The sequence below is a fragment of the Tachypleus tridentatus genome, chromosome 2 (genome assembly GCF_004210375.1).
Source record: "Tachypleus tridentatus isolate NWPU-2018 chromosome 2, ASM421037v1, whole genome shotgun sequence".
Taxonomy (NCBI): domain Eukaryota; kingdom Metazoa; phylum Arthropoda; class Merostomata; order Xiphosura; family Limulidae; genus Tachypleus; species Tachypleus tridentatus.
This window is the reverse complement of record NC_134826.1, coordinates 37,253,234-37,325,322: the sequence shown is the minus strand read 5'-3', so window position 1 is coordinate 37,325,322 and position 72,089 is coordinate 37,253,234. Positions and strand designations below refer to the sequence as shown.

The 72,089-nt window shown below is 33.9% G+C and overlaps 1 protein-coding gene across 4 annotated transcripts; it reads right to left on the bottom strand.

Moving 5' to 3' along the window:
* Positions 1 to 24,227: 24,227 nt before the first annotated feature.
* Positions 24,228 to 70,234, bottom strand: LOC143241032 (protein PRRC1-B-like). 4 transcript variants are annotated; one of them, XM_076484488.1, is made up of 7 exons: positions 70,000 to 70,234; positions 41,088 to 41,199; positions 39,488 to 39,776; positions 35,770 to 35,983; positions 34,123 to 34,177; positions 28,018 to 28,288; positions 24,228 to 27,389 (listed from the first exon to the last, which is right to left on the bottom strand). In XM_076484488.1, the coding sequence occupies exons 2-7, from the start codon at positions 41,179 to 41,181 to the stop codon at positions 27,089 to 27,091; spliced, it is 1,224 nt and encodes a 407-aa protein (XP_076340603.1). In that variant the 5' UTR covers positions 41,182 to 41,199; positions 70,000 to 70,234; the 3' UTR covers positions 24,228 to 27,088. The 4 variants fall into 4 exon arrangements, with proteins under 4 accessions (XP_076340603.1, XP_076340577.1, XP_076340584.1 ...); XM_076484462.1 differs by having other exon boundaries at positions 39,488 to 39,812; positions 70,000 to 70,231; XM_076484469.1 differs by lacking the exon at positions 70,000 to 70,234 and adding an exon at positions 46,919 to 47,034 and having other exon boundaries at positions 39,488 to 39,812.
* Between the last annotated feature and the right edge of the window lie 1,855 nt (positions 70,235 to 72,089).

Here is a 72,089-nt window from a genome sequence, read left to right as displayed (position 1 = left end):
ACTGCCTAAAACCACAATAATCTGCCCTTTCACCACTAGCTGACACCAAAAGGACATGCGATGTCTAGAAGAAACTGATGGACGTTTGTGTTATCGTGTGTTTTTCAAACCATGCTTTGACGTTTATTGTTTGTTTGTTTGAATGTCGCACCAACGAATAGTGGGATTGACCGTCACTTTATAACGCCTCCACGGCTAAAAGGGCGAGTATGTTTGGCGCGACCATGATGCGAACCCGCGACCCTCAGATTACGAGTCGCACGCTTTAACACGCGTGGTCATGCCGGGCCGTTTGACGGTTAGGAAAAGTAAGTACTGAAATATCCTTTGTTAACTAGACGTGTATTGGAAAAGTGGACAACTGCTTGTAGTAGAGAAATTTGTCCTCTTTAATTCAGTGTAATTCAATGTAGTTTTTCATAGTTTGGGCTTCGTTCAGGGTTCTTAGGAGCATGCTCTCTTTTATATTTTAGTATTGCTTGTGAAGACCTAAAGTACAGTTCCTTTCGACTTTTCTTGTTGCAACATTGTTCTTCGGGCATGTATTTTTTTCTTTGAATAAGTGTTATATGGGTTGATATAATTTGTCATATTATATTGGTGGGTTACTAGAAGTTTCTCGTATCTTATATGTGGATGGTATTCACGCAAATGTTCTTTAAGACTGCTACGTAAGCTCAAAACAAATTTCTGAGGACGCATTTGTGTTTTGTTTTGTATAACATTTTTCTTTAGATTTTTTATCCAGCTTTTTTCTGGTGAATTGTATCATGCTTATACCTGTGTTTCAAGACCAAACCTGCCCACAATGATGCTATTGACACTTAGATTGTTATAGTTTTAGGGAATGATTGACACCAGGCATTCATTATTCACCTGACGTCGACTTTGGAACTTACTAGTAAAAACGTTGTGAAAATAATAATACACATAACAAAGACGAGAATAATTATACCAATAGTAATGTATGTTGTTAAGAGATATTTGAAAGCTGTTTCGCCAGTAACACCAGTATCAACCAGCTGAAATTATACTTGTTCCTTACTTGTCGAAAATTATTTGCAAAGACTGACTTATTTGATTTCATATTGAAAATTTTATTTTAAAACTTATCGTCATCATAATTACCATCACGAAACGAATTATTTTGCAAATGGATAACTTGAGAGTGAATGCTAATGCTAATTTCGACTTTGCGTGGCTGTACCTTTGTTAATTTAAACTCAGGAAGCAAATTGATGAATTACTTTCTTCCAGAAGAATTTATGCATTAACTATATAATGTGAATCACATATATTAATTATGTACGTGCTCTTTTAATTCATTACCTTGTGAAGCTGATGAGAAACGTAGCAACGTGCAGAGCATATGTGAATAACCGTCTTCTCTTTCCATTCACACTCTTTGTGTGGCACTCTAGGTAACTAGAGATGTATTCTTGGTTGAATTACAATAAAAAGAAAGTCCAACTGGTGTCAACCTCTACTCGCTGGAGTGGCTAGACCTGTCATCGTATTTGGTGTAAATCTCGATTCATGCACATAAAGAAGGTAGATACGTCAGCAGTGTTGTGGCTGTTGCTAATCGTTTCTGCTACTGGTAGTGGTGGGTCACCTTTATCTTGTTTTTAGAACAGTGTTCAATAATACAACACTTCCTTTCCTTGTTCTGTAATCTTGCATATGACTGCGACAGTGACATTAAAATACAGAAATGTTTTATCATTAATAATTTATCTGAAAGTATTCTTAACTGTTCCTTTCCGTATAGGTGAGCTTCAAGCAGGAACATAGACATGGACCATCATCAAAATTTTTAAATATTTCTGTCAACAATGCAACTTCAAGAATAACATCTTTACGTAATGTTTCTGATAGAGTGTACTCAGAGGAGATATTCTGAATTTAATTCTTTGTCCCTAATACTGAAGTACAGCTAGTCTCTTGGGAAAGTTCAGAAGCTTCACACAAACGTTGGTAATATGCATTTTATCCCTTTAGTTGATCTGCCTTTGGTGAGTTCTGTCTCATACCTGAAAACAATTTATGAACTGACTATTGATACTTTGACATTAATTGCTTTTTCTGTTCTGGATCCTTCTTTATTTTCAAAGTATGTTATATACATCATGAAAACATTCATACTACTTTGCCCGAAAAGAAAGCGTAATATTTTTCCGTGTATTTTCCCGCGCGATATGGTTTTCCATGAATGATAAAGAGCATATTGTATTATTTGTAACAATTGTATGTACAAACAGATTAGTCTAATTATCTACTAAACTTCTATCTCTTCTTTTTTCAAATTCTACTGCTCAACTCTTTCATTTCTCAAAAGAAATTTTAACTGAGATTTCTGCTTTATTTCCCTCTGAAATGAGTATGTGGACGGTACGATACCAGTATTATCTTTTTTACTATCAAAACCTTTTTCTTGCATATGTTTCCAATTGATATATCTACTTCTCCGTTTGTTCTATTCCAAAATAATTAGATGTATTTTCTGGTATTTTTAATAATTTAAACATTAGTATCAATGCATAATGACTCATAGGATAAGTGATCAGGATCACTTTTAATGATAAAATGTTGAATTTATTCCTTCTTCTAAAATAGTTCTGTTCTGTTACCGCCGCAAAGCAAGCACAGCCATTCTTCAATGTATCTTTATCACATAAAACAACTCGATAATGATAGGAAGTATATTTATTTTTGTAATGTAGGCTGTTATCACTAGAAGCATTTCACTTGTATTTATAAAAATAATCAGAAATGCACTTCGTAATATGGAAGTTAAATGTGTTTTTAAGATCTTCAGGTAGGTAAACATAAAAGATTGGCTATATTTTCCTAAAGAAATAGAATTATAACATACAACTGACGTTTCCCATATCTAACCACGAAAATTACTTGTTCCTGAATAGATTCCGCCGACAGTTAGAATGAGAATGAGATACTAAACGAAATATAAACTCGTTCATTCTTCGTTATTCAGAAAAGAGAGAAAGAGAAAAGAACAACAAAAACAACTGGTTCTTATTCATGTTTCTTTACTCAAAATGAAAACAAAAAGTTCGTTCTTTGTTTCACAGTAGTTACTTAAAAACCAGAAACGAAAAATCAATTCTTTCATTGTTCTCTTATTCATAAACTTGAACACGATGAAAGAACCAGTTTGTGTTTCTTTATGTAGTACGTGGAAAACAAACAATGATCTTATATCTGACTTCTACTCGTTTACCCTGTTGGTCTTATTTCCTTCTTGATTACATTGCATTCTGTTTCCTGAAACAGGTGAACGACTTTTGCCACTGCCCTTTGTGTTCTTGGAATCGCAACTGTTACAAGATGCCTCACTTCATTTACCCCGACTGACAGGTCTCTTTCTGGATGGTCTTGATTTCCCAAGTTCATTCATACTCCTTTGTTTATCTATATCATTAAGTGTAAAAGACAAAATGAAAATTCTAAATCCCGATTTCATTACATCTTTATTATCTAAACATACAAAATTTTGCGTCTCAAAGAGTTGCAACATCCCTTTCTCAAAATCGATTGATTTTAGATGACATAATCCTACCTTCGTAAGTCTAAAAATTTCAAAATATAGTTCTGATACTTTTCGTTCCAAATATATTCAAAGTCATTTTAAGATAACGTACTCAATCCGCAAGCCTCTATAAACATAAAAAATATGATGCTCAACTATTAATAACAGGAATGAAGCTTAAGTAAAACATTGTTAAAACACAAACATTACTCTCTGGTGATTTCTTAATATCCTAATTTAAAAACAAAATCCATACAATCCTTTAATTACTTATAAATTTAATTTTATCCTTCTTCATCATCATTCATAACCAGGGGCGTAGATTTTCTACACCAGTGGGGCTGACTTTTGCAACCACTTATATGGACTGTTCAATTTGCAAATTGGTAATCTCTGATAACGTGAACCTGAAAGCTGTAAACATGTAGTCACAGAGTAATCTTGTTGCCACGATACTTCAAGGTTTCTATGTAGGTTTGTATAAGTGAGGTGTGGTGAACAGTTTTCAAAATTTTAATAGAATAAAGACAAATGTGTCACAAATTAACTGTCTCATGAATTTATTCCTGCACACTGCACAGTATAAAAGATGACCATTATACTTGACAAGGCTACTAATAACTTTCATTGCATGAATTGCGTTTTCAAATATTAATAAAATTAGTAATTACCCTTGATAAGTTTATATCTACTGAAAAACTGTTCATGTTGTTTGATAAAAATAATTAAAATGTCTTTGCGAACTCTTGAAAATTACACATCAATACAATGTAGCACATAATTATTCATACTTTTCATTGAAGTAAGATTCATTTGGTCCTCTAGTCTACATGTTCCCAAACTTGACCTCCTTTGTGATGATCTGTTTATGAATTCTTTCATAAGCTCTTCTATATTTATCTTGTCGATCTCATCTTTGTGAGTGTGACAAACTGCTACATGGTTGAGGCGGCACTGAGACATAGTTGACCTTAACCACGTCTTCAACCGTCTTAATGCAGAAAAGCTGCGTTCACATTCGCAGCTGGATACTGGCCATACAAGCAAAATTTTCATGAGAAGAAACACTTCACTAAACATCTGCTGGCTTGTTTCATGCATTTTACAGTAACCATCCTTCGCACCTTTCAAAGATACTGCTTTTGTTGTTCCTTTGAACATAGGCAACTAAAACTCGAGCCGTTGTGTAAATATTTCTGGATAGAAGTTTATAATCGAGTTGTCAATCTTGTCAGATGTGATCATGTTCTCAAGTGCCAGATAATGCCTCAAGTCATTGATGACGAGAAACCCACTTGTTGAGAAATTTATATGCAAAAACGGCTCGTTTGGGCTGAGAAAACACTTTACATAGAAGAGCGAACAACGTTTCGACCTTCTTCGGTCATCGTCAGGTTCACAAAGAAAGAGGTAACTGAACGGAAGCTGACCACATGTTTGAAAGGGGTTGTGTAACTGTGTGTCGAAATGTAGAGGGCGGTATTAGATGTTTGAATATATAATTTTATTTATTATATTAATATAGGTATAAAGGCGTTCCTTTATATTGATTTATTTTGGGTTTAAGTTGTTGTATAAGTAAGGCTTCTTTAATTTTACGTTTGTTTATGTTTGTTTCTTTATTTAGTATTTGAGTGTTTTCTATGGTTATGTTGTGTTTATTTGACTTGCAGTGTTCGAAAACGTGTGAAGGTGACTTTTATGTTCTTTGAATCTGGTTTCCATTTTCTACTTGTTTCTCAATATAGAAGTCGTGGCAGTTATCACATTGTATTTTATAAATAATGTTGGTGTGGTGTTTGTCAGTGTAGTTTTTACATAGTATAGACCTCAGTTTTGTGCCGGGTTTTTGAATAAATTTGGTATTAATTGGAATGTCATATTTTGTTACTAATTTTTGCCAAATGTTGGTTATTTGTTTGCTGATGTCGGGAATATATGGTATACAGCAGTATATGGTTTCGTGGTTTTTTGATTCGTGAGCTGTATTTACTTTAGTTGGTTGATTTTGCTTTCTGTCTAGGTGTGTGCGTATAATGTTTTCTGCGGTTTGTGGAGGAAACTTATTGATGTTGGTGAAGTATTGTTTTATTTTGTCTAATTCATCGTTAATTTTATCTGGTGAGCATAGTTTTATGGCTGTGTTTATTTGGTTTCTTAGTATGTTGAGTTTTTGTTTTGTTTCATGTGCTGAGTCCCAAGGAATGTATAGTCCAGTATGGATTTCTGTTTGAAATTGTGTATCAGTTCTTGTAATTTTGAGGTTAAGAAATGATATTTGATTGTTTTCAGTGATGACGAGAAACCCACTTGTTGAGAAATTTATATGCAAAAACGGCTCGTTTGGGCTGAGAAAACACTTTACATAGAAGAGCGAACAACGTTTCGACCTTCTTCGGTCATCGTCAGGTTCACAAAGAAAGAGGTAACTGAACGGAAGCTGACCACATGTTTGAAAGGGGTTGTGTAACTGTGTGTCGGAAATGTATGTAGAGGCGGTATTAGATGTTTGAATATATAATTTTATTTATTATATTAATATAGGTATAAAGGCGTTCCTTTATATTGGTTTATTTTGGGTTTAAGTTGTTGTATAAGTAAGGCTTCTTTAATTTTACGTTTGTTTATGTTTGTTTCTTTATTTAGTATTTGAGTGTTTTCTATGGTTATGTTGTGTTTATTTGACTTGCAGTGTTCGAAAACGTGTGAAGGTGACTTTTTATGTTCTTTGAATCTGGTTTCCATTTTTCTACCAGATTCAAAGAACATAAAAAGTCACCTTCACACGTTTTCGAACACTGCAAGTCAAATAAACACAACATAACCATAGAAAACACTCAAATACTAAATAAAGAAACAAACATAAACAAACGTAAAATTAAAGAAGCCTTACTTATACAACAACTTAAACCCAAAATAAACCAATATAAAGGAACGCCTTTATACCTATATTAATATAATAAATAAAATTATATATTCAAACATCTAATACCGCCCTACATACATTTCGACACACAGTTACACAACCCCTTTCAAACATGTGGTCAGCTTCCGGTCAGTTACCTCTTTCTTGTGAACCTGACGATGACCGAAGAAGGTCGAAACGTTGTTCGCTCTTCTATGTAAAGTGTTTTCAGCCCAAACGAGCCGTTTTTGCATATAAATTTGATTGTTTTCTTCCTGTTCACATGTGAAGTTGATGTTGGGATGTATAGAGTTAATGTGATTGAAAAAATTAAGTATGTGGTCTGTAGATTTGAATCCCGCAACCGTGTCATCTACATATCTATACCAGTATAGTGGTGGATGTAATGCTGTGTTAATTGCTTGTGTTTCAACTTGTGTCATAAAATATTGGCTAGAACTGGTGATACTGGGTTGCCCATGCTTAGGCCGTTTGTTTGTATATAGTTTTGGTTGTTGAACATGAAGTTTGTCTTTATCGTGGTGAATTATATGAGGGTTGCTAACTGGTTACTGGGAATTTCTATAGTTGGGTTAGGGTCTCGGATATATAGTTCTAAGGCTATCTTGCAGGCTTCAGTGGTTGGAACTTCTGTAAAGAGGGATATAACATCGAAACTGGCCATTAAGGCTTTATGATTAAGTTGATTTAGATTAGACTTGAAATTAAAAGAGTCTTTGATAAATGAGCTGGCTGATGTTACATATTTGGAAAATGCCCATGCTATGTATTTACCAAGGTTGTAATTAAACGATTCATATGTGGACATTATTGGTCGTAACCAACTAAAGTAAATACAGCTCACGAATCAAAAAAACCACGAAACCATATACTGCTGTATACCATATATTCCCGACATCAGCAAACAAATAACCAACATTTGGCAAAAATTAGTAACAAAATATGACATTCCAATTAATACCAAATTTATTCAAAAACCCGGCACAAAACTGAGGTCTATACTATGTAAAAACTACACTGACAAACACCACACCAACATTATTTATAAAATACAATGTGATAACTGCCACGACTTCTATATTGGAGAAACAAGTAGAAAAATGGAAACCAGATTCAAAGAACATAAAAAGTCACCTTCACACGTTTTCGAACACTGCAAGTCAAATAAACACAACATAACCATAGAAAACACTCAAATACTAAATAAAGAAACAAACATAAACAAACGTAAAATTAAAGAAGCCTTACTTATACAACAACTTAAACCCAAAATAAACCAATATAAAGGAACGCCTTTATACCTATATTAATATAATAAATAAAATTATATATTCAAACATCTAATACCGCCCTCTACATACATTTCGACACACAGTTACACAACCCCTTTCAAACATGTGGTCAGCTTCCGGTCAGTTACCTCTTTCTTTGTGAACCTGACGATGACCGAAGAAGGTCGAAACGTTGTTCGCTCTTCTATGTAAAGTGTTTTCTCAGCCCAAACGAGCCGTTTTTGCATATAAATTTGATTGTTTTCTTCCTGTTCACATGTGAAGTTGATGTTGGGATGTATAGAGTTAATGTGATTGAAAAAATTAAGTATGTGGTCTGTAGATTTGAATCCCGCAACCGTGTCATCTACATATCTATACCAGTATAGTGGTGGATGTAATGCTGTGTTAATTGCTTGTGTTTCAACTTGTGTCATAAAAATATTGGCTAGAACTGGTGATACTGGGTTGCCCATGCTTAGGCCGTTTGTTTGTATATAGTTTTGGTTGTTGAACATGAAGTTTGTCTTTATCGTGGTGAATTATATGAGGGTTGCTAACTGGTTACTGGGAATTTCTATAGTTGGGTTAGGGTCTCGGATATATAGTTCTAAGGCTATCTTGCAGGCTTCAGTGGTTGGAACTTCTGTAAAGAGGGATATAACATCGAAACTGGCCATTAAGGCTTTATGATTAAGTTGATTTAGATTAGACTTGAAATTAAAAGAGTCTTTGATAAATGAGCTGGCTGATGTTACATATTTGGAAAATGCCCATGCTATGTATTTACCAAGGTTGTAATTAAACGATTCATATGTGGACATTATTGGTCGTAACCAACTAAAGTAAATACAGCTCACGAATCAAAAAAACCACGAAACCATATACTGCTGTATACCATATATTCCCGACATCAGCAAACAAATAACCAACATTTGGCAAAATTAGTAACAAAATATGACATTCCAATTAATACCAAATTTATTCAAAACCCGGCACAAAACTGAGGTCTATACTATGTAAAACTACACTGACAAACACCACACCAACATTATTTATAAAATACAATGTGATAACTGCCACGACTTCTATATTGGAGAAACAAGTAGAAAAATGGAAACCAGATTCAAAGAACATAAAAAGTCACCTTCACACGTTTTCGAACACTGCAAGTCAAATAAACACAACATAACCATAGAAAACACTCAAATACTAAATAAAGAAACAAACATAAACAAACGTAAAATTAAAGAAGCCTTACTTATACAACAACTTAAACCCAAAATAAACCAATATAAAGGAACGCCTTTATACCTATATTAATATAATAAATAAAATTATATATTCAAACATCTAATACCGCCCTCTACATACATTTCGACACACAGTTACACAACCCCTTTCAAACATGTGGTCAGCTTCCGGTCAGTTACCTCTTTCTTTGTGAACCTGACGATGACCGAAGAAGGTCGAAACGTTGTTCGCTCTTCTATGTAAAGTGTTTTCTCAGCCCAAACGAGCCGTTTTTGCATATAAATTTGATTGTTTTCTTCCTGTTCACATGTGAAGTTGATGTTGGGATGTATAGAGTTAATGTGATTGAAAAAATTAAGTATGTGGTCTGTAGATTTGAATCCCGCAACCGTGTCATCTACATATCTATACCAGTATAGTGGTGGATGTAATGCTGTGTTAATTGCTTGTGTTTCAACTTGTGTCATAAAATATTGGCTAGAACTGGTGATACTGGGTTGCCCATGCTTAGGCCGTTTGTTTGTATATAGTTTTGGTTGTTGAACATGAAGTTTGTCTTTATCGTGGTGAATTATATGAGGGTTGCTAACTGGTTACTGGGAATTTCTATAGTTGGGTTAGGGTCTCGGATATATAGTTCTAAGGCTATCTTGCAGGCTTCAGTGGTTGGAACTTCTGTAAAGAGGGATATAACATCGAAACTGGCCATTAAGGCTTTATGATTAAGTTGATTTAGATTAGACTTGAAATTAAAAGAGTCTTTGATAAATGAGCTGGCTGATGTTACATATTTGGAAAATGCCCATGCTATGTATTTACCAAGGTTGTAATTAAACGATTCATATGTGGACATTATTGGTCGTAACCAACTAAAGTAAATACAGCTCACGAATCAAAAAAACCACGAAACCATATACTGCTGTATACCATATATTCCCGACATCAGCAAACAAATAACCAACATTTGGCAAAATTAGTAACAAAATATGACATTCCAATTAATACCAAATTTATTCAAAACCCGGCACAAAACTGAGGCCTATACTATGTAAAACTACACTGACAAACACCACACCAACATTATTTATAAAATACAATGTGATAACTGCCACGACTTCTATATTGGAGAAACAAGTAGAAAATGGAAACCAGATTCAAAGAACATAAAAGTCACCTTCACACGTTTTCGAACACTGCAAGTCAAATAAACACAACATAACCATAGAAAACACTCAAATACTAAATAAAGAAACAAACATAAACAAACGTAAAATTAAAGAAGCCTTACTTATACAACAACTTAAACCCAAAATAAACCAATATAAAGGAACGCCTTTATACCTATATTAATATAATAAATAAAATTATATATTCAAACATCTAATACCGCCCTCTACATTTCGACACACAGTTACACAACCCCTTTCAAACATGTGATCAGCTTCCGGTCAGTTACCTCTTTCTTTGTGAACCTGACGATGACCGAAGAAGGTCGAAACGTTGTTCGCTCTTCTATGTAAAGTGTTTTCTCAGCCCAAACGAGCCGTTTTTGCATATAAAAATGCCTCAAGTCATTGTTGTCTGCATTGAATATAGTGGTCAGATGTTCTATGACTGTGCCCACAAATTCAAAATATTGGCTTCTGTAGTAATTTCTAGCTGTTGCAGAATGGTGTACTGAGCCATCATCTGTGATCCTTCTAGGGGGTCTGCGAATGCGTGGTAGTTCAATAGGCACCAGATCTAGGGAAGTAACCTTTTTCTCAGCTTCATCAAATATCTTGTTGTAATTTTCCTCTGTTCGCAATACCCGCAATTGCTCAACTGTCATTGCAGATGCTTCAACCATGCCAGATACTGACGCTGATTTTGCTAGGAATGCACGATTTAGTTCCTCTCCATTATTTCATTCTGAGCCTGGGGTGATGTGAATGTAGTTTTCTTTGACAAGTAGGCCGTCAACTCAGGATCTTCCTCTTCCAGAAGCTTCAATAACTGCAGGAGGTTCCCTTCCGTATCAGTATATCCGCGTAATGCTAAACCTTGACGCAGTAAGAAACGTAAACTTCTGAATATTTTGGCTAGACTTCTTTTGCATTCTTCCTGCTGCTTCTTTTTTCCATCATGTAGCTAGACAGTCACTGGAGTTACATCAAGTGAACCTGGAGATACAGCGAATCTGTGCTGAGAGAAGGATTGGTGTTCATTGAATTTCTGTTTTGCCTTTTTCCAGTTGCAAAAACCGGTGGATATGAAGGTATACTCTACTGGCCTCTCCAATTTCCCTGTAAAAAGGTCTCTATTTTCCGCCTTGGCACAATGAAAGCATACGACTTTTTGAGTCTGTTTGTCGAAGTGCAACCATGGGAACTCATCAAAATACTTGTCCTGGAAGTTGATATTTTGAGATTTTGCTTTCTGTCGTGGTATAAGTTGAGCGTCTGGATGATATGGCTTTCCATACTGTATTTGTGGAGTATCATATTTTTCATTACTGCACAAACTTGTTTCACAACTATTTGGTGATTCATGATGTGCAATAGTGGCACAAGCATTTTCAGACTCGTCCTCTGATGAACATGGTATTTCCTCCGTATGGCAAGTTTCTATTCCTTTGCTTGAGGATTGTTGTTGTCACTTGTAGTACTGTCTAACATCGGAAAGTTTCAGACGCTTGCTTGTCATAATTGGAATCTGTTCCCAGATGTATATATGCAAAAACGGCTCGTTTGGGTTGAGAAAATATTTTACGTAGAAGAGCGAACAACGTTTCGACTTTCTTCGGTCATCGTCAGGTTCACACCTTAGAGTATGTCTGGTACTAGCTTCTATTTGTTTGATTTTAACTTTCGCGCAAAGCTTCATGAGAGCTATCTGCGCTAGCTGTCCCTAATTTAGCAGTGTAAAACTAGAGGGAAGGCAGCTAGTCATCACCACTCACCGCCAACTCTTGGGCTACTCCATTATTAACAAATACTGGGATTGACCGTCACACTATAACGCCCCCACGGCGAGCACGTTTGGCGCGACGGAGATGCGAACCCGCGACCCTTAGATTACGAGTCGCTCGCCTTAACACTCTTGGCCGTACCAGACCACGACTTAAAATACATGGGACTTACCAAAAAATCACTCATACTGGACGATACATTCCTTGGGACTCAGCACATGAAACAAAACAAAAATTCAACATGATAAGAAACCAAATAAACACAGCCATAAAACTATGCTCGCCAGATAGAAGTAACGACGAATTAGACAGAATAAAACAATACTTCATCAACATCAATAAGTTTCCTCCAAAAACCGTAGAAAACATTATACGCAGACATTTAGACAAAAAGCAAAATCAACCAACAAAAGCAAATATATCCCACGAATTAAAAAAACCACGAAACCATAAACTGCTGCATACCATATATTCCCGACATCAGCAGAAAAATAGCCAACATTTGGCAAACACCAGTAACAAAATATGACATTCCACTTAATACTGAACGTATTAAAAACCAGGCACAAAACTGAGGCCAAAACTATGTAAAAACTACACTGACAAACACCACACCAACATTATTTATAAAATACAATGTGATAACTGCCACGACTTCTATTTGGAGAAACAAGTAGAAAAATGGAAGCCAGATTCACAGAACACAAAGAGTCACCTTCACACGTTTTGGAACACTGCAAATCAAATAAACACAACATAACCATAGAAAACACTCAAATACTAAATAAAGAAACAAACATAAACAAATGCAAAATTAAAGAAGTCTTACTTATAAAACAACTTAAGCCCAAAATAAATCAATACAAAGGAATACCTTTATACCTATATTAATAAATATAATCCAATATATAATCAAGCCCTCTACATTTCTACACTCAGTTACACAACCCTCTTCAAACATGTTGTCAGCAACCAGTCAGTTACCTCTTTCTTTCTTTGTGAACCTGACGATGACCGAAGAAGGTCAAAACGTTGTTCGCTCCTCCACATAGTGCTTTCTCTATCCATACCGGCGGTTTTTACATATGTATTTTTCTCTACAAGTGGGTTTTCTCGTCATCACGGATGTCCTTAATTTAGTTTTAATGATATCTAGAAACAAACAATTAGATAAAACAAGTTGATATTGGTACATATCTTTCAGTTATCTATAGTTCAGACATATGTTTAAAAAATACATTTATGTTTTATCATTCAGCAACAAAAGTGAGTTCAACATTCTGTTCAGATAAAGAATCCAATTTATCACACATACACAGAATTTAACGAACAGAAACAACATATATATGTGTGTGTGTGATTCTTATCTCCTTTCCAAAACGTGAGGTAATTTTGGAAATATCACACTTATTTTATTAAGTCAGTATTTCTTACAATATATAAGGGTGTACGGGTCTCTTGTTTAGTTATTTATTCTTTGTTAAACACACAATGGAATCTCTATGCTTTGCCTTCCACAGGTATTGAAATCCTATTTTTAGCACTATAAGCCCTCAGGCTTACCGATGAGCCGCCAAGGTTGTCAGTATCTAACCTACTTGTAACTTGTGATGACGAGAACTTACTTGAAGTAAAAATGTATTCTTAGGTCACTTTGTTATCCTGAAGATGACCTAAGAAGGTCGAAACGTTTTTCTGTACTTTATTTTAATTAAAGTTTTAATACTCATACTAGCCGTCTTGAAAATACATTTTAACTTGCCTGTACTACGTTCAAAGGCATTACTTTATTGGGAGGTCTTCGATGAGAGTGGAAATTAAAGGTTGATGGAGAGGCTGCATGACGTTATAGTTCCATAAACAGGCATTAGAAAGTGTATAGTGTACTAATGTACCATTAATACTGCAGAGGGTCCGGCATGGCCAGGTGGTTAAGGAGCTCGACTCGTAATCCTAAGGTCGCGGGTTCGAATCCCCGTCCCACCAAACACGCTCGCCCTTTCACTCGTGGGGGTGTTATAATTTGACGGTCAATTCCACTATTCATTGGTAAAAGAGTAGTCCAAGAGTTGGCGGTGGGTGGTGATGACTAGCTGCCTTTCCTCTAGTCTTACACTGCTAGATTAGAGACGGCTAGCGCAGGTAGCTCTCGAATAGATTTGCGCGAAAGTCAAAACAAAATATTGGAGAGTTCCAAAGAGTGCCACTAGGAGTTGATGATGCGATTATACACATACTAATTATTTTATGTTTTACACATAAAACTGTTCTTCATATTAACACACATTTCGTCTTTATCTTTATATGTATAATGTTTGAATTATATTATAAACTAATAAAAACTACTGTTTTATTCTCTATACTTCTTAACATGGTATTTGTTTCTAGGTTATTGTTTGTATCAACATTATGATTTCACTTCAATAACAACAATAAACAAAGTATTTTTAAATGCATAAGATTAGTATTTCGTGTTTTACAGTGTGAATATTTATGTAGCGAACATCAGAAGTGTTCACACACTAGTTTCACTTGCAGTCTACATTTTCCATATTTATCCGAAACATATAAACTTTAAATATTCATCCTTTGCATCATATACACTAATTTAACAATTTAGATATTCCTAGAAATAGACTGTGTCGTGTCGATTTAAGCGTTCAAACTCTAGATATTTTCGTCTGAAAAACATATAAACTAAATGTATCAAAGTACGTTAAAACGGAAAAATAGCCAATAATAGGGTATTAAATGTACTATGTCATACATAGCTCTGTTTTTATTATAACTACTAGTTTGCTCACAAGTTATTAAATTCTTGGTGAACATTTTGCCCCAATTAAATGTGGCAAAACTGATATTGTGTTGTTTTTTTTTAAATTATGCTCTAAAATGAAATACTTAATTTGGAACGAATCTGTTCACGTAAGTATATTTACGTGAAATAAACAGCAACACTTACTGTTTTTGTGTTTTGTCAAAGCATCCGATAGAACATAATTTCTATGGTTTCTATTTGTTATTTTAATATACATATACAAGTCTAAAGCCTAATATATTCACTGGACTATCCATACGTATAAAGTTTCTTCAAATGACGTTATCTATCACCGAATCGCAAGGGGCAGTCTACGTGGTAATTCCAGGATATAGTGATCCCCTGAGAATGGAAGATCTAGCTTTACACTATATGTCTATTCATAACAATAAATCCAGAAGATAACAAATTATATAAACAGTTTTTGTCTTGTTTAATAATTGATATTACAATAGTTTACGTTTAAAAATTAATTTTTATATCCAAATCTAAATTCGTTTACAGTTGATTGTTTTACTGAATAAACCACATGGCAACAATTGTAGTGGTAAATTACAATCATGTTTGTCTTCATTTCAATAACAGTATCAAAATTAAATATTCATAAGATTCAGAAAAAGTATAGTTTTTCTTCTTAAGTAAATTATGATAAAATTATTGTAGCTCTTTTTTAAAGTTTTGTGTAAAATTATGAAAGACATACATTATAATGTAGCTCACACAACTCATATAGTTTTATTATTCCTTAACTGAGTGTGTTTAATATAGGAAGTTTTTCAAACTATTTTTTATGTTGTTCTTTTATCAAGATAATTCTTTTCTTTATACAGAAAAAGTAATTAGTCTAGCAACTTAATTAAGCAGTACAAACATATAATAAAAATGTTTTCACTTTTGTGGATTATTGTTTTCATCAATGATTAAAATTTTCTTGTTCTGTACTCAGGCAACCCGAGGAATCAAGCACTTTCGTTCTAACGATGATGACAAAGCAGTCATTTGTGTTTATTCTTTGTTTTCGTAAATACATTAAGATATGCAATGCCATGTCAACTATACACAATTTGACCTTAAACGTGAGTCACGCAACCAATCTATTTCATCTGTTACGAAGTCACTTCGGTAAAATATTCAACATGTTCTGTACGAAACAGTTCTGTATTTTTTTCAAATTATTTTGATTGGTTAATAAGTATCTGTATTAAAAATAAAGATGTACTTTACATAATGATGAAATTATGAAAATATTAGTCAAAATAGAAATTATTTACCTTTGGGCGAGTCATTCAAAATTGAAATAAAAACCCTGGAATTACCAACTGGATCTGGTTGAGGTTAAAAGATGAATAATATGGGCACAGATCTGTTATAACAATTCTAATAACATTCGCTGTGCGAGATCTTTATAGTTGTCTCAGCTTCCCTCTAAAAGGACGCTAAATACTATGTATACATTCATCAGAGAACAACGTAAACCTTTGCTGACAAGCACGGCTAAGAAATTGCATGAAGCAGTGGACGTCTCTTTGGATCCTTGAAGTATTGAAGAAATAACTAAGTTTGAGAATCATTTAGAGATCAAGTTCTACATTGTGTTCTCAGGTAACTTTGGTAATGCTGTCTATAAAGGCCCTTCACTTTCTAATACGACGCTTTTCTGGTATTTGTTTGTTTTGGAATTTCGCACAAAGCTACTCGAGGGCTATCTGTGCTAGCCATCCCTAATTTAGCAGTGTAAGACTAGAGGGAAGGCAGCTAGTCATCACCACCCACCGCCAACTCTTGGGCTACTCTTTTACCAACGAATAGTGTGATTGACCTAACATTATAACGCCCCCACGGCTGGGAGGGCGAGCATGTTTGGCGCGAACCCGTGACCCTCAGATTACGAAGCGCACGCCTTAACGCGCTAGGCCATGCCAGGCCCGTTTTCCTGGTATTACTGTAATCATTTATCTTAGATACTTAAATACACATCATCGTTCTTCTTATTGTAATCTATGTCATTAGACCAATTGCACAAAAGATGAATAGACAGTCTACGCAGTTTATGACTGGTTCTGTAAACCACCATAGCAATATAACAGAATAAATCAAATACTAAAAGCTAAATAGTGTTATCTAGAGAGAAAAATATGTTTTCCATGTAGTTCTCGATGTGAAGAAGTGGAATATGCAGTATATGAAATTAATCTTATAACACAAAACTATTCATGTGTTTTTCAGTCTATGTACGTTAAATATCCTTCACAGAATTATATGTTTACGATTTTGAAATCGATCAGAAAACAGAAACACGTGAAATTAATTACTATGCTGTGTAATATTAGGTTGAGGAATAATTCATGAGCGTTTTTAAATAATTTCATTCAAGCATTACATGCAAGACTATACAATACTTCAATGCATGAACACATGAAACCCAAAACATTTATTATGATACTTTATTTCATGTAATACCTAGGTATATAGTATGCATTGTTTTAAACGAACTTGCAAGAAATTAAATGCGAAAAGCAGATGGTGTCGAAAATGTTTGATTTTGTCCACTTGACATTCCATTTAATGAGCTGAAAAAGAAAGCAAAAATTAAAGACATATGAAAATCAAACACACCATCTATTAGAGCAAAAAATTATCTACCAAATGACATGAAATATTTTGCGAAAGCGTTTCATTTATGAATATATTTTTTAACTTGAAAAAACGCTCACGAATTATTCCTCAACCCAATATTTTGACGGTGAGGAAACAATATTGAAGGGTATGAAACTACTAAAGATTTTTATGAGAGTCTTTAGATATACAGCGACTGTCCATAATATAAAGGAATTTTAGAGCCATTTTATTTTGAATTATTTGACCCATTAATCCACTAGGCCAGATACTATTGTCAATGGTTGAAAAGTAAGTTAATGGAGATAAAATTCCTCAATATTAGAAACATCGAAAGCTTCAGTTTTGTTCCTATGATTTTAGTAAAACATCCATTGATTTGAAAGAGTTACAGAAGAGCTATTTTTATTATCTATTAAACAAAACAAACATAATAACCAGAGACTTATACAAGGCACCCATTTTTATTCACCTGATACCATGTTAATATTTTTTATGGATAAATTCCTGAAGTGGAACCGAAAGTGACACAATACAAAGGATACATCTTTAGCTCTAAGAATGATTTTAATAACGTTATCTAGCTTTAAAAGTAAGTAAAAAGTCAATGAGTTCCTTTTAATTGTTATACATGTGTACAATATATGTATTGAACAAGCAGATATGTAATCTTTGTGTCCTGTTCGTTTTTTCAGATACTGTCATTCCAATGTTGTTTCTAGTTTATGGACGAGTTTCTATAGATATGTGATATTGATCCCATTAAATGCACCCCTACTGTTTCTGTATCTATATAAAGGAAGAAGCTTGTTCCCCACAATATATTGCTCTGATTCCCAATTATGGGTAGAACACATTTAACAGATATATAGACAGGCCAGTGATCAGAAGCTGTTTTATCAATAAATCACAAAGGGTCAACATTCAACATTCCTTGAATGGTGGAAAAAAATAAATTCTCAATTACAGAAGAAATGAAACAGTCTACGCAGGGAATGACACACCATTTACAAGTTTAATGGGAATTACTATCAGGGATGTCACTAGTATTATGCTCAGACACCAGTAACATTTTTATAAACTCACCAAAGTGGGCTGTAAGAAAACGTAATCATAAGAGACAGTGACAACTTGAAGTTCTATGTTACTGTATTGCCATTTTTATGGAACAGGCGTTTAGCACAATGAAGAAAGGGAATGCTGATTTACAATATTTCCTTCAGTCCCTGAAGTAGTTTTTCATCTTGACGTCTGTGATACTTTCTGTGGAAGTGGAGTCAATGCTATCAGACTTGTATGATGTAAAGGATGAAAAAAAAAACAAAACGTATCACTACAAATTTAGATCAATAAGTACTGTGAGTACTCTGTTGGGTATTCAGTTATAATTATTGTTGATATTTCTGATTTAGATACTTATTTGAGTTTGTTCAGTGCAAGCTATTACCAGAAAGAAAACTATCGTCCAGTTCTCCCTAAAGACGTCATAAAAATTAACTCTTTCTCTGTGTGAGTTCTCATGTAAAAGATAAATCACAACATTCATTTCAACACTTGGAAAAAGAACGAACTTTTATTGGAATTTGTGTGGCAGAAGAAGTTAAGAAAGCTCTTGAGTGTGAATACAAGATAATCAAGATTTAGAAGGACAGTGATAAACATTCTAAATTTTTATTATCTTGAATCCAGACTTTTGTATTCAGATATATCTCAACAGCTCCAAAAGTCAACTGATATGTATATCATCTGTGAAAGAGTATTATACATCCATATGTGATCCTTCTAAGGTTATTACAGATGTTATCCATATCAATAACAAGTCACTGCTCTCCACTGGAAGCACAGACATGAATATCTTTTTCAGAAAGACTAAACTTTCACTTTCACCACCACCCCTCACGCTCAACTGTAATTGTACAATGCGCTTGAGAAACTGAGATTGTCTCTGGTGCAGATGTAAAGAATCATTTATATATAAGATAGAGATAAAGATCCACCTCTGAGAGACGTTTATAGATAATTTATGGGTAAGCTCTTGATCGACATCACATTGTAGGTAGTGGTAGACCAAATATTATGCATAACAGCGTGAAGATCATAAAACTTCTTTTCTGTAAATTTCGAAGTTTTAAATTTAAATGTATTAATAGACAAAACTAAACTTTTACCAAAGAATGTCATCCAGGGTAAGTTTAACACTAAGTAACAACCAACACTGTCACAGCTCTGTTCATCATTTAGTTGGGCTTAGTTTAATTTTATTGTCTACTCAATATAAAATATTTTCTTGTTATCAAAAATATTTGATGATGTTGTTGTTGTTTTGAATTAAGAACAAAGTTACACAATGGGCTATCTGTGCTCTGCCCATAAACGGTATCGAAACCCGGTTTTTAGCGTTGTAAGTCTGCAAACATACAGCTGTTCCACTGAAGGGAATTTTATAATGATAAACATCACTCATCAGTGTATTGGTATGAATATGTTTCATACTTATAAATTGAGAACTTTAGATCAATATGAAAAAAACAGTTCTTTTAAGAAATATGTATTTATAAGATAAACTATTGCATGACTATTTATAAAGTACACTATACAAATTAGTTAATCTATAATATACCAAATATTAGTTTTACATAATAATGAATCGATTTTATAATTGCTACTGAAGTAGCCATAATGATGATTCAGAAATAAATATTGGTTTAAAAACTACACTAGTATATTTGTATAATATCACACAAACTGACATTCAAAAACACCCTATGTATTTTTACTCGCAAACCTCTGAACAAATATCTGTACCTGTTTATCTCATCTCTCACCCTTCCTAATCACACACTTTGGAACTCTTCATCTTGTGGCACCACTCGATAAAACTACGAAGTGATGTCTGTCTCAATCACTACCCTTCCCCTGCACTCTACTCAACAACGATCCAAACCCAGAGGCAGCTTCTTTGAGTACAGAGTAGGCTCGATAATTACTGGCGTCGATTTGTCGTACACTTAGCTACTAATATTATAATATACTCGTAATTTAGCATTTAAAGGACAACAAAGGTCCTGTAGGTTCATCGAGATTATTCTACTCAACTTTAAAAAGCAAACGTAAGGAGTATAATACGTAAATAATTATATATATATATATATTCACTTATTTCAAAACTTATATTTACATATGCTTATACATGGTGTACGAGTTATGAGTTTCTAGTTGGCACGTAATAGATATTTTTTCCAGAAACATTCATTTCAAGATTATAGTCGGTTTTTATCGTTTCTGTTTTGATTTGTGTCAGATTTATTCACTTTTTGCCTTTGACAAAAGTATGAAATACAATAGTCTTCAACGTTTCCTTACATTTATGTGGCAGTGCAATCTTGCTCTAAGTATTTACTCATTTTAATATACACAGCAGTTTAGTGAGTTTGTTTCTAAGGTAAAGATTTCGTTGGTCAGAAAGGCTTGACGTGACCTAGTAGTATTAAAGTGGTAGAATGTGGATTAAAAGGCTCAAGGTTCGCACTTGTGACATGCTACTACACAATTTATATTTAGTTAAAAGCACCTTAAAAAAGTGGTGGCTTATAGTATTTGTGTGGGCGTTAGGTAATGCTAATTTATTACCGTTTCTTTAGAATCAGCATTCAAACATGCGAGGGCTATGGGTGTTTAGCTCAGGTGTCGCATAAGGTGCTGGTTATGTTTAAAATACAAAATTCTTTGTAGAAAAATCAAATTTTGCACTTTTATTATTATTTGATCCTTTATTCATAGCTACAGTAACCTTTAAAGTTCCATAGCATGTATTTTAATGAGTTATTTGTACTTTGCTAACCAAGAACCTGGTTGCTATGGTTGAGCCATTGTAATGTTACTGTGGGGACTTAATTCTCAACAACACATACCACATTCTTTTCGGTTTAATTGATTTAAAAAAAAAACGTAGTTTTTAATATTCATTTGAGTACCTAAACGAATACAGCCTGACGATCAACAACAGTGAAATTAACTACACTGTGTGTGTGTTTTCGTATAGCAAAGCCACATCGAGCTATCTGCCGAGTCCGCTGAGGGGAATCGAACTACACCGTCTCACTATTATGGCTGGTACTGGTACTCCCGGTATAGCAGTGTAGCGATAAATCTGAAGGCTCATATCACTAAAACTCCGGCTTCAATACATCATGTATAAAGCACATATAGCTCATTGTGTAAGTTTGTGATTACTAGCAAACAGACTTTTGGTAGTTGTAAGTAAATGCTATTTTTTATGCAAATTCGAAAAATAAGTGCAATGCAACTATTATACAACTTCTTAAAAGAAAATGTACAAGATTACACAAGTTTAAATCATAAATAAATTTATTCTCAAATAGTAAAGTACATAATAAAGTACAGTTGTTTTATTATTATATCATTATTTTTGTAGCTTATTTTATATACTTTATTATTAAGCAAATTATCATTAATTTCACACATAGTTGTATTTTTAAATTAATTTTTAAAACTATGTTAAAATTTTCTGTAATTCTAGTTTTATGCCTGCTTTTTACGAAGAATGCGTTTTACCTATTCTACTATAAATATGATAGATACGTATTCGACTATTCTCTAGTAGTTTTTGTATACAATGGCAAAACCCAAAAGCAGCTAACCAAATTTTATAATCTATTACATCACTTTCTTCCAGATCACTAGATACTACGGTTTTTAGCTTTATTTTGTTTGCCACGATCAGAATAATTAAAAGTAGCAAGTTATCAAAGTCTCTCTGTATTTCACTATGAATTTAATATGTACTGTATTTTATTATAAACAGTTCTAATGTACTTTAAAGAAGAAGCACCTGACAAAGGAATTGAGAAATAAGAAACAACCCAACAACGAAAAAAGAAACGAGGAGGCAACATTTTTATTATGACTAGGTTCAAAACAACTTAGATGCGTTTATTATTTTTATCCTATTTAAGATTTTAACAGATGTTATTTGTCTATAGTTTTAAAACGCGATAAATAAATACAATATTGTTTAGCAAATTGGGATATATATTTTATTGTAATTTAAGCTGCATCAGGAATTCTCACAGCGTCACTCCATTTTTAGAATTATTCCACATTTCCTCTCTGGAAATATGGTAATCCTATATAGAAGCAGATGTGACTTTATTCAACAGTGATCATATTTCATTTGAAAATTATTACTACACACTTTCTTCAGCAAAACTTTACCTTGGCCGTTAAATAATTATTTTATTAATATTCGTCCAAAAATATTATCAAATCAAAGTACAACTTAAAAAAGTATTTGAAAAAATTGCTGTTGCACTATAAAAAAAATGTTTCGCTTACTTCTGTTATGCTTGAAAGAAAATGTAATTACCAGTATATATCCGTTGGAAAAATTCAACAGTAATTTTCCATATTTTTAACATGAATAAATTTAAAATGTGCAGTCAACACAATCTCTTAGATCATAACGTGTACACAATATGATTGTCTGGTGAGTCGTTCAAAACTGTCTTTTGTCATTCCCGTGTTATTTGAATAGCTAAAATTGCACTGCGTTTGTCTTTAAACTAAGGTTATTGAATAGAATGCATTGTAGGCAAAAATGTTTTTTGCGATACAATGGGTGCAATTAGCACATTAGAGCACTCAACTTTGCTAAGTAACAATTCGGATTTTTCTCGTTATATATTATCGTTCCTTGTCATATTGCGCAGTATGATCAGGTGGATAGGGTCATCGACTCGCTATCTGAGGGTCGCGGGTTCGAATCCCGTCACGCCAAACATGCTCACCCTTTCAGCCGTAGGAGCGTTATAATGTGACATTCAGTCGCACTATTAATTGCTAAAAGTGCAGCCTAAGAAGTGGCAGTAGATAGTAATGACTATTTGTCTTTCCTCTAGACTTACACTGATAAATTAGGGACGGCTAGCGCAGATAGGCCTCGAGTAGCTTTGCGCGAAATTCAAAACAAATCTTGTCATTTTACTAAACGGAAGGAAAGGCCGCTACGGAAATAAATGTTTTTTTTATATATATATAAATACTCATTAAGACTGATCGTTCCTTTCTTAGTAAAGCAACGTTTCATACTGAAGTCAGACATTTTAAGAATAATTAAAACGTTCATCTACCAATGATATTTAAATCACCTTTCAAAATGCAAAATATAATCAGGTGTAAAGATCTATTACCTACAACTATACATTCAAGGATTTCATATACATACATATACATGTGGTGGCTGCAATGCCACTCATATCGACAAAACTATACACCAATTAAACCCGTAAGCCTTGTAACAGATGTACTAATGTATATTTATTTTAATATTTAATTTTGTTGTAGTTAAATATACATTTAGAGATGCGTGTAACTTATTCTTTAAATCTGTAGAAGACTCTATGGTGAAAGAATCGACAATATATATTTTACATTTTTGCCAACTGAACTTTTAAGAACCTTGCCTAAAGTTTATAAATCGACGCCTCAAGAGACGATTTATATATTGTTTGTTTGATATAGTTGATATACTATAAGCTTCAAACGCTATAACTGTGATTAATGCTTATTAATCAGAAAACTATACATATCTGACTAGGAACGTTTATAGACTTCGAACATTACAAACCGTTTAATCTCAGTGAATTCACTTCAGACATTAGTACTTTTACAAGGATATTAGATATCTTCGTCGAATAAGTCATCTTGTAAGCAGCATAAGGTCAGCCAAGAATAAAGTATAACAATATCAACTCAGAATTAATTCGCTCATCGTGAACTGTCGATAAAATATTAAGTTATACACCAAATAGAACAGTAATTATTGTTTGTAAAACTTTTTTATTTAAATCATTTGTAATAACCGTTATTACAAATTGTACTGTTGTTTATACATTAAAATATATTTGTGTTAAGAAAGAACACTGCGTGTATTAATCTTGTTAGCAAATATCATAAATTTGAAACATATCGACATTCAGTTAACTTCTAATTTCAGGCTATTTGAAATCGTGAATGTTAACATACGTAACACTAAACAAGAGACTCGTCCGAGATAAATTATAATACATCATACAGTAAATTGGATACTCGTCCGGGATAACTTATAATACATGTACATATTGGAGTATGAAGCAGAACTTGTAAAAAAAAACTATCAAATCCACCACACTATACAATTTGCACAAATCATAAAAACATTAACCATCTCGTCTTGATTACTTAGTACAAAGTTATTTCATCTGGATTATCCAATATTGATCTTTGAATTTAAAAACTTTACGTATTATAAATAAACTCCCAACTTTAAATAATAACACAACTTCGCTACAATTAAATCCGTTTTGAATACTTGTATAATATTGTTGCATCATCGTATCCTATGTTTATTTGGTTGCCTTTAGAATTATCCCATCCTTTTATTTTGTATTTTAATTAATTTTGATAACATGTTTAAACGTTATGTACCTAATAATCTATCTTATTCAATATAACTTGCTGAATATGGGATATGTATATTACGAAACTTTTAAAAATTAAATGTTCGTTAATTCTGTACATTTTTGACGATCCTTATCCCTCTTTTTAAATTAACAGTTTTTAATTATCTTCTATTAACTGGATTAGGTCAAAGTATTTGAATCGTTTTTGTTGTTTTTGCAATACAATATACAAGATAAGAAAAATAATTTACTTCATAGAACTTACAAATTAAAATGAGTTGCATAGAAGCAAAGTAGATAAAGAAATTATACACACTGACTTTACTTACAAAACTTTCAAATAAAAGAAGTAATCATTTGTTTAAACGATAAGCAGAGCCATCTAATGCTGTAATACGTAATGCACCCTGTCAGTAAGAAAATAACAGTGTCTACACTTTCTTCTCCTCCCCAAATTTCAAATAAACGTATACCTTACATTTAACACTGACCGTCCCCAAATTTAGCTGTTGTAGATTCAATATCTATTCGTGTTTAGAGCATATGCTCAAAATATCCACCATCAAAACCAATACGACAGGGAGACATTCAATCCACATCATCAAGACGTTCATCAATTAATGCTATTATATAAATCTTTAAATTAACATGAAAAGTAATGCTAAGTCCCTCAATGTTACAAACGACAGCTAACTTTTGAGACACCCTGTATATTCAAAACGACAATTTCCTCATACCTTGCTACTCCACCTATGATAATTTTCCAATCTCTTGTGGTTAAAGATAAAAACTGTTAATACACATCTTCCTACTTTGTAAGTTAACATGTACAAACATTTTGTCACAGTTTTCCTTTCTGAAAATGATTTGCTACATCAATTTACAAAAACATAAAAGACAGAAAACTTTTCAGCGTTTTTTGGATTCTAGTTTATTTTGTAAATAAACAGAGGTGATCAACATATTATTGTAGAACAGTATTTATTTTTTTTAGTTACATAAATAAGTATATCAAAACCTTAATTCTCTATAACATTTAAACGACTGATTTCTGACTGTGCTGGACATAAGCAATTTTTTAAATCTGTCAAATTTTGTGACAAGTTTCTGAAATTTTGTGAATTTTAGATATTTTCTAAATTCTAATAAAATATACATTTTAAAAGAAAACAAAAACTCGTGTAAGAATATGAAATTAATGTAAATAGTTTTTTCACAACAATGTCCTATATTTGTCAGAGGTTTTATGCAACACATCAGTATTTGATAAATGCTCAAATACAGCTTGTGAGTTTACACTTTCTTATATATATACGTTTATAGTTAACAATTACTATTATAGCTATGTGTGCATGCCAGTCATTTTACCAAAGAAACATTTGAGAATCCCAAGTATATGATATTTATTAACTTTTCACAACTACTGAGCTTCACAGAAAGATAGTAGTTGTCCTACCCCTGGTTGTTACTTCCCTGAACAAGAATAGTCTACATCTATCTATCATTTATAGCAACATACAGTTGCATAATCTGGCACATAGTGTAGTTTCTACAGATAAAAATGCCAATAAGATCAGTTAGTTTGAATCAAGTGTTCCTTAAAAAACTGAGTAAAATAATAATAGTCTACTTGAAACAACAATTAATATTCCTCTTTTAATACACATACAAAATTCAATGCCATAAGCAACTACAGATAAAAAAATGAGGAAAAGTGTACAAGTAGCTATTACTTTACCATAGATAACCAAAGTGAAAATCAGTTTGTTTCTTGTTCGTAAGAAACTAAATGATTAGATTAGAAAGCCAATTTTAAGAGAAGTTAGTAACTCAGTTGAGACACACACACATAATGAAAAGGTTTCTCATGTATATCATGGATATTATACCATTTTTGTCACTGTCTGTCAACATAATATCCTTTTTTTCCCAATTTCTGTTTATTTTAATGGAAAAACTTTTATTTTGCATCTTATGAAATGAAAATTAATACAACATAAATATTTAAAATTTCTAAGTTTAAAAACTTGTGTATTTTACGTGTATTTTTTTGTCACCAAGTGTTCATTGAAAAGATAACTGTATTATTACTATTAGTGATAATTATAAATAATGCTCTTTCCTGACAGTTTCTTTAATACACTGACTTGCCATGCAACTTTTGCATAAAATATTAAAAGGCCAAACAAGAGTCTTTAGACGACATTACAGTCTTACAATACTTCAAAGACTCCTACTGATTATTATCTCTGCAACCTGGCCTTGTACAGACCAGCCAGACCCTTTGCTGCCATAAACAAGATCTCTCGGCATGACACTCCTGTCATGGCTGCCTGCCACTCTGTATGAGGAACACCCAAGGCTGGCCCAATGATATGTCCAATAGTAACAGCACAGCCAGACCAGCCTAGGGGGTAGTCAGAAGGGGTTCTGTCTTGGGCCTGAAGTAGGTACTGTTGAGGCACTGGAGTAGCTTGAGTGAAGGTTTGAAGAGTAATACCTGATTTCATATCTTGGAGTATAAGGCAGCCTATATCATACCAACTGCAGAAAAAGTAATATTGTTTTTTTAAAGTGTTGTGCCAATCATGAATAAAGACTTTTTTAAAATAAAGGTTAACTACTCTGTACTAGGCATGTAAGATAAAAAAAATTTTCTGCTCAGACAAGTTTTGAGAAAACTAAGTACTTTGTACAAGGTATTCAACCAGTTCCTGCTAAGGTCAACTAACTACATTCTAAGGTGACAATTTCTGTTCAATGAAATGATCATAATAGTATCCTAAAGTAATAATGAGTTTCATAGAAATACAAGTATGTTCTAATGAGCATGAATATTTTTTGCCCTTAATGATTGGAGGACATAAATGACTTCTGTGTCACAGCCAAAATTTTAATCAACAGAGAAGTGTCAAGTTTTTAATATTATTAATCTAAAATGCAATTCTGTACACAAAATGATAATTGATAATGATAATTCAATATAATTTTATTATTATTATTTAGTTTTTTGGTGTATTGATTTATATTATAAAATATTTATATATTCTTTGTTTATGCATGATTGTTTTTCTTAATTGAAATGTTACTTTTAAATTATTTCAGTCTGGATATATCTAGTTAGATTACTTCAGAAAGAGGTTCTTAATGAATTAACTATTACATCTCTTACCTATCTGGAGTAAGTTCAGCAAGGAAGTTCTCCACAGCAACAACAATTTGGAATGGTTGAACCAAACCCTGTTGGTGAAGATAATTGATCCTTTCTTCCGCACCCTTCACTCCAGCAGAAAATCCAATGGGTTGGGAAGCAATAGTCTGAGCTTGTGCTGCAATTCCTTTAACACTTGCTCGACCAAACACTTGTTGGAAAGCCTCTCGAATGGGTGAAACCTTTACTTCTTTGTCTGAGGCAACAATTATGTCAATGTCCCCTCCCGAATCTTCAAGTGAATAACAGCACGTGTGTATATTTAGCTTGAACAGAACACTTCCAGCCAATTTAAAGAAAATAGTTAATAAAGTGCAATACAAAAACTTTAATACATTAATAGTTTTCACCTAACTGCTATCCAATCAAGGCAGAAAAGTGACTTGAGATTTGGACAGTTGGAATAACAAAAATAATTACAAATTAGAAATACCATTTCAATCAATCTTAAAAACATTGAAATAATCAAACTAATACTGGAAAATCACAATAGAAATATTAAAATTGTTTAAATAGTTGTAATAATTAAAATCAGCAATAATCAGAAGCACTTTTTCAATTACTGATTATTTTTATTACATTACTCAATTTAACTGTAATTCTGATTATTAGGTTATTTTACATGACATCAATTGACACAACTAATGTTCATGGGTAATTAAGTACATTTATTAATCAGTTTAATTACCCAGCTCTACTGTTTTTTTCAAACACTTATGTTATTTATTTTAACAAATACATATTCTCATTTAAAAGAAAATTACTTATACTACCAGTGCAAAAAGAAATAAACAGAGATCACACTGTAGAAAACAATTATCATACATAATAACCTTAAACAATCAGACTCAATTATAACTTTAAAGAACTCTTTGTAAAAGCATTCCAAATACCAAAATAAATACCTGTTTCCCCCTCTCCAAATAAAAGTTAATAATTTCCTTACCTGAAAATGCATTTCTGATAGATTCCCCCACCCCTCACAGTTCAGGTGTCTTCTTCGCATCTGCTAAAAAACTTCCATACAACTAGTCTTAAGGCAACTCCCACCTTATTTCACATGCAACAAAAGCCCTCCATTAATAGTAGGGCAATACACTCTGTTAGCAATAACTCTCCCTTCACACTTTCTGTGCACCTTTTGTTCCTTGCTTCATTGAAGAATGAAGTTGTGGAATTAAGGAAAATATTAAATTCTGAGACAATACCTGTACTCCACACACAGTTTAGCTTAATTCTGTGTTCAATCAGTAGAGGAGCCAGTGCAAATTTAAACTTTGATGAATACACTTCAGAAAGCACTCAAAGAGAAGAGAAAGCCCATGTAATGTGACACCCAATAGCAGGAGATCAATAGCAGCACTGTTTTGGGAAACATCCAAGATATATTTTTGCCCATAAAAGAGACAAAAGGCCAAAAAACCCATATGCCACAATGACAGGTAAAATGTGAGCATGACTATCCATGTACTCTCACACAAGTAGTCAGATAGCCAATATGTTTAGTGTGGTAGAGGTGCATTCAGACCATTTCCTTGTGTGTTCACTTCAACTCTAACGAACAGATTTCAGCTGTGGGAGAAAAGCACAAGAAGCAAATATCAATTCGAACACTTAAACTCTACTGTCAGACTCTATGAGATAAGACTCCAGCCACAGGATGAGGGTACATTGTTATGTAATAAGGATATTTGTGTATGCCTTAACTCTACCATCAGACTCAATATGACAGTTGCCAGCTGCAGGAGAAGGGTACATTAGTTAAACATCAACATTTTTTATAGTGTACACGTCTTAACTGCACTGTCAAACTCTATGGAACTAGCTTCAACAGCAGAAAGAGAGCCGTTTATTAATGGACTATGGACCAGCATAAAATGCATTAACCTCAACTCTCCTCAACAGATGCTGACTGTAGAAGAAGGGCATACTGGATGTGTATATGTAACAGGCACTATATGGTAAGTTCTTAACTCTACCATCAGACTTTTCAATTGTCCCCACAATTGAATTGAAGTAGTGAAGATTCTCCATGGTCCATCACCCTAGTAGCTAGAAACTGTAAACGGCAAAGGTCTTCTATACTCCAATTGGCAATGGAAGTGGAGACAATTTGTGTCAGGAAGACTCAAAGAAAGTGCCTGGATTCCCACTGGTCCTTATATCCAGTAAGGTATTTTAATGAAGACAGTGTAAGGGATGACCAAAAATCTTGTATGTGAAAACCAGCAAGCATGAGCCAATGAGGTAGGCAAATAATTCACTAGTACTTGCTTTTTCTATAATAGTCCAAGGAATAGGTATGGTCTGTATCAGACAACTGGGGAAAAAACGTGCATGTGTGCACATGTGGATACCTAAAGTGGCCTTAAAGAACACCCCATTTTACAGTGGACACTTTCTGTGGTACCACTATAGCATGCAGTCTACCAGAACATTTAGACTACAGCTAAACAAATACAAAAAGATTTTGAATAATAGCATCACATTAATGGCATATATTTTATTTTATTATTTATTAACAATCATCATATGAAAAAATCATGAAAAGATGTTGCATAATAGCATCATGCAAATGGTATATACATCATACAATTCTCATTATGAATGGTAAACTAGCATATTACACACTAGAATATTATTAATAATAAATACTTCCAATCACTTCTTATATCCTTTTCTTGTAAGATCCCTTACCAATATATAGTTAGTATATCATTTAGAAAGGCATCAAAGACAGCAAAGTACAGGCCTGTATTCTCCACCTGTCATGTTTTCTTTTCTGTTGCATAACACTACCAAATTGATGACAAAACTCTGCTTCTTGTGGTGCATCCAGAAAATTGTTTTCACGTAAAAATTCAAGCACTGTTTTTTCTGTCAACAGCATTGTATTGGGTAAAATATGTCAGACTGATGTTCTTGGCTTGAATTTTTGAAGCAAGTTCAGTTCAAGTCATGTCAGGTAAGGTCACATCAAGTGTGGTCTAAATGTCACAGTAGACTGCGCATGCTATTGTGTAAATGTCCCAATAGACAGCACTGCAGATTTTGGGTATGTATAGCATGGTATGCAACACCAGACAATTGTTGTGATATCCTATGAAAAGAGAAAGTATTGTCTATTTTCAGAGATAGCATGGAAATAGATAAATGGCAACCTGTGGAAGATGAAAATAACCAGAAGCTAAAACAGCCAAAAGGTGTTATAGGAGGAGATGAGTATGTGGAGAATGCTCACATACCAATCTAGAAGACTTCATGTTAGGACTGGTGATGAAGAGATGGAAGAGGATGAAGAAAGTGGTAAATCAAATGTGAAGAAATGTGAAACAGTCTGCAAGCAACCACATTCCAAGAGAAACATGCCAACTGGATGCATCAATGAACATATACTGGAAGGGTAGAAAAAGAGAGGTCCTTGGAGAAAAAAAATGGCCCAAGGTAGAGACAAACAAAGATATGGATCCTGAAAGGAAGAGGTCCCTATTAAGGTGCATTACACAGCCCAACAGGACACAGGGACTAATCCAAAACTGAAAGACCCAATAAGTGAAAGGCAGAAGTAAGAGAGAGAGGAAAGAAATAAAACAACCTCCTGAGCAGTAGAAATCTGAGGAACAAAAGATCATTCTGGGGAAAAGAATATATATATGTGCAATGGATAGAAGATTCAAGAAGTACCTATAGAATAGACATATGAATAACAGTAATCACAGATGAGGAGGAGGAAATGAGCCAGGAAACAAAGATGGTACAGCTCAAATAAGATAAGCACAAGAATGCAAAAACTTCATTAAGATCTTATCCAAAAATGTGATGTGGGTAAGAGGATGGAACTGGAAATAAAGGAATAGAATTAAATGGAAGAATGAAAGAAATGCCATGTGATACCAGAAGAAGATAAATGCAAATGATAAGTTCTCTCAACAACTAAGAAAAGCAGAGATTGACAAGTTACTGATAAGCAGTCAGGAAAAAAAGGCAGAAAGGTGGTTTACAATACAATATCCATGAGGAAGTCTCACTACAGTGGCAAATAGCCAAAAGCAGTGGAAGGGTGACAAGAAGAACACCAAATAATTGGAAAGACCAGTTTCTCAGGTGATGGATCAGGCAAATTCCAAGTATGAAAATGGACAGAAGTTATTCCTTGATAAAGAAGGGATGTGTGAGAGTGAAACTAAAGAGAAAAAGAGAAGGATATTTGGAAAAGAAAAGGTGTATCTGAATGTCAAACGGACCTAGGTTGAGCTGGTCAAATATATGCTAATTATAGGGCCCAAGAAGGAGAGAAATGTGAGTAGCCAAAAACTATAAGGAGGAGATGAATAAGGAAATAGGCATATAGAAAGATTGTGAAATCAATCCTGGCTGAAAAAATTAACAGCCAAAGCTGAAGGATGAGGATTGAGGGAACATAAAAGAAGAACACTAGAGATGATAAGAGCAGCAAATTTGTCTAATCAATGGTAAACCCCACAAAAAACGTAAGGATGCAGAAATTACTCCATTGATAGATACCAGACTGGCTGAGATAGTCAACCCAAAACCAAGATTTAAGCTCCTAGCAAAAGACAAGCAACAAAATCAACCTTGTGTGAATGGGTTCAGAAGTGTATGTTTAATGCTTAAAAGCAAGAGGTTCTAGTGTAATTGCCTTATTGATAGTTGGTGCAATAAGTAACCTTGAAAAAGACAGAGTGGAACACAACCAAGTGGCCCACCAGTAGGAGAAAGAATGGGAACATGTCCAATGAATAGCAAGTAGGTCAATCACAATCATGTGTGAACACTTATCCAGTATCCAAATGTTAAAAATCCTGTCCCCATCTAGAAATGCACCTCAATCAGAGAGGGAAACATCAAGAAAGGGGAAAGAGATCTAGTTTGGGACATGGTAAGGGAACACAGAATACAGTGTGGGCACAGTTTAGTCACTATGAAAAGCTCTTTGAGAATAGACTCACAAAAAGAGATCAATGGATCCCAAGAAATAAACTTTTGGTCTCCAAATAAGGAAGTGAAAAGAGAAAGGGAGCAAGGAAAGAGACCAAGAAGGATAACTAAAAACTACTGTCAGTAGGAAATGAGACTGACAGCAGGAGAAAGGATGGGTATCCACAGAATCATGTGTGTGAAAGACACAATCAAGAAAGGTGACAAACTAGACCTCTGGTAGAGGGAAGGCCTGGAATTCACAACAGAAAAGTTAAAGTATATGATCTAGACAAGGAAAAGGAGCAAAAGGCAAGATTAAGACAGAGGAAAACCTGAAAAAATAAGGACAAAAGCCATATAACATTAATCTAGAACTTCAGAGAGAAAGGAACATCATGGAAGACATTTGGGCACAGGAAAAAAAAAAGAGCCAGACAAATTACAAATACACAAGAAAAAGAAAGGAGTAGAATATAAATGAACATAACCTGACTCAATAAGCGTATAAGGAAAACAAAGTGTATAAAGGGTTAAAGCAGAGGTGGAACAGGCCAAACAGAGAAGGGAATGAACATCTAAAGAAGCCAAATTGAAGCATAAAGACGTGCCTCACAGACTTATGCTAGTACACTACCACAACAAGACTTGTTGTCTTTTTTATAACTTTTATATTAGTTCTTAGCTCTGACTGGATGCTTTTTTTTTTTACTTGTTTCCATCTTTGTAGGAAAATATACAGCCTGACTGAACATGGCACAACCACAGTTATACTTGAATTCTATATTTATGGCAAAGTTACTACGGCTATCTTCTGGCTATAATTTTTTAACTACTTAGGTAGCCTGTGAACAACACCACACCACCCATATGGGAGAATATTTTTTTCAGTTTGTGACAAAATCCCATTTCCAATTGTGCAGTTTAAACACACATACACACAAATATTGTGTAAAAAGATACAACCCAGATCTTCTACAAAAAAGAAAACATGTATTTATATATTTCTAGTCAACCAATTAAACTGATCTATTTATTTTGGTAATCAGTTACAAATATAATGATAATGATCAAAAGTAAAACCTACCTAACTACAAAGAAATGTGGACACAAAATAAAAGTACTTACAAATGTATTCCTTCATTCCAGGGTCTAGTGTGGTAATCATGGAGTCAACTGAATTCTGTTAAACACACCATTAAACCAAAGTTTAATAGTAAACATAATCTATATATAAAATTGTCAAAATATTGTGTCCACCATAATGAAAATGTAAAGAACATTCCATTAACAAATTAAAAAAAAAACATAACTGTTTTGGATTGAAGTAATTTTTGCAATAGTAGAAGCTGAAAAAAAAAACTTAAAATTATATCTTTATAAATGTGAATCTTGATAAAGGTAATCAGTGTTTCTTTTAAATATTTCCTGCTTCAAATAACATATTCAAATAAATTAAATAATATACAGTTACAAAGAACACTTTAATCTCCTCATCTGTTCAAGTCCTCACAACAATTGTACAGAATAGAGTAAATATATATTCCTAATAGCTACTTGCTATACAAAATGAAAGAAAGAAAGTGAAAATTAAATTAAAATCTAATTCATGTTCAAGTGAAGGTAAATGGGGATAAACAATATTCACTGAACAAGTAATTTTGTTATTCACATATGGACACAATAATACGTAATCAAACACGAGTTCAGAAAAAAAGAAAATCACATCTCAGTTCCTTCAGTACTTACTAAAAAATCTCAAACCCATTCATGAAATCCAAAGAATAGGAGTGTTACTCATAAACAACTAAACCTGAATAAAAAAGAAACATCACAAGGGCAAATGAAAAGACTCCACAAAAATAAATTGCAGAGTACACTCAAGGCTTAGGATCATTAATTTATAAAGGATCCTTCCATGCCTGATAACCAAAAGTCCTGAAGACTTCCCATGTGAGAAGGATTGCTTTAAAGTATAAAAACATCCTTAGGCTTCTTGGTAATGACATCTTCAAAGAGAAGGATAAAAAAAGTCTCAATGGATTGTCATCTGATACAACTTTCAAATCCCACTAAATATGCATTGAAAATATTCAAGTAAAAAGTAATAATGATGACTATGACATATATAACCTACAAAGGTTGAAAAAGAAAAACCCTAAAAGAGATTCATAAAATAAGAAATAAGATAATGCATTTTCTTAGAATATAGCACCTTCTTACCATACATGAAAAATGCAATCCATTTAAAAAATAAGGAACGAAAAACCTGATCTTTTAAAAAAAATAATTTAAAAATAGTCTTAAATCTAAATGAAGAAACATGGGTTTAAACCATAATCTCATTTTTTGCAGTCCACATCAACAAAAAAAATGATATACACAGTTGGTTAAAATTAGGATTTAACTAGTGTTCTTGGAGATATTAATGAAAAGATGGACCAAACAACTTTGACAAAGTTGTGAAGAAAATACTAGATACGAAAAAGGGTATCATCTAGAAATGCATGTAGAAAACATAAATAGCAACTAAAATTTACAAAATACAAACTAGATGGTCATAATTTTGTGAATATTGCAGAGTATAAGTAATTTGAAACATAACAATGTAATTTAAAATATAGTTTTGTAAAGTATTTGTTCAGAGCTTATTAAAGAATTGGTTTTATTAGTTAACAAATACTTGTTTCCCCAAAGTTAGAAAATTAAAATGTTGAAAAAAACAAATCATCATGAGACTAAGTTAGCTTTAATGCATCCAAAAAAATGACCAACCTTAGCTTTCTCAGCAACTTTATTCAGTAATTCATGACTTTTCAACCAGCCCCACACCCCACTTCCTTGACTCTGGTCTACCTGAGGCTGTGGAGACTGAGCAGTGTTATCCAGAGAAAGACTGATAGTAGCACTTTGTGCTGATTCCATGGGTACAGACTGCACTGGCTGTGGCATCATTTGCACTGGAACAGTACCAGGGTTTGGAATAGGACTGACAAAGGAAAAATATGTTATAGATTAAGCTAGAATGTTCATTAAACAATTTTCCCAGTATACTAGCTTTCAATGCTAACTTTTTTTTTGGAAGAAATTGGTATTTTTGTATTTGAAAAGCACCTTTCTAGAAGTAAATGATGCACACTTACTCTGTGTTACAAAAAATATATATCAGCACCTTCCCTTATGTAGACAATTCAAATGCTTTTGAAAATAATTTGTTTTCAGTTTGCTTTGACACAATTACCATGTCTACATATACAAGATCTAAATAATTTTTCATTTGACTGAATCTTACAAAACTAGAGTAATTCCAAGTGGCTGAAGATAAAGTGTACAAAAACAATTTCCAAAAATAACAAATAACTGGAATTAAGTTCTTTATGTAATTGTTGAGCAACAGGCTAAGTAATATTAAATAAGATAATTTAATAGAAATGTAATTTTTATACCTCTTTGTTAATTAGGTTATAAATGAAAATTATATCAATTATGTTTTATGTGTACACATGCATTTTTTAGGTGCAGTTAATTACTATTTTGAAATGATGTTGAAGTAAGAATTTTAAGATATCATTTACAGTTCTTGTTGGCTCAGAAAACTATAAGATCAATTTATAAAGAAAGAAACCTATTATTTAATCAATATATCACAGAAGTAATTATAAATTATTTAATCAAGGAAACATTAAAACTAACCGATCCCAATCTGAACTTTTAAAAATAAATAATTCCTATTTATTTTTCCCTACTAGTAAATTTGGAATTGCTAGTGACAACATTATTCTTGTAATATGCCATAATTTATTATTTCATGTATAATAGGTCAATAGATATGTATACATCCTACTTATATGTAGGATGTATAAATATAAATATGTAAAAGAATTTGATGGTTTGTAATCAGCTTGTCTATTATCAGCATATATATATATGTATTCAAGAGATGCATCAATTTTGAAGCAAATCCAGAAAATGCTTAAGTAGTTCACTATTCTGTTGTCACAATTATGTAACTCAGACAAACATATTACACAAGCTGAATAAAATTCTCAAAACAATGAACTTTCATAAATATATTAATTTCAATAATAATAAGTCCTAGAATATATTTAATTTCTTAACTTTACTTCATCCAAGAAAAATATCACTTTAGTATTAACTTACTGATGTTTTTAAATAAAACAAATGTTACAATGTACAAGTTCATGCTATTTTATACATAGGTTCACAACTTATTTACTTTTTTTACAACAGTAACTTCTCACTGGAAGAAAATTTAAGTTCATTTTTTATTTCATGAATGTATTTTTTTTTAGTTGAATCATTTTTCACTTTCCTAAACTTCATTTTCTTAAGTCTACCCTTAAACTCAATGATTAAAATTTGAGAAAACAAGTTTTTGATTTGCCCAACTGTGATTTCATTGCCAGGTATCAATGACTTATTTTAACTTAAAACAAAGTACAAGCTCTATTACAAAAGTAAATCTTTAGATTATAGAATGTATTAATTCTTTCACTACTCTGCATGTTATATGATGTTTTAGTCATTCCTGCCACCATTTGAAATCACACATAATATTTGTTTGTAGCAGTGACCCATAGATGTCAGCCCAATGCCTAGAATAACAGAAAAAATGTATATTGTATAAATATTAAACATTTATATAGTAACTTTAGTGATTTATATTAGTGTCCCAAGTGCAGTATTTGTACAATACAGTAATACTGTTTACATATTTAATGCATGACATGTTGCATCTGAAAAAACAAGTACTGCTCATCCTTCCACCTTATGTCATAATGAGTAGGGTTTGCTTCAAACCCAACTGATACCCTGCTCTCTCGTCACTCTTCACAGTATCAGGCCAACACTATTGTCATTATATGACTTCTTGGTATTATATTTGCTTTTGAAGTTATACTACAACTTCATAAGTGTTTTTTTCTTTGCACACAAAATGGGAATTTTCCACTCTGCAAGCTAAATAGGCAAAATGCCCAGAATCATAGACAAAATGCCTGGAATCATCAAATTTTACATAGAAAATTTACTGAACTCTTTCCAAATAGAAAAATGTTTATAGAAAAAGTTTGGGCTTCACAAAATGTGATTTTCAGCTGTTTATTATTGTTCACTTTAACCCTATGTTCACAGCTGGAGTAACTAAACTAAAAGTGTGCATGCCACTTATTTATTTAGTGCCATTCAACATGGCATCACATATTTGATGTCAGAGTTATCAACTGTTCATGTAGGAAAGTATACTGATGATTTAACAGTTTGTAGTAGATGAAATTAAGTATCAAATAAAATATAAAATGATACTGAACACCTATAAATATCCAATTTGAAAATTCTACAGGTTATGCAAATACAATCTGTATAATAGACAAATAAACATGAACATTACCTTGTGCTCTAACCTGTCATAGAATGGCACTAATGTCAGTATTTGACAAGATATATCTTGAATGCAAATATTTTTGTCCATTTGACTCTTTTGAACTGAACAGGCTTGTACATAGTACCAGAAACTTGCCACATTTCATGTAGATACACAAAGTAAATTTAAAATTATAGTCAACATTCATTCTTAAATACATATATTAATTACTCATTCATCTTCCTCTGTAAAGATAATTACTTAACTGTTTTTTTCTGAATGAAAAGATATGAATAACAAGATAAGCATATTGTGTTCATGTAAGAGTTTGATGATTAATAATCTGCTTGTCTTTGATCAGCATAAAAAAGAAATAATGAAATTGTTCAATATTTAAACTTTTTGTTTTCCTGTAAATGAAATTTGGATCATATGTATATTAATCTTACACAGTTTATTAAATAAATACAATATAGAATAAAGAAAAATACATATACATACACTGCTATCTTCCTGAACAGAAATTACTCATAATACAAATATAAATCTTAGTTATTTAAGTACCACCAATACTATACATCTGAAAAACACCTAAACCCGAGAAACTGAATACATATATATATATAAACACACAAACAGAGATACACACTTATAATATCTAGCTTTTATTCTACACTATCATTCTGAAAAGGCAATGAGGTACTCAGGAAGATTCCAAAAAAGATCAGAATTTCAAGTTTTCTTGCCAATTTAGCATGAAAAGTAGGAAACAGTTTGAACTGCTATTCTTATAAGAAATATATACAAAAACTGTCAATTTTCTCAATTGTTAGAGCAAATGTAAGCAAATGACCTTTTTTTCAGTGTCATGCAATTCAAGAAAATTCTTTTCTCTCCCATATGAAATGTACAGCAAGTCTTTGAGTTATTTAGGAAAAATTACTTTCTAGTGCAAAATACAACAATGAGCATATATGTTATATCATCTGTCTGTATAGTGCATAATTATGTGAACAGACTAGACTGAATACATATATATATATAGACACACACATTACAAAACATATTTACACTTGTTAGGAAAATGGCACATAAATATGTAGCTCCTACCTTGTTTGTGGAATGTAATATGATCTTTCATTTGATCCTTGTCCTTCTGAGCTTACCAGAGGCTGAGATACACCTACCCCAGAGACAACTGTTGTTGAATTTCCAGGAACAACAGGGAACATGGGAATGGGCTGCGGAGGTAGGACAGTACTGGGAAAGGTAGCAGGTGACGTTGGCAACCCTAAAGGAGGAAGGAATGATTGCTGTGGTGGGGTTGGAGAGTTAGATTTTAAGTTAGTGTTAGTAGAAGTAGAAGGTTGAGTGGTGGTGTCAGGGTTGGTTAGAACACCTTGAATGGAAGAAGTTACAGAGGCAGGAGTATTAGCTGAGAAGACAGGTTTCAAACCACAAAAAAAGAAAAGTAGATTAAATTTTCTTGAAATAAAAACATGTTCCAAACAGAAAGAAAAGTTATTTATCTAAGTAACAATTTAATGAATTAAAGGTAATTTTCTTACATTGGTACAATCATAACACAACAGAGCAACTTCTTGTGCTAATAATGCATGTACAATACCAAAAAAGCAGTCCACCTGTATGTGTAACACAATAATCTTGACTTACAATCCATTAAATTCCAGCATTATGTATATACTACACTTAACACAAACAAAATTACTATTACATTGTTTAATTAACAAAAACACTACATGCTAGTATTTAAAATCTTATTCAGAAATGTTTTGTTAGTTATTTATTCATGACTATAGCATCATCACAAATACCTTTGACTAAACGTATGCCAGCATTTAAAGCATCAAATGCACGAAATGTAATGTGAAGAATAGGCTGAACAAGCCAGGTTTAAAATAAAAGATAAATCAGCATTCTATTGAGCTACCTGTTTCAGATCCAAGTTCCTTGCAGGCTAACACTTTCCCCATTTAATAAAAAGTACAAGTCACTAGGCCATGCATTAAACTAGTGTAAACAAAAAGTTAAATTCACCTACTTAATACAGATTGTATGACTTTATCATATACAACACTAATCTTAGTAATTTATTGGATAATTAAATTATAAAATAGTGCTTAATGTTTTCTTTATTTTTTATTACTATGAAGATTTCATAATCACTTAACAGTTTAAGTATAACACAAGTTAAGCATCAAACATAACAGATCCTGATGGCAACAATAATCTACAATGAAATCAAAAACCCAAACCCATCATAATTTGATATCCCACTGATCTTCCTATACTGTGCAAAAGTTGTTGCATGTGTATGTGTTTGAGCAACTCTATATTTTGAGATACAAGCTTAAATATTCCTGCCTCTCAACTACAAATAGAATTTGATTAATCAGTTTAACTAAAATACAAAACTGTATGTGCAAAACACAAGTATTTCTTTCATGCACATGGAAAATAAAATATTACATTTATGTCTTAATATTCACATATTCTTGTATAGCCTAATATAAAAGATTTCTAGCTTTCATGAAGATGAATGACATCAAGAGATTTTTAAGTTATGTAAAATTAACAAATAGCATTTTCATATAACAAACAGAAGGTTGTCTAATATCATTTGATATCAACTCATTTAACTCTGTAATAGTTTTGAAATGCAAATACATATAAACAGAAAATAACTTACATGATTGTACAGTTCCCAAACTATCTTCTCCTTTATTATTCACAAATTCAAATGATGATTCTCCATTTACATCCTCATTCACTTCTTCCATCATTTTAATAACTTGTTCAATCTACTTGCCAGAAAAATAAACATTATTATGCATCAATTTATATAGAAATATATACTACAGCTGCTACACATTTTAACAATGACCAGTTATTGAAGAAGTTTATACAAATAATTGCTTAAAATCACTATAAATGAGAAAGAATTATATGTTCAATAATTTGACCAAATAATATTTCTGGTACACTTAGAATAATAGCTCTTAAAGAATAAAATTATCAGTTTTCATAATTCAATATTTAATACTAATATGTAACATAGGGTTACTTCTAGTACGTAGAGCAGTGGTGCACAAACATTTTGAGTCAGGGGCCACAAACAGACTTCTTGTAACTGTTGGAGGCCACAAAAAAGTGAAGATTAAAATTGTCCCACAAATGTACCTGAATAAACTCATTATACATGTAAAGAAAAAGTCACTTTATAAAAAAACAAAGTAAAAATTCAGCAAAGGAAAGAAAACAGAGTTTAACTTAAATCATGAATATTAATAACATAAAGTAAAAAACAATATTTGACGAAATCGAATTGACTTCAATTTATAGTCTCAACTGGAAATTTATCTTAACACTCACCGGTTCTTTTTTTTTTACTAAACGTGCAAATTTCTAATTTGAAAAGCAACCAAACTTAAAAACTACATTTCACAACTTTCCTGCAAAACTTCTGTGATTCTTGCTTCTGAGGAATTCTATCACCTCATCAATAAACTCCCAGAATCTTCTGAGAATCTTTTTCCCTTGACTCAACCAGCGTACTTCACAGTGATACACAAGGTCACCATAGTCTGAATCAATTTCAAGAATACTTCAAAACTGACGGTGATTGAGCCCTTGTGATTTGATGAAATTAATGGTTTTTGTCACTAACGCCATCAGTGCCTGAAAACCAAGTTCTTTATGGCACAGGTTCTGTTGGCGAATAATACAGTGCAACTTCACCAACTGTGTGTTCTGCTTTCCTTGATGCTTCATCAACAGAGCTACCAGCCTGCTACTTTCTCCGGTCATGGCTGGTGCTCCATCACTTGTCACACTTACCAGTTTTGTGAAATCCAATGAAACACTACTACACAGTCGTACTGTCTCCTCGAATAGAGCAGACCCAGTTGTCTGACCCTCCATGGAACCATGCCGATTAGTTCCTCCGTGATATCAAACGATGATGACAAACCACAAACAAAATCTAGTAGCTGTGCTGTTGAACTGATGACAGTCGACTAGTCTGCTGCCAAAGAGAAGTAGACAAAGTTGGCTACTCTATTTGTAAGCTGCCTTGTCACATCTGCTGAGAGGTGTGAAATTCTTCGTTGAACTGTCATACGATTCAAAGCCACTATCTGTAGCTTGCAAACTGCTTCAGGATACAACTTTTCCGATGCAGTAATCATACATGCTTGACAAAATCACCATCAGTGAACAGTCGGCCAGATTTTGCTATCATCAACGAAATATCATAACTGACCTCACATGCTGCACCTAAATCTGCTGACTGCTTTAAGAAAATGTTCTGATGATGATTCAGCAGTTGCCGCAGATATTCAATTTGAGCTGTTCGTTCATCACCGACAACATTGTGGAAATGTTTATGCTTCGACTCATAATGATGCTTTATATTGGATACCTTCGCCACCGCTACTGTCGAATGACACAGCAGATAAATCACGTTCTTCTGATGTTGAACAAAACAGTATTGCACAGTCCAATCATCATAAAACTCCCAGTTTTCATTGTCAACTTTTCTTTTACGATTAGCTGCCATTTTTTGTTACGAAATAATATGAAAATAAGGCTCGTAAGTAAATCTCCAAGAACAATTGGAATGCGCGAGATTTTGTAATTACAGAAATATTACATCATTGCACCAATGATTAAATGCCTATGCATTAACAAGATTTGCTTATTAAATTTTCTTTATTGCTCAACACAAATATGGAACCATCCAATATCTAATGTAATGCATATTCTTCTATAGTGCTTAATCTTCGCGCAGGCGTGAATATTCCAAGTTTAACTTTCCCGTTGGACATCGCGAGCCACTCAGCAACTCGTCATGAGCCAGATTTGGCCTGCGGGCTGGACTTTGTGCACCACTAATGTAGAGGAAACAATAGTTGCATTATACATGTCCAAAGGACGAAAAGTGAAAGCTTTTGTCAAGAATTTCCAATTTTTCTCCTGTAATGTTAACATTTTTTCTTATCTGAAAATATATTTCAGATAAATACATACCTATCCACACAACAGAAACCTGATACCTTACACCACAATTGAAAAGATTTTGCATATGCGTCGAGCCTTTTGGTAAAACTCCTATACCTACACTTAATAACATGTACTGTTCCAGTCTGTGATGCATTAAACGATACTCCTCCACCAAGAGAATGACACATCCACCATGCACAATACTCTCCTTCAGCATTTGGTATATGCTAAAAACCTATTTCTTGGGAAAAAGACATGCTGAAAGTGAGGAAGAAAGGTGTGGTTTTGTGAAAATGTGTACATCTGAAATGCATATTCAGGTAAGAAATATGTTAACTTCAAAAATACTACTCAAATTCTCCCCTGACCAGACAAATGAAATCCCATATTGAGAAAATGGTGAAGGAAAAAGTGTATATAATGGAATTAAAAAGATGAACTCCTTTCCAAGAATATATATATTTAAAAAAAAGGATAATCTATTGAAAGTGTGTCATTCACTAGTTGGAACCAAGTGAGAAAAAGCCTTATTGGAAAACTGTATTTTTCTCAAGCAAAATATACTTTTTCCACAGTGGTGGTGAATAAAAATATTGCCTAAAGAACTGCCTATGTGGTTCTTCAGTGTTGCAAAGGTTGATGGGATGTAAAAGCTGCTCAAAGGTCTCAGGAAGTCTCCAGACAGTGAACATATGTTGTGGTTAGGGCAAAAGGTCAATCCATACAGTAAATGAGAAATACTTACAAGAATATACAGGTGAAGACATAAATCATTCAAAGCTGCATACAATTAATAACATAAAACCTATGCAGTTGGTCACAACCCCTTGAAATGGTCTCATTCTTAGCTCAAGAGAAGAGCTTGTATTAAACTTGCAGTTATACACATCTGCCTTACTTCTAGTTGGGCAATGTGTCCACATGGTCTCATAAAAGTGGGTTTACACCAAACCAAAGAGTGAACCATCTACAACGACCTTCCCAGCAACTTAGTACATGGGAACATCTTATATAAGGGAGAATGCTTGAGCTGGTTGGTTATGTTTGGGGACATTTCTTTATTTTTTTTTAAGAGATAGTAGAACAACTTTGAAGGTAAATATATGAATTGCTAATACATTCTTGTGAAAATTCTAATTTTTCTATACAGAAAATTTTCTTGTTCCGTGCTCTTCCCTATAAGAAACAAAATTCACACATGCCACAAGTCTTCTACTTTCCCTCCATTGGAAATAACTCATTTCATTATGTATCTCATGCAAATTATCATGCAACAGCTTCCACCAATTAGAATGTCACAGGGAATGAAAAGTTCAGGAAAGCCAGAGTCCCACAAAGTGAAAGAACCTACAAAGGAAGAAAATGAGAAACACAAACCTTGATGACCATACATTACAATGTCTGCAAACAAAGATCAAAGAAGGAAGTCAAAGGGCAAGTTTGATAAAGACAAGAGACTAGAGAAGATAAAGAGGACTGGTGTTAGGCTGCTACAGCCCACGCCTCAAATGAACTAGGAACACCACCATAAACTTACAGGTGAAGAAAGCAAGTCCAAAAAAATCACATTAATAAAATATAATCAAGTGGACATTGGAGAGAAGAGAATGCTGACTCAACAAATCCCAACAACAGATGAACCAAGTAAGGAGGAAAATTACTGAAGTGCTAAAGGCCAAAGTAATAAAGAAAAGGAAACAAGCTTTTCCAGAAAATTCCTCTGTGGTATGATGAAATGTCTAAAACATATAGAGAGAAGAGTAAATGCAAGAGTATTAAGAAAAAGATAAAAACTTAGAACTAGAGACCAAATTGGGAGAAAAAGCATTTACTCCTCAAGTAAACAAAAAAACGAGATTCTACAAACTAGACATTGACAGGGAAAAAGGAAAAATGACTGTAATCAAAAACAAAAGAGTCAAGAAGGTAAGGAAGATGAAAATCACAAAAAGACAGACTTGTGCATATAGGAAGAAAGGAAGACAACAGCCTTGGAAACCAGAAGCTCTATATCACAGAAATGCATGGAGAAGGTTGAATCCATCCAGCAAATAATATGCTAAATACTCAAATGAATCAGATACTGATTAGTAATCAATGCTTAATCCTAGATTGTTGCATGTTAAACTAAGTAAAGTTTGAAAATGTCTTTCAAAAATGAAAGCTGAAAATAAAAAGATTAGTCTCATGAGAATAACTAACCAAATGTAATCCATTAATATGCCCACTAGTTTTCCAGCTCTGGTGATGAGCATGGCCTAATAACCAGAACCTTTTTTGAAAGTTTTAGAAAGTATTCAAATAGTGTAAACACTAATTATGCTCGAGTATGTAATGACTAATGATTGAATTAGTGAGTTTGGTTAGTCAATTTATCTGTTACTCCTGGTCAATTATTCAGTTATTTTAGTTTTGCAAATGCTGAATGTGTTTGTGACAAAGTACCAAATATAGAAAGCATCATATGTGAGAGAGAAACTAACAAGTACAGTAAGTGAAATTGTTGTATTAGCATCTCCTGTAAACTTAAGTCTATCAGTAAACATTAGTTAAGTCAATTTGCAAAACACTGGATTAGATTTTATTTAATATACAAACTACTTTCATAAGTAGCATATATATTGTTCCTAGTGCACTTACTATAAGCATATGGATATGTCTGGGCTGCACATTGCTCAAGACAGTGAAGACAAAGACAAGTAAATTAATCTTTCTTAGCATCAAACCAAAAGGATAAAAATAAATGGCACAAATACTTCTTATTTTAACCTAAAACACAGCTACAAGGACCTCACTTTACTCTATGCTGTCACTGAACTAGTTAATTTAAGTCTAAAGTACATTAAACATGCTACTAAATTAATTCCCTATGACTTATTGCTAAAATATACTAAATACCTATTCAAAGTCAGTCTTTAAAATGTGCATGCTTGATAATAAAATTAATTATTTTACATGTAAATGTTTGAAAAGAATTGGGGTGAACATAGTAAGAAAATACATAAATTGTATATGACTGTTGCATCATAATTCATATTACAGTTTACACAGGTATGACAAATATATTGCACAAAACCTTACAAAGTAGGTGTATAATACTACCACAGAAATAAATAAAAAATCATATAATACCTGTTAAAAGTTAATGTATATTATTTTATCTCCACTACTATTCAGTATTCTTAACTAGCAAATTGTTTCCTTACAAATTTGCATGACACAGAATAATATTTTTTTTTATATATATGTAGTATTAGCCGCTGGCAACTGCTATTGCTGAATAGTCAAAATAACCAATTATTACGTTTACTATGACTCTTAACTTTAAACTATAGTACTAATACAACGTACAACTTGAAGTCTTTACACTAAACTTTGTCTAAAACTAACTTTAAACAAAATTTAAATGACAACCACTGTTACAACTATTGTTGTAACAATAACCTCAACCGTGCAAATTTTTATTGTTTTGTCTACTAACTATAACTAACTAAAGTACTCTAAAACTGTTTTCACTACCTGATATTTTTAACAAATCTGATAGTTTTCCACACAAAACAGATAAGTTTTAACCCTTAATTTACAGAACTATCCACGTAACTAATACAAATATCGACAAAGGCGCCCTGTAGTGGTATTATAAAAATTAGGGGGTTAATAGTTGAAAGTTATTTTATCCAATTAATGCACATAATCTGATTGGATGCAAGATATTCATTTGATTTGTAAAGCTAAATCTACTAATATTTTCTGTTTATTAACAGCTTCTTCTTACCAAAAGATCAAGCATAAAATAATCTGAAAGAAATATCTGCATTCACGAAGACAATAATGAATAACTATGAACCTTCAGACAGAAGGGAAGTCTTCGGATTTACAAGGCTAAAATAAGAGGTTCGATTCCCCTCGGTGGACACAGCAGATAGCTCTATGTGACCTTGATACGAAAACAAACACAGTCCTGGATTACCTAATAAGCAGACTAAGCATGTTCTTAGAGCACCAACAAAGCAGGGACACTAAAAAAAAAAAAATCTTTTGAAAGAATTTGATATTTCAAAGGATTCGTGGAAGTAATCATCATGAGAAAAACCAAAACTTTGTTAGACTTCCTTACAAGACACTACACACTCTTCTCCCATTTGTGTTCTCCACGGCATTTCCACTGTTTAATGAAACAAGAAAAATGAAATTCAGTCATGACACCCCAGTGAAAGACAGGATATAAATGTTGATATCGAAGTACGTATTTTTCTAACATTGATGATTACTAACCGCTCCGCAAAACGCTCTTTCTTTCTAAACTGAAAAAAAAAACTCAGAAAGCAACAATGTGCCAGGACAGACTTGATTCACTTTCCTTACTATGTATAGAAGAGGGCCTGCTTCATCGACTCATCTTCGATGAAATTATCTAGTATTTTGCAATCAGAAAATCTAGAACGAGGCTATTTTAATTTCAGCATACATCTAAGTTTTGTTTCATTTTGAAAGATAATTTATTTTTTATTTAACTGATTAGTATTGTTTTTATTTTAAATTACATATATGATATATGATCTTTCCAGTGCTTAGGGCCTATAAAGGTCTTAATACGACCCTCCCTACAGTTTGTTAAACTAACATTTCTAAATGATTAAATTGCCACACTGAGTAACAAATTAATGTCTCACTGTTGATGGTATTTTCACAATAATATTTTATTATTCTCAACTAAATTTAGATTATTCCTATATTAAAACACAAAGCCAGCAATAAACATTAATCTTTATAAAGATAATTATATAAATACTAGCTTCAGAGAATTTCACACCTCATCAGTAACCCTAAATTTAAGTCAACACAAAAAAGTTCACAAACTAATATAACCCAATAACACATGTTGATTAAAGTGTAGATTTAACTAGACCTCCCATAAACTTAGACTTCGAGTTTACACAATTTTCGAAACACTAAGTTTATTTATTGAATGAAAAGTTTTTGATACAGACAAAAGTTTGGAAAGAACACAGGTTTAAATAACAATAATATAATAGTGGATAAAAGACTATTCATCAAAACAAAACAAATTGTGGAACCTGTTAGTCATTGTAAAACTAGCAGTGATTTAAAAGGGTCACTACTGAAAACATAGAAACGAAACCTTAAGTGAAATAAGTACAATGTTGTTTTGTAGTTTATGGTTGTTTCTTCATTATATTATATGTCTACGACACACCAGAGAGCATTTAAATCTATAACTTTAGAAGAAAATGTTGTTACAATATAATTTAATGTCTGACTTTTTATATGAATTGTTCAGACATGAGACAGTAAAAAATCATTCAAAGTTACCAGACAAGATGCTAAAAATCACATTTATAATGTCACATAATTATTTAATATTATTCCACTATATGGGGGTCAGTCATTCCAGTTTTGTCTGAACAGTTCCGTTTTTTGTTGTTTTTTCCTGGAGCGCACAGCACTTTCCTGTTTTAAAATAAAGACATCAGGCTGTCAGTCACACTGAATCACAAATGTTATAAGCCAACCTGGTTCCTCACCTACTCTTCTGCTGCCAGAATCTAGAAAGTTCTGTCTGTACTTGGTAAAAAACACAAGTCTGAGCAATTCTATATGTAGTGCTTATGGTTAAAACACACTTTACTCAACCATATACAGAATTTTATTGCTTTTAAATGAAAAACAGAACGTCTATGTTTCAATCATTTTTCATAAAAATGTGTCTAAAAAGTTTCAAAGTAATGCTAAAAACTAAAAGTAGTTTGTTTCAAGATATTATAGATTCTAAAATAAATCCAGGTATGATTACTTTGAATTTCGCGCAAAGCTACACAAGGGCTATCTACGCTAGCCGTCTCTAATTTAGCAGTATAAGACTAGAGGAAAGGCAGCTAGTCATTACTACCTACCACCAACTCTTGGAATACTCTTTCACCAACGAATAGTGGGATTGACTGTCAAATTCTAACGCCCCCACGGTGTGAGGAGGATTCGAACCCATGGCCCTCGGATTACGAGTTGAGTGCCTCAGCCACCTGGCCATGCTGGACCTAATCCAGGTATGAATACCCTGTTTTAAAATGAACTGAGTAAAATGAATAATTAAAGATTTCTTGAATGTATAATTTGACTATTTTGATAATTTGTTTTGTATAAATCAACAAAAATAGTTTATACCATTTCAAAAACAATGCCAATATTAATATATTTGAAAATATTGTGGAATGTTTCAGTAAGTTTCAATTAAATTAAATGTTAGTATTTGTAACAACCATTTTAAATTGGGGCAAAGGTTGGGCTGTTCCGGTTTTTAATTTAGAAATATTTCACTATAATTTAAAATTAAAATGAATAATTTTAACTGGCGAAATTCTGAAAAAAAAAACTGTTTGTCAACAGTTAAGTGTTTGACATGTGAATAACTTTGACTTTACGAGAAATAAGAAAGACTTAAGTGCAAAAGTAAAAAAAAATCGAGATCCATTCTTCGTGGGCATGTTCGACAGTAATGATCAAACCCCACTCTTCCATCAGACAAGAGTAACCAAAGAACTAGCAGTGGAAGATGTTGACTTGTGGTATTTCATCTTATCTATCAGTTCAAAATAAGAAACGGTTAGTGCAGATAGTCCATGGGCAGTTCTGTACAAATATGTATAAAACAAGTCAAACAAAATGTGAACTTTATTACGGAACTATTAATGGCGATAAAACTTTACTTTCAATGTTGGCTATAACGTTGTGTTATAGGAGTCATTTTTGCTTGTTTGCAATTAACCACAAAGCTACACAATGGACTCCCAGTGCGCTACCAACTGTTGGTTTAAGTAACTCTCGACAAATAAGAGATTATACACGAAATAAACAACATTCACATAATCATAAAATAATTGACGAATGAACAGAAGAGACAATAAACACGAGAGACTAGAATAAAATTATTTTATCATTTGTTCGGCCAGTCGGAGTAGCTGCATAACTTATTTCAAACAACATCATCTCAAAGTTTTTTTCGAATTCCAGTTACGCTCCACTCTTTGCCATTAAGAACAAAAACAAACTTTATATGTACAAAAGTTTGTTCAATATCCAATATGATGTTTTAATGTCTTCGAATAAAGTGGCTTATATTATTTTCTCCATGTTTTCATTGCATGTTTATATTTCAAGCTGTTCATTTTCTCAACTATATTTAACATCACAATAACAATTTGTTTTTGGTAAACTGAACCAGAATTCTCCAAAGGATCTATCTTTTGAATTTACTGTTATCTATTCAAGTGACGAGCACTTGATATTTCCACATGTGAGCATCCCACTAACAACTAAAAGGATTATCTTGCAAATCAGCCAGACGTAATTATCCATTCAAAGAATAATCTAGCGAGTCAGCCAGATGTAATAATAGGCATGTACCTCAAAGACGCCAACTACAAATAACGGTACAGTATATACCAAAAACAGGACTCATACAGTACAAGTCTGGTAAGGTGTGTTCAATTAAAAATTATCTTTTGTTTTCTCTTTCGTACCAAATTAAACCCTACTCGAAAGTATTGAATTCTGTTTTAACAAGAAGTGATCTCTGACTTCTAACAGATTTATATCTCAAATTTTGTTCAATACCCAACATGATATTTCAATGTGCTTTCGGTTGGAGTAGATTTTATTATTTTCTCCGTTTTTGTTTTGTTTGTATACTGCGCATTTATGTTCCCAAATTCTTATTTTAGCATTTGTTCGTCTTTTCCAACATATTTAGTGTCACAATCATTACATTTTTCGATAATCTGAGCGAGACTTCTCCAATGAATCTATTCTTTGGTTATACTATTATCTATTTTTAAGTGAATTAGAGAGTTTGGAAAATACTGAAGTATTAACCGAAACAAAAATTATATTAAGTTTCTCGCTTTATTTCTACGCCCGACATGGCCAGGTGGTTAATTCGCTCGACTTGCAGTCTGAGGGTCGCGGATTCGAATATCCATCACACCAAACATCCTTGCCCTTTCAGCCACGGACGCGTTATAATGTGACGTTCAATCCCACTATTCGATAGTAAAAGAGTAGCTCAAGAGTTGGCAGTGGTTGGTGATGACTAGCTGTCTTCCCTCTAGTCTTACACAGCTAAATTAAGGACGGCTAGTTTTGCCAGGAGAAGAGTGACGTCATAGCCACAAAGAGGCTCCAGAAAGTCTGTTACTATAAGTGTGTGCTGTTACAAAGGTTATATGGACAAATGGTGTTACTAAGGGAAAAGTTCTATGTACACAGTATTCAAAAAATGCATTTCGTATTTGTTCCAATGTGGAAGAAGGTCTGTGTTGTAAAATGACTGATAATACTATGTAACAAAATTTTTACTTTTTCTTGTTCCAGGGCAGAAAATGTTATTTCCCAATTGCTTTTTGTGACCTGGGAGCATATAACGAAAACATGATGGGAGACTATATTTGGGGGCTGATACGTCAAAGTGATTTACATTACAGTCGCAAATCTCAAATCTCGAAAAACTACTCACTTCTAAACATTTCTGTATAACTTTAGTGAAAATACATGTAAATCTTGATTCATATGTTGTTTCATTCAGACCTTATAGGCCCGGCATGGCCAAGCGTGTTAAGGCGTGCGACTCGTAATCTGAGGGTCGCGGGTTCGCATCCCCGTCACGCCAAACATACTCGCCCTTTCAGCCGTGGAGGCGTCATAATGTTACGGTCAATCCAACTATTCGTTGGTAAAAGAGTAGCTCAAGAGTTGGCGTGGGTGGTGATGACTAGCTGCCTTCCCTCTTGTCTTACACTGGTAAATTAGGGACGACTAGCACAGATAGCCCTCGAGTAGCTTTGTGCGAAATTCTAAAACGAACAAAACAAACAAACAGACCTTATGTAAATGAGAAGGTGCAGATTTGTCCGTTTTTACATATAACATTTTAATTTCTAAATTGCTAAGATTGAAGGGAATAATGACCATTTTCTATACTTTTACAACATATGCAATTAAGAAATAACACATACTATCCACGAACAAAATTGGTGTTACATAGTGCAATTCAAATAACACTATTTAATTAGCGTGATGTTATGTAAAAACAAACGTATATCTTAGGACGGCTGGTATGGGTATTAACACTTTTACTAATATAGCAGAGAACAACGTTTCAACATTCTTAGGTCATTATCAGGTTAACAAAGAGAGAATTTGCAACTGACCGTTGTCGTGCGCATTTCTTAGAGACGACAGTGTAAAGGGATACGGGATTATAGGGGGCGTTGCAGTGAAATGTTACGTTATTAACTGGTATAGATATAAAGTTGTTCCTTTATATTGGTTTAATTTTGGTTTCAGTTGTTGTATCAGTTCATCCCTAAAGTAATGTCCAATTTTAGATTCAGAAGAAGGGAAAGGATTCCAAAGGCTTTTAATGTTATTTAATCAATAATGTATGTTCCATTATTATTAATTACTTCCTGCCAACGATTCACAAGCTTCTGAATGCCACTTCTATAAAATACTTGTGTTTTGGAGGACAAGAATGTAGAGAGGGTAGTTTTGGCGTCTTTATGTGTTCTAAGCTCTTTTCCAACAAGATAGTTCTGCAAACTTCGGAATAGATGATAATCAGATGGGGCAAGGCCTGGAGAATAAAGAGAATGTGGAAGTTTTTCCCATTCTAACTCTTCAATCTTTGCAGATGTGATCCTTGCTGTATATGGCCGATTGATCAAAGCAGGCCTCTTTTCTTTCAGTGCAACATTCAAGCACTCTAACTGTTGACAACAGAAGTCTGATATAAACGTTACATCAAATGGCAGCAACTCAAAGTGGATCACACCAACAATATTCAACCACATGCTTAACAAGACTTTCCTTAGGTGAAGGTCCATTTTGGGCTGTGCTTTAGCCAGTTCACCTACAGTGAGCCATTGTTTGTGCCGCTTAACATTTTTATAACATACTCTTCAAAACAAGAAACGCAAAAGTGACATTTTTGTTATTTTAAAGAGAAATATATGAAATAACGTTACAGGCTCAGAGTATGTGATGTTACACGTGTTAAGGCACTGATTGTCACACCAAAATTACAATAAAAGTTGTGCACTTTGAAAACGGAAGAAAACATCGGATTTTTCGCCAAAATGCATGCGTGTCCAAAAAAATTGTTTGAGAGATCTGCATGTTCTGCAAGTGCAACATGTGCAAAATCCCTATAAAAGTGACGGGTTCTCAGTTTCCATAGCTCAGTGTTAAGCCACTGACACGCAATACAGTTACGCCAAGACTGACTGAAGCACAACGCAACAACGCCATTGGTCGCTTGGAAGCAGGCGAATCTCGATCACATGTTGTCAGAGCTGTGAATGTCCACGCAAGCACCATCACAAGGCCATGGAATCGTCACCAGCAACATGAATCAACTCGTGACCGTCCACGATCTGGCAGACCTCGTGTGACCACGCCCGCACAAGATCGCAGCATCCGGTTACGTCACCTTCGGGATAGGACCACCACTGCGACGTCTACTGCCTCAACCATACCAGGGCTGCGTAGGATCTCCGATCAGTCCATACGCAACCGTCTACGAGATGCAGGAATCCGACCTCGACGTACAGTCAGAGGCATCATCCTCACCCAGCAACATCGTCAAACACGGCTGCAGTGGACTCGGGCACATCGGATATGGCCTCATCGACGATGGAGGCATGTTTGGTTCAGCGATGAATCACGTTTTATGCTTCGTAGGCAGGATGGAAGGACCCATGTTTACCGTCGCCGAGGTGAACGTTTTGCAGCAAACTGTGTGCAGGATGTTGACAGATTTGGTGGTGGCAGCGTCATGATGTGGGCTGCCATCGCCTACAATGCCAGAACAGACCTTTTGCACATTCGAGGGAATCTTACGGCTCAACGATACGTCGACGAGATTCTTAGGCCCCATGTGCAACCCATCATGGTGAACGTCAACGACGTTTTTCAACATGACAACGACCGTCCTCACACAGCCCGACTCACTACTGTCTTCTTGAGACACCACAACATCAACGTTCTTCCCTGGCCCTCCAGATCACCAGATTTAAACCCCATCGAACATCTTTGGGACGAGTTGGACCGACGTCTGCGACGGCGACAACCTCAACTGCAGACTCCACCTCAGCTTGCAACAGCTTTGCAGGCTGAGTGGACAGCCATTCCACAGGATGTGATTCGTCATCTCATCGCTTCCATGGGCAGGAGATGCCAAGCAGTTATTGATGCTCACGGGGGGCATACTCGTTATTGACGTTGAGTGACGTTAAACTTCACCTAGTGAGCGTGGACTTCGTCTTTGCAGACTTTGGATGTTCAGCAGTGAATGTGCAAAGTTTCACACGTCATACAGAACTACCCGGAATAAACTTGTTAACAATTTGTCTCATATTTTGCCTTTTGCGTTTCTTTTTTTGAAGAGTATATATCCATTTTTCAATTCCAGTCATTAACCTGTCAAAAAAGGTAGTTACGCTCACAAGAGTGTAGAGAAGTGCAAATGTCCACTGTTGCTCTGAGGTTGGCTTCTGTCAAGTCATGGGAACCCATTTTTCAAGTTGTGACACTTTTCCAAGCTGTTGAAGATGAACATTTTATACACGTCGTACTACATATTTTAGTAATTAAAGTCTTCTACGAAGACAGAAATGGTGATGCACTCTTTGTGTTAAATTTTCGGACATTAGTTGTGAGATGGCCTGATACAAGTAGGGATTTTTTATTTTGCGTTTAATATATTTGTTTCACTACATAGTATCTGGGTGTTTTCTATGGTTTTGTTGTGTTCAAAAACGAGTGATGGTGTTTTTTTTTTGTTGTTGTTCTTTAAATCTGGTTTCAATTTTTCTGCTTGTTTCTCCAATATAGAAGTTGTTGCATTGTATTTTACAAATTATGTTGGTGTTGTGTTTGTAAGTGTTTTTTACATAGTGTGGACTTAAGGTTTGTAACCGATTTTTGAATAAATTTGATGTTTACTGGAATGTTGTCTTTTGTTACAAGTTTTTTCAAATGTTGATTTTTTTTCGCTCATGTCAGGAATACATGGTATGGAGCACTGTAAGGTTTTGTAGTTTATCGTATCTTGGTATTTATTATCGTTTGTTTGTTGTTGATCTAGGTGTATGTGAATAATTGTTTCAACGGTTTTTGGAGGAAATTTGTTGATGTTGATGAAGGGTTGTTTTATTTATTTGATTTTATCGTCAATGTGTACGAAGGATCACCTCACGCACACAACAACTATACGGCACTTCCAAACCACACAAATCCGACTGTCCACTACGACCCATGATGCCAACCTATACATTATTTAACTACAACCTCGGTAAATACACTGCATGGGCATTTTCTAAATATGTAACATCAGCCGGCTCCTTTTTTAGACTCTTTTTAACTTTAAATCTATTCTTAGTCAACAAAATCATAAAGCCTTAATGACCAGTTTTAATGTAATTTCCCTCTTCACAAAAGTCCTAACCACTGAAGCACGCAAGATAGCTTTAAAACTTGATATGAAATACCCCAACCCAATGATACACATCCCCAGTAATCAATTACCAACCCTTATAGAATTCACTACCACCAAAACTAACTTTATGTTCAATAACCAAAACTACCTACAAATAAATGGCCTAAGTTTGAGGAATCCCATGTCACCAGTTGTAGCCAACATTTTCATGACCACAGATTGAATATCAAGTTATCAATTCAGCCTTACACCCACCACTATGCTGGTACAGATATGTTGATAATACAATTGCTGGATTCACATCTACAGAACACACACTTAGTTTTTTTTCAATCACGTTAACTCTATACACCCCAAGATTCAGGTAACTTGTGAACAGGAAAACTAATCAAATTGAATTTCTCAACCTCAAGATGATAAGAACCGATACACAATTCAAAACAGAAATCCACCTGTACTGGACTACATATTCCTTGGGACTCAGTACATGAAACAAAACAAAAACTAATCATATTAAAAAACCAAATAAACACAGCCATAAAACTGTGCTCACCTTGTAAACTGGCGTAAATAATCAGTTCTTGGAGTCTAATTGAGTAGAATATATCTAGCGATTGTATAATAACTGAAGTGCACACATTGAGCATATCCTGTCAAATCTTGAAAACCAAAAATATTGTAAATACACATTTAATAGTTTGTATAATTAGGTAAAGTGAAATAACCAATAAACTACGTTTACAGACTTTTAAATTCAGTGATGTACAAAAGCTGATTATCATTAGTGAAGTTAAAGTAGGGTGAACATTAAATTTATATTTCACTATTTTTGAATTTATGGAGAAAATATCTGTTTTTATAGAATTTGAATAATTTATTTTCAATGTTAAGTAAAATGTAAATAAGTTTATGATATATATATTTCAGTAATGAAAGTAGAAACATAAACAGAGACACATCCAACTGTTAGGATCGATTTGCTCAACATTTGATTTAATAAAAATAATTTTTGTTTGTTTGTAGTTACTCACAAAGCTGCATACTGGGCTATCTGTGCTGTGTTCACCACAGTTCCACTGTAAGTCCACAGACATACCACGTAGCATATTGTTTTTGTTTCTGTCATATTGAGCTTTGAATTTTATTAATACCTTCTCTTATTAAAGGGTGACAGTGTCAACTGTCATGAATCAGACTAAATATTCATATGGTGATTGTATGTGTCGACCTTTCTATTGTTTACATTCAATGCCAAAAACCATAAGATAGAAGCTGAAAGAACACCATTATATTCAAATTGAAAGTATCTACAGAAATAAAAGAATAATAGATTTATACAATAGTAACGGTTAAACAATGTTATTTACTTAGATATTTTAAGACTAATCTTCAATTAGACAAATAAATTTATAAAGCTAAATGTGAAAACTCTTATATTACTAAGAGGTTTAAACAAATGTTTTATTCAGGGTGAATAGATATTTTATAATATCGTAATTACTGAAATTAATTAGCGATGTGTTTTACATATAAAATATTAGAAAATGCAAAACATATGTCATGTAAGTTTGATATAGAAGTGAAAACTATAATCATAATGTTAAATGTATACAAAATCGATACTTAAAAATTCAGGTGGCTAGGGAATAATAGTGTAATTGTTTTGTTCAGTATTTTGGAAAACAAAACATTGGATGATGTCATAGACATTTTTCATATTACCTTAAATATGTTAGTAATAATATACACCTTTGTAAAACACAAGTAATACATGTACCTCCATGTTTGATAATTAATTATAGACAAAAAAATTCAGTGATTTACAGATTTCTAAGATTATCACTTATCTGTCTCTAAACAATAATATTTTTCCTTGTAAAAACTTAAGACCCACTGTCAGTTACAAATATAAAGTTCCAACTGGTCCATTAATACATAATTATGAAAGTTTTTCTTTAGTTAATTTAAATGTAGATGATGTTAATAATTTACCTTGTGGATGTGAAAATAGTTTATTTGTTGATACTTTTCATAAACATATAATTACTGGTAATTTAGATATTTTAAAAGACAAATTATTATGTGAAATAATCAAAAAAGGAGCTAAATACAGCATAGCAACAAAATGTAATAAAGATAATATTCTAAAATCTCTTGAAAAAATATTGATTAATATATTTTAAAACTTAATTATTTTACAACTTATCCATCTAGAAAGTTTTTAAAATGAAAATTATACATACTTTAAAAATAGAAATAAAATTACCTCACGTAAATGACAAACAATAAAAAACAATACCATACAGATTTATCATTTAATCAGCTAAAAAATAAGATTAAAGAACTGCAAGAAAAATATGTTATAGTTCCTATTTATAAAGCTAACTGTAATATTGGTATAATTTGCAAAAAATTCTATGCATTTATTATAATAAAAGAAATTAATAATACACAAACTTTTAAACTTGTCAACCAATCCAAAGATACAGTAATTAATAATTTCATTAAAACTTATCAGAAAATATTTTCTAAACATAATTCTTACGTAGATTTACCTTTCTTTATGCTATTCCAAAATTACATGAATCTCCACTTAAATTCAGATTTATTTCCAATTCAGTAAAAATATTTATCAAACAACTGGCTATATTATTATATAAATTGCTTAATATTTTAGTGTAGCGTAGCTTGTGTTAGTGTAGGAGTGTTGTTCGTATCGGTCGGTATGGCTCAGGCCATCCGGACATATTCTCTTCAGCCGCGGTCCATCCGCTTTGTGGTACCTGCGGCCTCGCTACCTTCGGTTGTCATAGACGCCTTGAATACCGACGTGGGGGATAGCCACGTTGAATGTTTACAACATTTCGGCGACGCCCAGGACTTGTTGGCCAAAGAGGACTTTCTCTTTTGGCAGCCAACGTGTGTTTGTCGAGCCGGCCGGGTAAAATATAAAGCGTATGTCTCTCCGGTCGGCCCCGTTCGAGCTGTCCCACGATGCCGTCATGGACGTATTGGCGGCGTACGAGACAGTTTGCAAAATAGAATACGAGACCTACCAGACTCGCCCGGGAGAGTGCACAGGGAACCGGCGTGTGTGCATTGACTGGAAAAAGCCGTTTTTAAACTTTATTACTATTCACAGCTTCTGGGTAATGTGTGATTCCCCGGGCATGCGACGGCTGTGCCGCCGTTGTGGCATTGAAGGCCACCTACTCAGTGACTGCCAGGCCCCGTGATGCGACAAGTGTCTGGCGTACGGACACTAAGATAGTGACTGTGACATCGAGTGTGAATATTGTAATGGTGATCACACGTCCTCGCGTTGCCCGAGGCATGTGGCAACATATGCTGCAGTAGCTGGGCAACTACGCAGTATGAGAAAGGTAAAAGGGGCGGGACTTCCACTATCCCACCCCTAAATTTGACAGCCGCTGAGGGTGGGGTCTCTGAGGGGGGCCTGCCCTGGCAGCTGCCGTGTCTCGAGTAAGAGGGTCCCAGTCTGCTGAAGAGGATCAAGTCTCTCCCGCCCAGGTTGAGGGGGCTTTGGTTCCCACAGAGGTTGGGACACTTCTGGAGCCATTCGAGTGGAAGGGACCTCTAAGGAGGCTCAGGCCCATTCTGCTGGCATCTCCCATCTCTGTGGAGGCTCATGCCTATGAGTCTGGTAATGAGGGAGTTGGGGCTGCATTGGCGCCCGCACTCTTACCACCCCCAGTAAGTGTTGGGTTGGGATCCTCTGAGGAGGGTCCAGTCCCCTCTGTTCAGGATGGTCCTGACGAGGAGATGGTGCCTCCAAGGTGGCCTAGGCTTCCCTCACTGGCAGGGCTGTGGCTTAGGGTTCTGAGGAATAAGTCTCGGATATTATGGATCTTCTGGCCCCCTTCCCCAACGACATTTTAGACCCCACCCCGAAGTTGGACGAGCTACTGTCATTTTGCACGTCCAACTGTCTGATCGACTTCCCTAGTCTTACTAGTCTCTCGAGGCTGAGGTACGACAATGAGGGGGAGAGGGGGCCCTGCAGCCCCGTGACAATTCTGGACTTAAGTCTGAATTTACCTGTGGTGTAGCGACTGTAGTTGGATTCTGGCTGCCACAGCTGCAAAACTGGGATTGGGTTGGGTGGCCTCAAGAAGCCGCTCACCCCATCCCATTTAGTGCAGTCCAAGCAGCAGCGTTACTAATTCCCACCCCTCTGATTGGTTGATGGGGTTCTCCTGCATCACCTTGAACATCCAGGGGATGCGTGGCATTACCAGGCAATTCTACACCTTCTCCCTCTTCAACGCTTTGAAGTTGATGTTATCTTTATGCAGGAGACGCATTTCTCCTCTTGGAGGGACCACTTTTCGTTTTCTTCCCACTATCCTGTCCGTGCCTTTTGGTTGTTTGGCACGACACGTGCGCGGAGTGTGGGTATCCTTTTTCACCACCATTTCACTGGCATCATCCTCGAGTCACATAGTGATGCTGAGAGACAGGATGTTACCATCAATGTTGTCATTGTCACTGGGGATTGTAAGATTCGGATTGTCAATGTCTATGCGCCTGTCTGGTCTGGGGAGGTGGAACTCTTCTTCTCGGGCTTGGACAGGTTCTTGATAACACAGGCTGATATCGTCCTCACTAGCGACTTCAACTGCATCCTGGATCCTCACCTTGACAAGATTGGGGGCAATCGTCTTTCTGGTGATCAGTGTATGCAGTCTCTGCACGCGGTGCTGACAAATTTCGAATTTTCCGATAACTGGCATGCGTAGCATGGGTCTGCCTTGGTGGCCACTTGGACTGATCAGGGCGTTCCTTGTTGCCTTGACAGGTTCTATTTAACACCTGGCCTTCAGCAGAGCCTTATCAGGGCTGCAGCTTACCAGGTTGGGGATGTCTCATTTACTGTGTCCAACCATTAGGCACTTCTCATCACATTCGTTTATCGGGGCCCTGGTGTGTGGAGGCTCAACGTCTCCCTTCTTCCTGAGCATCAGGTTGGAGACGACTTGATTGCCTTTGTCTGGGGGCTTTGTTCTGTCAAGTCTGTCACTGGGTCCTGGTAGGTGGGTCTCAAGGAAGCCTGTGCCACCCTTTTGCAGCAACCTGGCAAGAGGTATTCGCGAGCCCATCGCCTGGATCTGTGAGGCAGCAGGACATCTTAGCAGCCTTTCTCCATGGCAGGCTGATGGATCGCTGGGTCCTTTTGGATATTGAGAACCTTCGCAGGGAAATAGATTTGGATTATTCCAAACTATTCCCAGCGGTGAGCATCTCTAGTCTGATGGAATCTCTCGATCCCAGAACTGTTACTCGGGTTCCACTGTGCTGGGCACAGGAGATGGACAAGCTGAGATACATCTCCAGTCTGGTGTTGGAGAATGGTCAATCATCATCTGACATTCTAGATGCGTGCCTCGACTATTACTGCCATTTATATTCAGCTTCACCTGTGGACAAGGGATTGTGGGATGACATTACTGAGGTTTTGCCATCCCTAGACCCTTCCTTTCATGACCAGCTGGTAAAACCCATCAACTTGGGTGAGTGTTGGTCAGCCACTCAATCCATGCCACTCGATAAGTGTCCTGGGCTGGACAGATTACCAGTGGAATTCTACCACCACGTGTGGCATGTTGTCAGACCCTATTTCGTCATACTTTTTAACAGTTGTGTGGCCATGAGGTCTATGCTGCCAGGAATGCTGGATGGACTAATTACTCTTATCTGTAAGGATCTCAGTTAATCTGAAATTGTTTCCTCGTGGGGTCCCATATCTCTCCTAAACATGGATACAAAGATTATTTCTAAAGTCCTGAGTGCCTGTTTGAGTGCAGTTGTGCCTTCCTTGGTTTACTGTACTCAGACGTGCGGTATACAGAGCAGAAGTATCCAACAAAATCTGGTGCTTCATAGGGACCTATTCCATTACATCATGGACAGGGATATTCCTGCGATCTTTCTGTCCCTCGACCAGAACAAAGATTTTGATTGAGTTCACCACAAATTTTTTGGTTCATTCTGTCCAGTATGTGCAAGCCTTGTACGCAACCACTTTGAGCAGGCTCTTGATTAATGGGAATCTGACGTCTTCCTTTCCCATCTTACAGGGAGTTCATCAGTGTTGTCCATTGTTCCCCTCGCTTTATACATTGGTGATCGAGTGCTTGCTCTCTTATCTGTATCACTCGGTCTTGGTGCATAGCCTCTGGTTGTCGGGGGGGGGCACGAGCATCAAATATGTCTCACATGCAAACGATGTAAACCTGTTCCTAGAGAACTCAACAATGTTAGGTTTGGCACTGGCCACTGTCCACCGTTACTCTCAGGCCAGCACTGCCCAGCTCAACTATGTCAAGTCTCAGGCTCAGAGGTTGAGCAAATGGGCCTCGTCTACCAACTCCCCGTTTGGACAGGACAGGACCTCCTTCCCAGTCATTTGCTTTGGGGTGCTTTTCTCGTGCACCCCAAGGGGTTCCCTGAGGAAAGGTGGTGCAGTGTGTCAGTTCGGCAGTGCACGATTACTGCTACTGCCCTACTAGCTTGTTTTGCAGGGCAGAGGTGGTGAGGAGGAAGATACTCCCCTTGGTCTGGTACTTTGTGATTGTTCTTCCTCTGGATGCCTCCACTACATGGGCTATTGCATGTCACCAGTGGTGTAGAGCTCGGCATGACCAGGAAGTTAAGGCAATTAACTAGTAATCTGAGGGTCGCGGGATAGATTTTCTGTCACATCAAACATGCTTGACTTTTCAGCCGTGGGGGCATTATATTGTGATGGTCAATCCCACTATTCGTTGCTAAAAGAGTAGCCCAAGAGTTGGCAGTGGGTGGTGATGACTAGCTGCCTTCCCTCTAGTCTTACACTGCTAAATTAGATATGGCTAGTGCAGATAACCCTTGAGTACCTTTGCGTGAAATTCAAAAAAACAAAACAAACAAAAACATATACACATACAGTGTTAAAATATAAAAACCTAAAATCTATTTTTATTTTATTTTAGCTCCACAAGTTTTTAATTTTGAGCCTATTACTGATATGTGATACAACTGATATGTGGAGTGCAGGGGTTATCACATATAATTTGTGAGTATATACAGTTGTTCCTTATTTTAGAGTAAGTAGCTTAAAACTGAACATATTATTAAGAAAATAATTATATACACCATAAATCATCATTATTATATAATTATTTTCAATTGGCTTTAATGAAATATACTTATAATGAAAGTCACAGGATTACATTGTTCACCTCTTATATTTTGTGTAAAAATTAAACTTTAAAAACCATTTTTTGGAACTTAAGTTTAGAATTGAAAACAAAAGTTACTTTAAGTAACATGAAATAATTACTTGGAAATCATTTATCATTTTCTACTTATTTATATTATATCACAATTATAATATAATATTTTGTTTCTTGTAACTTGTGAATTGTATTGATGTACCTCCTATAATGGAAGATGCTAATCTTTAGTAATGTTTTTTATTATTATTTACCATATAAATATTTTTTAAATGTTCATCAAGAAAGATTGTCTAAAGAAACATCTAAAATTGGTTATTATTAATTCAGAGTTACTTAAAAACTATTGAAAAAGGATAACTGCTCAAATATTCAAAAGCAACTACTGAATGTTTACTTTTTCTTTAAATAACTGGTTTCTTTCACCTATTTATTTGTTTTTAAAATTGCTTAGTTGATACTAAACAAGAGATTTAAATATAACAAAACCTAATGTTTAGGAACAACATGAAACCTGTTTGCCTATCTCAGTTGTCCTGTCCTCTGAGCCAAACTAAAACTGTTCAATAATAATCATAATAAAGATTAAAGCTAGCCCTTATAAAATTCATATCTGCCAAGTTTCTTTTAAACTCACTCAAATTTACTGCCTCCATAACTAATAAAGGCAACCCATACCATAGACTGACAACCCTATTTGAAAAATAGAATTGCCTAAGCAAAAGACAGCTTTTACCTTGTCTAAAATCTGCATTTGTGTCTCCTAGTTCTATAATTCTCAGTGTTAAGAATAAAAAATGTTGATTCATCAACATAATCAATTTCTTTTACAATTTTAAACACTTCAATTTGAAAATAGAAAACAATTTTAAGGATCTTAACATCTCTTCACATGACGACCACTCCATCCCAGGTATGATTTTAAAAACCATCCTTTGAACAATTTCTAATAATTCAATGTCTTTCCTAAGATAAAGATCCCAAGACTGTACAAAATACTCCAAATGTGGCCTAACCAGTGACCTATGCAATGAAAATATAACTTCTTTAGACTTGTCTCCAGTTTTTCTCTAAATAGTTTTCTGCTTAAGAGATTGATCAATCATTACATCAAGATTCTTTTCTTTCATGACACTCTTAAGGTTATTCCAATCCAAACTATATTTTTATAATTCAAGTTATGATGACCCATATGCAATATTTTGCATTTATTTTAATTAAATCCCATTTACTATTTATTTGTCCAACTCACTAAATGATCTAAATCCTTTTGTAAAGCAGCAGCATCCTCTTCACAGCCAGCAACAATCAAGACCTTGATATAATATGAAAATTTAAGCAACTTAATGAACATTCCTTCACCTACATCATTAATGTAAATCAAAAATAGCAATGGTCCTAAGATTGAACCTTGAGGTACACAATTTGCAATATTAATCCAGTTTGACTGAACTCCACTTATAACAACCCTTTGTTTTGTCCATTAAGCCACTCTTCTATCCAGTTAGTTAATGCATTTCCCACACCTATAGAGATAACTTTCTTTACAAGCCTTTTATGTGGTACTACATCAAATGCTTTCTGAAAATCCAGATACACCAAATCTACACCCTTACCCCTCATCTACAAATGTAGTAACATTTTCAAAGCATGCCAAATATTTTTAAAACAAGATCTTCTCTTGGTGAAACTATGTTTAACTATCCAATAAAATTCTAAACTTTTTTAAATGACTTTGAGAAGCATCTTCCATCAAACTTTCCAAAACATTTTTCTACATGTGATATAAGATGATAATAGGCCTATAATTATTGAGACAACTTCTGTTACCTTCCTTTAAGATAGGAGTGATATTAGCTAATTTACAATCTGTTGGTAGTTGTCCACTATTCAAAGACTTACAAAAAAAAATTGTAGCAAGTTGCTCACATATTCAATTATTGGCTTCTTTAAAACCCTCAGGGAAATATTATCTGGCCCAGGAGACTTATCATTCCTTAAATTTACCATTTTATTTTAACAAGCTTAAAATTTATGCCATTGTCTTGTTCAACTTTGTTTTCATCTTTCAATTATTAAAGATGAGGAATAGTACTTAAGTCTTTATTACTAAAAATTGAAGAAAAAGCAGAATTTAATAACTTAGCCATTCCTTAATCATCAAATAAAAGCCTTCCTTTTTCATCCATCAAGGGGCCATCCCCATCATAGCATTTTGTTTACCCCTAATATGCTTTTAAAAAATCCTTGTTGTTACTTTTTTACATTTTCAATCAAATTTTCTTCATACATCCTTTTGTATGTCTTTATTTCCTGTTTGACCAACTCTCATGATTTTCTATAATATTCTAAATGTTCTATAATACCAGTCAATTTGAATTTCTTAAATTTGTTATGCTTTTCTTTAATTTTATCTCATATTCTTTGTGAGCCAGTCTGGTTTTCTTCCTTTCAGCTACTCTTTTTTTTTTGTAATTAATATATTTGTTTTGAATATTGAAAAATTTTTCTTTACAAATTTTCCACATTTGCTCAGTTTCTCCAAATAATTCACTTCACCAACTCACAACAAATAATTCTTGTTGCATCTATTCAGAATTTGCTTTCTTAAAATTTGGAATCAAAATATAATTACTCTTGATTTCCATATGCAGCAAAACATCAAACCTAATACAGAAATGATCACTTTCTGTGTTGGAAATTAAGAGTAAATCTAAAATAACATTATTTCTAATAGTTTTTTTGACCAATTGGTGAAGAATTACATCTTGAACAGTTTGCAGAAATGATCACTTTCTGTGTTGGAAATTAAAAGTAAATCTTAAATAACATTATTTCTAATAGTGTTTTGACCAATTGGTGAAGAATTACATCTTGAACAGTTTACAGAAACCTTTCTCCCTCATGGTTTGACTCTAACATATCCAATCAACATGTATGAAATTAAAATCACTCATAATTATGACTTCATTAATAGTTGAAATCTTAATCTCACTCTAAAGTTTCTCACCAAATTCATAAGTTTTATCTAGTGGCCTTTGAGAAATTCCCACTAAGAATTTTTCCCCTTGATATCCAGTGGATTCATTCTTCTTGCTATTAACCTTAATATTCTCAACTTCAATGGATTGTAACTCACACTTTACATATAGAGCTACTCCACTCCCCTCTCTTTATCACTTCATCCCTATTAAATAACCTATAACCATGTATTTCAAAGAAATTTTTGCAATCAAAATAATCTACATTTAACAATGTTTTAATTAGTCCCATTATATCAAAATTTCCTGTTTCCTACCAGTGCCCTAAAGTAATCTGTTTTATTTCTTATATTTCTGTTGAGTAGGTTAGACCAATTAAAAACCACAGGTACAATCCTATTGAAGTGACTGAATAATTTAAGACCTTTTTCTACATCTTTAGTAATTTAGCATGTGAACTTACCTGTGTAATAATTACTGATCCTAAAAGTAAAAGGATACATAAAACTACAAGGATATTTTTCCAGACAATTCCCATAATGTCTCAGATGAACCTGTCACTAATTTTTTCTTGTAGGTTTCAAGAATGACATGGTAGGATATACATATGCAGAACTTTTGTTGTGCATTTGATTATCACGCAAAAAATATTTTATTATTATTTCCCATGTTTGTTATAATTAACTCTTAAATGTTTAAGCTACTGACATGAAGGTAAAATTTACTTGTAGTAAAAGAAACTGGTTTACTAATATACAAAAAAATAGCTACACCTTAGTTCTGTTTTTATATAGCTAATTTTCTTGATGATCTCAATAATCAAAAAACAAACAAACAAGGAATTGGTAGTTTAAAATTAGTGTGTTTAACTAATACTTACATTCAATAAACAAAAATGCATTTAAAAGTTGAAAGTCCAAGTCAGCTGTCTTCATACCAACTAGGTTGGTTACAAGCAATACATTACCTGGTAATATTTTATATGACTAAATATTACTTTGCTTAAAAAAAAGAAGACTTCTTAATACTAAATTAATTGTTGTGAGCCTGCATATAAAACAATTTACATAGTATTGGTGAAATTCACTATCTTTTAACAAGAAACTTTTAGCAACATAAGTGCTGTGGACTATTATTTTGATGAAGAAAACTTTAGCCATGTCAGTGAGCTTGCCAAAGATTTCGTAGCTAAACTTCTAGTCAAAGACCCAAGGTAATCAATATTACTTGTTTTCTGCATGTTTTTCTTTTGTGAAGATATCAAAAGAGGAAATAGCATTTCTAAACAAAGTAGCCACCTTAGTGCACAGTGATATGTCTGCATCCCCACACTGCTGAAACCAGGTTTTGATACTCACAGTTGGTAGAACATATATAGTCCATTATTTAACTTTGTGTTTAATTCCAAACAAAGAAAGAAAAAAATAAATAAAGTATATATTTTATACTCAACTGAATTAGGCAAGATAGAAAGTGCAGTATTTAGTGTGTATTACTTTAAATTCTTTATATCCATTTTTCAACTCCAATTTTGCTTTTCTGTCATGTTCAAAATTTACATAAAGTACATACAGATTAAAAAAGTATAGAAAAACACAGGAATAGAAAAGGATAAGGTTATACACCACTTCTTGAGCCATTAAATGATTTATCTAAATAATTTAGTTTTTTTGTTCTTTAATGCCCTCAGACTACGAGTCGCGGGTTTGCATCCCCGTTGTGCCAAACATCCTCGCCCTTTCAGCCATGGGGGCATTATAATGTGACGGTCAATCCCACTATTCATTGGTAAAAAAGTAGTCCAAGAGTTGGCGGTGAGTGGTGATGACTAGCTGTCTTCCCTCTAGTCTTATACTGCTAAATTAAAGACGGCTAACACAGATAGCCCTCGAGTAACTTTATGCGAAATTGAAAACAAACAAACAAACCATTACTCAAGGTAATATAGCTGAGAACTATATGACTTAACCACTTGAAAGATCTGGTGATTTAAAATCAATAATAATCTAGGTGATATATAAGTAAATGTTTTAATGTACAGTTCACAAAGAACTTAATAATAATGCTACATGAGCAAAACACTCATGAAACTAACAAATTTTGGAAGATCATTAGGAAATTTCTTTGGAAATTAAAACAAGTATATTATATATATTTGGCATTAATTTACCAGATAATTTTAAAGTCCTTAATTTGTTGCAGCAATTTTTAAAATGTGACTTCTATACATCTATCTGTTCAGTATCTTTATTTGTTTAAAAGAACATGTTGATTAACAGATGTGTCTGTTTTACAACTTCTGGAAATTTTCTAAATTTTTTTTCTACATTATTCATTGAAGAGTATCTAATCTTTTCAAAGTATGTAGTTATTGAAATATTTCTGTATATGTTTCTTTTACTGACACTTTGGTTGTTAAGGTTGAAAGGGATCACTAGAAGATTCACTAATATAGTTAAAATGAATGTTTTGATATTGGTTTCATGTACAAAGTTACACAAGTTCATATAATCCTTCTTTCATTTTTGCAATTTTTTGTTGCTCTATAGGTGGTGTGGCTAAGTATCCTAATTTAGATTCCAGTTCTAATGTTTGTATTTTTTTCCTTTACTTCAGGTTCAGTTGACTTTCTTTTTTCCTTTTTTTTTTGTAAAGTGTAGTTGTGTTTCATAGGCTTTCAAAATTATAGCAGGAAGATGTTGATTAATGGAGATAATTTGAAATTTATAGCAGGTTTTTTTACCCTCATTTACAGGCCTGGCATATAATTCCTTGCTTGGTGGAGGACAGAAGCTGCTGCTGATTTTGGCAAAACTTCATTCTCTGTTATTTACTGATCTAATTTGTCATATATCAAAATGCTTGTATATTGGATCTCATTGCTTATACATGCAAATTTCTTATTTGTCTGATTGGACAGCACTTTTTTCCATAGAATGTCTTCAACATCACTGATCCAACTTTCACATTGGATTACAATATCCACTATGTATTTTGATATTAAGTTTGTGAATTGAGATGGAATAACCAAAGCTGGAACAAAATTTTAACTGCTTTTGTAAAGCCCATGATGGCTTTAAGTTGTTGGTGCATCATAAAAGTAACAATCAGTCTCTTAGTGTGAATGGTTGGTGGTAGATTGCATATGACTAGCTACTTTTCGTTTAGTAAGTACAACAAAATTAGGAAGAGCAGAAGATAGCCTTAGTAGCTTTTGCCATAAATACAAATACTAAGAAGTAATGCCCTTCATTTATTTAATGATAAATTATTTCTTTCACAATTTATAGAGTAAGAAAAGTGTTTTTAATTTTTAAGATGGTTTATTTGATCTTTAGATAACCATTTACCCAAAAGATAACTTCTATGAAAGTGTAATTTCATACAGTGTCAAATTGCATACACATTCCCAGAAATTGTAATAAAAACAGCTTCAGATAGGTTTTCCCCACATTCTTCATGACTTGTCCATCGTGGTTCAAAAGTGTCATTGTGATATTGCATTAAAATTAAATTTGTTTGTTTGGAATTAAAGCTACACAATGGACTATTTGTGCTCTGTCCACCATGGGTATCGAAACCTGATTTCTAGCATTGTAAGTCTACAGACATATCATTGGGGACAAAGATTAAATATTGCTGGTTACCCAAGTATAAGAGAAGATGGTATTCAGTTATTAGAATTTTATCAAAGGAGAAAACTCCTCCTTCCTGTAAAAAACATTTTTGCTAGGGTAGAAATATTTTGAATTTAAATACATAAAGTTTATCGCTAAAACTTTGTTTTGATATCCGTGGGTATGGCACACATATCCCAATGTGTATACAATGTAAAGACATTTGAGCCAAAGGGTCTGATTAAAAATGACAAACCTTTCGAGTTGACTAGCAGGAGATATCTTGCTTCATTTTCAAAACAAGGGTATTGGGGAAGGTATTAAAATTTGACAGGGTGACTTTTCGGTGCTGTGAGTGTTTATAAACAGATAAGTAAATTTACACACTAAATCTTAACAAATAAACACTACTGTTTGAGATGGGGATCTGAGGGATAACAGCTTCATTCCCCAAATACCTTTCCCTCTGCAGTAAACAACACTATTTACATCCACCTCTCTTTTAGCATATACTGACGTCACCGTATTTACCTGAACCTAATTTCATTTTTGATGCTTTAATAAATTTTAAAAAGCGTTCCAAGCATGCACGCACGTATGCACGTTACCTTTTTGTATTCTATAGATAACTGTACAAATGTTAATCAAACAAGTTCAAAATATTTTGAAAAAACTTAATCCCGTCAAACGCAGTTTTATTTTTTTACACACTGAAAAATGTTTTTCGCAATTTTAATTGTTTCGAGAAAATACCCGACAGATGTCGTTGTAATGCAACACAAAGTTTTAAAATTTTCGGGCAAAGAGTTTTGAAATATGATTTTCAGTTTTCATAATTTTAATGTTTTGGCTGATACATTTTATTCGTTGAAGTTCGCAATAACCAAATCGTCAAACTAATAAGATGTCAGAGAAAGTTTTATAATGCCTTTATTAAATGCTGTTGGGTTTAGTTAGACAAGGATAAATTAAAAAATAATTAAAATAATAATAGATTTCAGTAGAACAGAATGAACTGTTGTACAGAACGAAATAATATTTGTTATTGTTAAAAGCTGCTTACAGTTTCTACATAAAAGTGTTTATAACTTTTTATTTGAAACTTAAACGTTAGATTTTCTTTCCAATATATGTGGGGTTTATGGGCTACTTACTGGCATACTAGCTGGACTACGGATCTAAGGTCTCTTAACCTTCAATGAAAATAAAAATTGTGCTTCTCACAAAAAAATTGTAAAATCCTTATGTTCAGTAAACGCGAGCTTCCTCTTACAGCGGTTTTACACCATGCTCCCCACTTCCTTCGTTATCACTAGTTAACTATGGGCAAACGACCCTCACAAGCACTGGTTGACAATTATTAGTCGCTACTAGGGAAAGTGTTTTTTCTCGGAGTATGGCCCGGCATGGCCAGGTGGTTAGGACGCTCAAATCGTAATCTGAAGGTCTCGGGCTCAAATCCTCGTTACACAAAATATGCTTGCCTTTTCAGCCGTGGGACGATATAATGTCACAATCAATCTCACTATTTGTTGGTAAAAGAGTAGTTAAAAAGTTGAAGGTGGATGGTGATGATTAATTGCTTTCCCTCTGGTCTTACATTGCTAAATTAGGGACGGCTAGCACAGATAGCCCTCGAGTAGCTTTGTGCGAAATTGCAAAAAAAAACCAAAAAAAATCAAACTTACGTTGCTAAATTAGAAACGGCTCGCGCAAGTTGCTCTCTTATAGCTTTGTGCAAATTTCAAAAAGTAAACAAACAAATTCTCGGGGTACTCCCGTTCCTTCCCACATATTCAATTTTAGGGATTGGATTTATAGTTCTTCTTCGCTGTGAAGGATCGTGAGTGTTATATATTGATATGTGTTTATTCATCAAGTACAAATGTACAAAAAAAATACAAAGTGTGACATCACAATTCTTCCTGTTTTTATCATGAATAATGTTCTCCTTGAGTTATTCCTAACTACAGGTGGCAGCACTTATCTCAATATTCTTAACACTCCCACTTAATTTTAAGTTTTACACAAACTTACAATTACTGTCAATAATCTTACAGTTATTCAAATTGTTTTACAATTACTTTCAATCTGTTATTATAATCGTCACTTTATCTGGTTCATTTATCCATTGGTGTCAGTCCAACTTTATCTCTGAACCTTTCAAATGGATTTCTAGCAAGTGGCTTTGTAAGAATGTCAGCAGTCATACTATTTGTGAGACAATATTCCAGTTTTACTGATCCGTTCTGCACACATTGGCGAATGAAGTGGTAACGAATATCATTGTGTTTTGTTTTTGCATGACCCACTGGATTCTGTGCCATTGCGATTGTTCCTTGGTTA

Excerpts from the sequence above, each read along its gene's own strand:
- LOC143241032 (XM_076484462.1), bottom strand. The coding sequence starts at position 41,181 with ATGATGGAAGAAGTGAATGAGGATGTAAATGGAGAATCATCATTTGAA. Across the intron at positions 39,813-41,087 it reads TTTGGGAACTGTACAATCAT|CTAATACTCCTGCCTCTGTA; the intron begins GTAAGTTATTTT and ends CTGTCTTCTCAG. Across the intron at positions 27,390-28,017 it reads GCTGAACTTACTCCAGATAG|TTGGTATGATATAGGCTGCC; the intron begins GTAAGAGATGTA and ends CTTTTTCTGCAG.